The 66,482-nt window shown below is 41.4% G+C and overlaps 1 protein-coding gene across 2 annotated transcripts; it reads right to left on the reverse strand.

Annotated features, from left to right (window-relative positions):
- Nucleotides 1-8,240: 8,240 nt before the first annotated feature.
- On the reverse strand, nucleotides 8,241-56,719 carry SUCLA2 (succinate-CoA ligase ADP-forming subunit beta). 2 transcript variants are annotated; one of them, XM_040991409.1, is made up of 11 exons: nucleotides 56,583-56,719; nucleotides 48,569-48,749; nucleotides 41,947-42,046; nucleotides 41,137-41,299; nucleotides 32,283-32,411; nucleotides 28,759-28,897; nucleotides 20,446-20,607; nucleotides 20,213-20,355; nucleotides 14,102-14,222; nucleotides 13,586-13,674; nucleotides 8,241-8,998 (listed from the first exon to the last, which is right to left on the reverse strand). In XM_040991409.1, the coding sequence occupies exons 1-11, from the start codon at nucleotides 56,670-56,672 to the stop codon at nucleotides 8,924-8,926; spliced, it is 1,392 nt and encodes a 463-aa protein (XP_040847343.1). In that variant the 5' UTR covers nucleotides 56,673-56,719; the 3' UTR covers nucleotides 8,241-8,923. The 2 variants fall into 2 exon arrangements, with proteins under 2 accessions (XP_040847343.1, XP_040847344.1); XM_040991410.1 differs by lacking the exon at nucleotides 56,583-56,719 and adding an exon at nucleotides 56,288-56,313.
- Between the last annotated feature and the right edge of the window lie 9,763 nt (nucleotides 56,720-66,482).

Consider the following 66,482-nt stretch of genomic DNA (forward strand, 5'->3'; position numbering starts at 1 on the left):
TTTTTTAAATCCCCATACTACTCTGCCTTCATGGCAATGACATCTCTATGAAATGGACACTAGGCTAAATCCCATAACACAAAAATAATCCTTGCCTGCTGTGTTATTACTGTTCAGTGAAACAAATGGTCCTTGTGCACAAGCATTCAAGGGCAGAGCACAGACAGCAGGGGAGACCACTACGGAAAGGAACCACAACAGGCACTGAACATCATCAGCAATCCTGGAAGAGTCAGACACTGCTCCCTGTCTGTTGAGCTGTCTCCACAGAGGTCAGTCAAGGGCTGATGTTTCACACTGACTCAGGATACCAAGCACATCAGCACCCCCAACCAGAGTAAATCAAGTCCATGGTTCTAAATGTTGGCCCATGATGATGACAGAGAGGAACTCAGGCTCTGAAATGGAGGGGTGGTGGGTGAAAGGGAGATCAATTGATTAGCAGTTACTATACTTTCGCATAGAGATTACAGGGTCACACTGTACCCCAGAGGCATGTCAATATTGTGTTAACTTAAAAAATGTTCTGTTTCCTTTTTATAATAATAAATAGTAAAATGGCTCATCTCAATTGAATGGAATCACAATTTTTTTAAAAGAAAGTTGTGACCAATTTGCTTAAAACTGTTCTTTTCGCTGTTCCTCTTTAGCACCCTCCCAGGGAAAGGAACACATATTACTTAAACTCAGCTCAGCACTGGCTCCCTGCAAGTCAAGGCAACCAGGCATACAGCAGTAAACCACAGAACTAGAGTCCGACGAATGCCATCTCAAATATCCAAAAAGTCCTTAACTGACAGCAAGGAATGAAGTCAACAGAAAAAAATCAAGAACTATGTTGAAGTCACACATTCTTCCGCAGTTGCTCAGTAAACGTTAAGGTTATAGCTTTCACTCATTGGACTAAGCAATGCAGTACCGTGAACTAGTGTTTTGCACTGTGAAAGAGAAAGTAACAATTATATAGTTCTACGATTGCCATGATGCTAAGTATAGATATGCTTTTGTGAAATATAATTCATAGACTGATTTTCATTTAAAGGCAGAGCAACAGAGACAGGGAGAGATCTTCCATGTGCTGGATCACTTCCCAAAGTGACCCTGGCCTGACCCTGACCAAAACCAGAAATCAGCAACTTCATTCTGGTCTCCTACATGGATGGCAGGGCCTAAAGTGCTTGTGTTATCATGTGCCTTCTTCATGTGCATTAGCAAGATGCTGGATAGGAAGAGGAGTAACTACAATTTAGCCTGTGCCCTGACATATGATGCCAGCAATGCCAGCTGCAGCCTAATCAACTAAGTCACAAAGCCAACCCAAAATACAGCTATACTTTCACATAGCAATTCCACTTTCAGGTTTTTATCTTATGCAAAATGACTCACATGTTTTAAAAAAATGCTTTGTCTTCAACTTTTAAAATGTAGAAATGAGGGGCAAGTGTGATGGTTGATCAGGCTAATCCTCTGCCTACAAACACCAGCATCCCCAGTGAGCGCTGGTTCAGGTCCCAGCTGTCCCACTTACCATCCAGCTCCCTGCTTGTGGCCTGGGAAAGCAGTAGAAGACAGCCCAAAGCCTTGGGACCCTGCACCTGTGAAGGAGACCCGGAAGAGGCTCCTGGGTCCCAGCTTCAGAATAGCTCAACCCTGGCCATTGTGGTCATTTGGGGAGTGAACCAGCAGAGAAAAGATCTTTCTCTTTCCTTATGCAAATCTACATTTAAAATAGAATAAATAAATCTCCAGAAAAATGTAGAAATTAAATCTCAGTAAATGCAAGTCTGGGTTAAGTAAGCTGGGAAGCCAAAATTGCCCTGTGTGGGTAGCTATTAAACACCAGGGGGAGACACCAAAATCTTTAACTGAACAGACTATATTTCATGACCCTATTGACAAAGCAGTGCACTCATACAGCTGTGTAGCTAGGGTCGTGAGAAGACCAGCAGTCTGCTTACCAGACTACTGACAGCAGCCATTTCTGGGTGCTGGCATTGCAAGTGGTTTGTACTTTTTTCTGTACTGTTTTTGTATCTGCTAAATTTGAGGGTAGTTCTTCCTTGTTTTTATATGTATCATTTCTACTTAACAGCAACCTGTTTGGCTAAAATCATGCTACTTTTATCAATCACATCTATCAAAAGCTGAATTTTAAAAATTCAGCTTCAGGTACTTTTCAAAGGAATAATCATGGAGCCCATCTTTTCTTGTTTCCTTCTTGTTACATGCTCATCTGGCCACTCTGGAAGTGTCACCCTCTCAGGCCACCACTGGCCATTTCAAGGCATCCTCCAATTTGGTAAACCGACTATTGATTTCTGTTACTCTATTAGTACTGACCAGAGCACAGAGTCATGTCGCTTTTCTGACTCACAGCAGCTGGTTCACAGATCTGCAAAGTGGTGAGTACCAGAAAGGCGACTACAAGCTGCTCAGTGCTGTGCCTCTCCTCCAGATGTGTACAGCCTACTTACAATTTCTGTGTTGACATCTTCAGGAATGGGGTGAGCTCTCCTCAGTCCTACTCAAAATGTGATCTGTAGTCTGATGTTTGTCCACAAACAGCTCCAAAAGAAAAAGGAATATTTAAGAGTAAGCATTTATTAAGTTCTTAGAGCAAGCTGAAAGGGAAATTTAGTACTATTCAATCAAAAATAAATAGAATTAGGGCTTATTCTTGTGTGTGGCTTCTCAAATTTCTGTTTTTTAATAATTGTTTTTTATTGTATTTTATTAAGGAACCAGCTTTTCGGGTCAAGCCCTGCAGTGCAGTAATTCTAGCCACTACTGTGACTCCTGCATCCCAGTATCAGAGCATCTCTTTGGGATCTGACTGCTCTGCCTTCAATCGATTCCAGGTGACAGACACACCTAGGAAGACAATAGGGAATGAGCCAAGTTCTTGGGCCCCTGTTCCCATGTGGAAAACTTGAAAGATTTGGATCTTGGCTTTGATCCAGGTATTTGCAGCCATTTGGGGAGTGAATTAGAAGATGGAATATCTGTTTCCATCATTCTGACTCTCAAATGAATGAATGACTTTCAAAGAAAAGAGAATCAATTTGTGACAGATTAGAAGTTTAAAAATTTCCCATTATATTGGGCCCGGCGCGGTGGCGCAAGTGGTTAAGGTCCTCACCTTGAATGCCCGGGATCCCATATGGGCGCCGGTTCTAATCCCGGCAGCCCTGCTTCCCTTCCAGCTCCCTGCCTGTGGCCCTGGAAAGCAGTCGAGGACAGCCCAAAGCTTTGGGAACCTGCACCCGCGTGGGAGACCCGGAAGAGGCTCCTGGCTTTGGATCGGCATAGTACTGACCTTTGCGCTCACTTGGGGAGTGAATCATCGGATGGAAGATCTTCCTCTCTGTCTCTCCTCTCTGTATATCCGCCTTTCCAATAAATAATAATAATAATAATAAATCTTTAAAAATTTCCCATTATAAATTTTGAAAAGGATAACCTTCCCCCCTTGACAGGAGTTAGCTGATTCAATGTGCATACAGCAGTATAGATTTGGTAACTTACTAAGCTTCCTATTGCTGCCATAACAGCAATTCTGCAGCTTAACTTAAGTTTACTGGCTCATGGTCCTGTAGGCCAGAATTCTAAAAAGGTCTGGCTGGTTTGTGGGCTTAGTCAAAAATCAAAACCTAGATGTCAGTTTGCAATGCTTTCATCAGGAGGGTATCAGAAGAATCTGCTTCCAAACATACTTACATTGTTGGCAAAGACCTAGTGGTAAGACCCCTATTTCCTGGCTCCTGTGAGAGCTACTCTTCACACAAGGGCTTCTCTGGCCCTTCTTGAACTCTTCTCATGTTTAAAATCTCCACACCCTTTTCTACCACCTCTCTCGTAACTCCAGGCTATTGAATTTGGCCCATAGGAAAATCCAGAATGATCTCCACCTTTTAAAATCTACAACTTTAATTACATCTGCAAATACTCTTTACCACATAAAAGTAACACACAGGTTGATGGGGACAGAAAGAAATCTTTATGCAGAGGCCATTTCTCTGTCTACCACAGATCAGTCAGTAGTCAGGCCTGGTGCACTAGCCTAGAGGCTAAAGTCCTAGCCTTGTATGTGCCAGGATCCCATATGGGCGCCAGTTCTAATCCTAGCAGTTCCACTTCCCATCCAGCTCCCTGCTTGTGGCCTGGAAAGCAGCAGAGGATGGCCCAAGGCTTTGGGACCCTGCACAAAGCCTTAAGACTCTGCACCCACATGAAAGATCTGAAAGGCGCTCTAGGCTCTGGGCTCCTGGCTTTGGATTGGTGCAGCTCTGGCCATTGAGGCCACCTTTGAAGTGAATCAACAGACAGATTTTCCTCTGTCTCTCCTCCTCTCTGTATATCTGACTTTCCAATAAAAATAAATCTTTAAAAAAAAAAAAAGTCTGGAGCCAGTTAAGTATTCACTTCTTTGTTAGGAACTCTGAAAGCAAAAGCAAAAAGCATGAAAGTTACAATGGTGGGAGGACAGGCAATGAAGGTGACACAATGCCAACACCTACAGACAGCTGACCGATTACTAAATGTTGGGAAGTTCAGCTGTTCCATTTTCACATTTTCCTCTGGTCTCACTGACTGCATACTGAACAAAATTCCCTGCTGACTGCATAGCCAGTGAGAATGCTGGCAGGAAAATGTAGGCAGACTTCCATGGCACTAACCATAAAAGGACGGCAAGGACGGAAAAGAAAGAAATGAGTATCAAAAGGAAAATAAAAGGACCAAGACTGACCATGATCTTACTCCCTGGGAAGCAGTGAAAAACAAAAAGCCCATAAATGTCTTCTGAGTGGAAGAGCTGCAGAGGTGAAAAGAACAAAGAAGACCACAACTTCAATCCTGAGGACACTCAACAGGGCCAATCCCAGTGCTCCCCAATATTTGGCTTCATTATCCGGTCTCTTCTGCCTCATCAGACATTTTTTTTAAGATGCAGAAAGTGGGGGCCCGGCGGCAGCCTAGCAGCTAAAGTCCTTATCTTGAACACACCAGGATCCCACGTGGGCGCCGGTTCCAATCCCGGCAGCTCCACTTCCCATCCAGCTCCCTGCTTGTGGCCTGGGAAAGCAGTTGAGGACGGCCCAAGGCCTCAGGACCCTGCACCCGCGTGGGAGACCTGGAGGAAGTTCCTGGATCCCGGCTTTGGATTGGTGCAGCACCAGCCATTGCACTCACTTGAGGAGTGAATCATCGGACGAAAGATCCTCCTCTCTGTCTCTCCTCCTCTCTGTATACCTGACTTTGCAATAAAAATAAATCTTAAAAAAAAAAAGATGCAGAAAGTAAGAGAAGTTTATTTAAAAGAGAAGAAACACACACACACGGGCACTGTGCAGTGATAGAGTGGTCAAGAAAAGGAAAACACTGGGGCTGAGGGCAGTGCAGGGCTGATGGTCCAGCCGCCCGGCCTGTGCTTGTGTGCAGACAGGCACACTCCTTCATCTCATTCTCCTCCACCCCAGGCCTGCACTCCAGACTCGCCAGTTGTCAGCCAACACTACTACCTCACTCCTTCACTTCCACCTCCTTTCAAATCAAATTGAAACTTAATCAAAATTTTATTTGCTAACCTTCTACCTCCCCTCATTTTATACCTCATACCTGTACATTTATTTTCTAGCAGCACATATCAAACTATAGACATCTGAAAATTGCTTTACCACAGGACTCTTCTCACCCACTTTTCATTTCAACATGACCAAAAGAACATGATTCTAATTACAGCATTCCATATCCACCTCACTAGCATTCACATTCATGATTCCAAAATGTCTTTAAATAATTTATTTGCAAATCAGAAACAAATCACCACAATTTTAAAGTTCCAATGTTAATACACTTGTGGGGGTCCCAGTATACTAGCCTTGGCAACAGTAATGTTTATATAGGAGTCAGAACTGGTTATCCAGTGTGCAGAAAGTGTAGTAGTCTACAAGGATCTACACAATTAAATATAACTTAGAGAATGTCAATGTTAAACCAGACTTTTTCATATGAAGCAGGAAGGGTCCCAGGGCAGGAAATATCAGCCCTGCATTAAGAATATTCAGGGATGTTATGTGACATAGGAATGAAGTGGGATGCTGGACAAGTGGACTTCAAAAGTTCATGAAGGGGCCAGGCTGTGGCATGGTGAATTAAGCCACTACCTGCAGCATCAGTGTCCCATCTGATTGCCAGTTTGAGTTCCAGTTGCTCCACTTCCAATCCAGCTCTCTGTAAAAGTACCTGCAGAAAATGGCCCAAGTATTTGGGCCCCTGCATCCACATGGGAGACCCAGAAGCTCCTGGCCCTACCATGGCAGTTGCAACCATTTGGCAAGTGAACCTGGAGATGACAGATATGTCTTTCCTTTTCAAATCTTAAAAAAAAAAAAGGAGGGGGTGCTGCTATGGTGCCATTATACCCCAATCCTCCACCTGTGGTGCCAATATTCCATGTGGACACCAGTTCATGTCCCAGGCTGTTCCCTGCTTACGGTCTGGGAAAGCAGCATAGGTTGGCTCAAGACCTCTGGTCCCTGCACTCACATGGGCGGCCCAAAAGAAGCTCCTTGTTCCCAGCTTTGGACCAGACCAGCTCTGGCCACTGTAGCCATTTGAGAAATGAACCAGCAGATGGAAGATCTCTCTGTCTCTCCTGCTGTCTGTAACTCTTTCAAATAAAAATAAATCTTTTAAAAGTTCATGAAGCAATGGAATTAAAAAGATAATGCATACAGTCCCTGAACATTCTGAAGACCTTTGTAGTACATTCTTTGTTTTTCTGAGTACCACTTAAGTTACCAGGTTTGAAACCAAGACACACTCCTCTCAGTAACCTTGCAACAGCCAAGAACTGGCCTACTACCCCAGCCCCAGCACATGCTCATCTCCAGGTTGACTCAGGAGCCGCTCTTTTCTCTCAGCCTCCCAATATGTACTGTAATAGTTTTCATTTCATTTTGGTTTTTACTTGAAAGGCAGAGATACAGAGAAGGAGACAGAGAGAGACACAGAGATCTTAAATCCACTGGTTCACTCCCCAAATGATCTCCATGGCTGGGGCTGAGCGAGACAGGTGTCAGGAACTTTATGCCAATATCCCACCTGGGTCACAGAGGTCTGAGTATCTGAGTGGACCATCTTCCATTGCTTTCCCAAGTATAGTTGTAGGAAGCTGGATTACAAATGGAGCAGCTAGCACTGGAAAAAGCCACATAGGATGTCAGCATCACAGGTAGCAGACCAATTCACTACACCAAAATATTGGCTCTTAACTGTAATAGTTTTAAACTTGTTAACAAATTCTTCAATACTTCCCCCTTCAAGAAGTGGAGCTTGATCTCCCTGCTTCTATAAGTTCCTTTTTTAAATATTTATTTTGTCTGCAAGGCAGAGTTGGAATGAGAGGAGAGAGAAATCTTCTATCTGCTGGTTCATTCCCTCAGTGTCTACAATGGGCAGAAATGGGGCAAGCCACAGCCACAGAGTGGCGCTATTTCAGGGTCTCCCATGTCAGTGTGGGAGCCCAAGCACCTGGGCCATATTCTGTTGCTTTTTCCAAGCTATTTGCAGAGAGTTGCATAGGAAGTGGAGCAACTGGGACATCTTGCAAAGCCCTGTCCATTTGAGATGCTTATGTCACAGATGTCAGCTTTACCCACATCACTGCAACACAGGGCCCAGTACAGTGGACTTAAACACTCATTGCTAATAAAGTATGGTAGAAGTGACAATGAGATTAGAACAAAAGACCCTGTGCCTTTCTCCTTACTTCTTAGCACATACTCAAGGGAAACCAGCAGCCATGTCACAAGGACATCCTAGCAAGACATGATGGACGGGCCACTCTGAGAAACTGAATGAGCCAATGATGGCATCACCAGAACTACTCCCACCTAAACTCATCCTAAATTTCTTACCTGCAGAAACCATGAGATAATAGATATTGTTATTTGAAAATGTGTTATTTGGGATAATCTTTATGTATTATTAGTCTCTTTTAAGTATTCTTTGAAATACCAAGCCAACTTTTTGAAGTTTCTTCATATACACATATACATATAAGAACACAAAGGATGATGTATTTTCTTCACAGTATATACCAGAAACACACAAACAAAATTCTACATGTAGCTTTATCATATGTATTGCGATATCCTAGTATACAAACCTATAAATTGATTCCTTAAACTTCTTTATTGAACATTACATCTTCAGGAAAAAAAAAACATTAACCCAAATCGTATTGAGTAATTTTTATTACTTGATATTATTTTATCTATCAAGTCCTCAGTAAAGATGCCTTATTTAATACAAACCTGCAGATGTTTCTTAATATCACAGAATCATGAAGACTTGCAATTATCCATGTTTTATAATGACTAAAACAAAGTTCAACCAATTACCATGTTATTTCATTGGAATACTTAAGAGAATATTCTAAGGAGTGTTTGAAAACTCTGTTTATAAATAGTGATTGATACATACTTATTTTATGTTAAAGATAAACATGTCTTATATAAAACATTGTTGTGATACACTGTTTCACTAATGAGGTTAGACATACTCTAACACTAAAGAATAAAGCTTTATCTTAATATTTTATTTATAGGAATCTTATCAGTGAAGAACTTTGTATCCAACAATAAACAGGCATATTGCAAGTGACATTCTGCAGAAGCAAAAAAAAAAAAAAAAGACAACTCTAAGAGAAGAAACTAAATACCTGCATTATACATTCTTTGTACAAACAGTCCACTGGGAACAGGATTAAATGCAGATCAAATATTTTTAAAAGTTTGTGCGGCCAGATGGTAATTGTAATCTCCACACATTAAAAAGAAAAAGGACAATAATACAGAACACAGATTTCTGAACCATTTCAACACATTTAAGACCTTCAGCCATCCACTGGGTTCCCAGATCAAATTGGTAATTGAAATTTCACATCCACATGGGCTTGTTTGGCTAAAGTCACTATTTCAGACAGCTTTACGACCTGGAAGGAAAGAACAAAAGTATTGTTGCATCCGTTTTCACAAAAAGGTAACTATAGGCAAATGTAAAATTAATGCACAGTCTTTTTCCTACTTAAAATATTTGGACTTTTTTGACACTTTTATAAATTGCTACAAATTTTTACAAGCAACCAACACTCCAAAAGAATATTCAAGGTTGATGCATTTCATAACCTACACTTCAAATAAACACATATAATCCAATCTTTTATTACATAAATTTTACTTTGCTTAAGGACAGAAGTAGAATCATACTGATTATCTCACAACTGAAAGTATATCTAAACCAAAGTTTGTTTTGTAAAAAGAGTATAATCATAACTTAGATTAGGAGACTAGGTTTGGAAGCTAGCATTTTACTTTCCTGAGAGTTAAAAATTGCCAACATGATTTCCAAAGCCAGTTCCAAGCCAAGAATATTCATCTGTTACCATATTAAATAAAATATAGAGCAGACATCTCTAAAACCAAAAAATAAATTCAGCTTCCCTTCTCTCTTACACGGTTACTAAGAAATGCCCTGGAAGTCAGGCTTGTATTCAAATTCAAATTCTCACTCTGATATTTATGGCTTTTACCTTGAGAAAGTTAACTTATACAGCACCCTTCCTCAGCTATAAAAACAAACCACCAAACTGATATGAAATAAAACACCCTTGAGGAAAATAATTCAGGACTGCCAGAACAACTAACAATAAATGGAAACAGTTGCTAATACTAGCATCCTCATTGCCAACCTAATAAACATTATTTTTACAACTTCCACACTCTTCAAGTCAGTAACAGGCACTGCAACCACAAATTAAATCATCTATTCACTTACATCTCGGGTCTATTTGATCAAGTTTCTATCGATTCTTATTCCTTTTCGTGGCCACTGAGCTTTTCTTAATTTAGAGTTTCATTGTAAATAAACATATTTCCCAAGTATTTCTTCATTACCTTAACCGTACTTCCAACCTGATGTATGCCCTAGCTGATTTTCACACCACAGCCCCCTACCCCTCTCCAAGTTATCCCACAGGCTTTCTGAAATACTTTGTCATTCTTTTCCCAAAGTCTTTAGTTCTACCTTTGTGTTAAATATAAATTCCTATATCCCAACTATTTAAATTTTATATTCTACTAGGTAATGTCCCAAAGAAATTCTTCATTATTCTTACAAAATGACATCATACTAACTCAGCAAACCACAAGAGTCCATTATTGCTTAAAACTTGTAAGTCCCAGAGGGTTCCATGACATGTCTGCAAACAGTACGTGGAAGACAAGAGCTACTTTTAGAAGCTTCTCTCTACCTACAAAGGAATGACACATACTAGAAACAAAAAAAGCAGGTAAGGACACACACCTACATAAATGCATTTAATTTGCTTATATTTCTTTAAAAATGGAAGGGTAAAGCAAAAGCTTTGACAAAAGTGTTTTTCTGTAGGACAAAAGGAATTGGTACAAAAGGTAGTTCTCTGAATATATTTTTAATAGTTTTGATTTTGGAATCAGATAAATATTAATATAATATAAAACTAAAAGTTTTCAGGGTCAAGCGAAGGAAAACAACCTTTACAAAATCTAACAGTTTCATGCTAGGGCAAAACACTGGACGAACTACTTCATGTAATTTTTCAAATCCACTTAAGTTTTGGATAACACTCTAAAGGAACACAGAAACAATTCTGACCCTACTTTCAGTAATTGTGTTTCAGTGATTTTACTTTTTAAAAATTGGGGGACAAGGTTGTAGCATAACAAGTAAAGCCATCACCTGCAGCACTGGCACTCTGCTTGAGCACCAGTTCATGTCCTGGTTGTTCCACTTAGGATCCAACTCCCTGCGGCTGGCCTTGGAAAAGCAGTAAAAATGGCTCGAGTCCTTGGGTGCCTGCCACCCACTTAGGAAACCCAGGTGAAGTTCCCAGCTCTGGTCTGGAGCAGCCCCAGCCACTGCAACCAGACAATGATTTTCAAATAAACTAGTCTTTTAAAAGTTGTCATACTTTGTACAGCAAAGCAAATAAACAATTGTGACACTAAGGCATTGAAGAGAGATGCAAGAAACAGATGTCAGATAAAAAATCTGGGAGCCAGTACAATAGCTCAATTGGCTAATTCTCCACCTGCAGGCTCTGGCTCAATTTCTAATCCAGCTTCCTGCTTATAAGGCCTGGGAAAGCAGTGGAAGATGGCCCAACTTCTTAGGACTCTGTACCCAAGTGAGAAACCCAAAAGACGATCCTGGCTCCTGGCTTTGGATTGGTTCAGCAAAATTTCTCTCAAAAACAAAAGGCCTCTGTTAATGACCTGTACCCTTGAATTTACAGTAGAAATTTTAGTATAAAACTCAGAAATTTATCTCTCTTTTCTAAAAAAAGATTTATTTGTTGGAAAGACATAGTTCACAGAGACAAGAGATCTTTCATCCACTGGTTCAATTCCCAAATGGTCACAACAGCCAGAGCTGAATTGATCTGAAGCTCCTTTGCAGTCTCCCATGTGCGAGCAAGAGCCCAAGGCCTTGAGCCATTCTCTGCTGCCTTCCCCAGCCAATGATCATTAAGTGGAGCATCCAGAAAACAAATCAGCACCCATATGAGATGCCAGCGTTGCAGGAAGAGGATTAGATTATATGCCACGTAACATTCATTTTCTGTTTGAAGAAGCCAGGCTGAGACTGCACCCATGTGGAATGATGATGTTGCAGGCAGCAGCTTAATTTGTTACACCACAACATCACCTCACATATCTAGCTTTTATTTTTTAATAAATTTAATACATTTTTAAATAAAATGAAATTTATTTTTATTGGAAAGGCAGATCAGATTTATGGAGAAACAGAGAAGATTCTTACATCCTCTGGTTCACTCTCCAAGTAGCTGCAACAGCCAGAGCTGAGCTGATCCAAAGCTAGGAGCTAGGAGCTTCTTTCGGGTCTCCCACACTGGGAAAAGCCAAAAGCAGGGAACAGGAAGGGAAGTAGAGCAGCCGGGATACAGACTAGCACCCATATGGGATCCCGGTCCATGCAAAGCAAGGACTTTAGTCACTAGGCTACCAGACTGAGCCCAATATTTTTTTAATTTTTAATTTTTAATTCTTTTATTGTTATTGTTTTCATGATGCAATTTTGTGAGTATAGAGATTCCTCCATTCCCTCCTCTAATCCAGTAACCATAAGTACCCAAAAAGCACAAATTAGGCTCTCTAAACATAAAACTGACTCACTCCTGATGTTTGCCAAAAATATAAAGATAATCTTGAAAAACCACATCACACTAGAAAATAAGCCAGAAGGCATGTCAGAAATACTGAGAGTCATCCTGAAAAGGTCCCCACTGACCAAAGTTGGGGGAATTTGAATCTTTAGCAATATCCAAATGAACTGAACCACTCAAACATGTTTAAATCTATTAATTCAAAATAGCATACTAGGCATGGGTGTTTATAATCCACACTCAATATCAGAGTGCCTATATTCAAGCCCCATGTCCACTTTCACTCCAATTGCTTGCCAATGCACACCCCAGAAGGCAGCAGGTGATGCTACAGGTACTGAGTTTCTGCCACCCACGTGGGAGAACCCAGATTCCCAGCTCATGGTTTGGTGTGACCCAGCCCTAGCTGTTACAGACATTTAGAAAATGAACAAAAGGTTGGAACCCATTAATAAGTATCCCTTTCTCCCTCTCCTCCTCTTCTCCTTTCAAATATATTTTCTGTAAATTAAAATATGGCTACTTTACAAAGAAAAAGGTATACCAGTGGAAGGAGCATGCATTTCTACACAAATGAACTAGACACACAGACACGTACACCCTCAAAAAAAAAAGTATGTTACTAATATTACAAAAAGATAGAAATGAGACATTATAAACTGAGCAAGTTAGATAACACCAACTACAGATTACTCTTTTTCCCTCCTCAAAAATTAAATTTAATATGGTAAGTCTGTAGACTGAGTTAACAGTTTACAAGAACTGTATTTAGCAAATAATGTCACAGGAATGCAATTACAGAAATCTTGACTGTAGGAAATTCTAAAGGATCAATAACCTAAATTTCTCAACAAATAAACTGCTGAAAAGCACTTATATATTTTTTTAATGTATATATACAGCAAGAGTAACTATTAAAGAATATAGTGACCTAGTAAACAACCACAACAAAGACATTTAAAAAGACTAGAAAAACAGACCATCCAGACAATTACAGATTTGATTCTTTTTTTTTCCACAGTAATTTTTCACCTACTAACTTCCCGCTCTGCTCCTCTACTATAAATTCCTTCTTCTACTTTACGTTGAATTTGAGTCCAGTCTTTCTCTCCTCCTGTAAGATCTCCTATTTCAGTACTAATTCTCCATCCAAATAATCCTCTGAATAAAGTCTGATTTACTGGTCTTAACAACCTTTGCAATTTTTTTTTCATTTTCAGTTCATTTTACTCTCAAAAGTTAGACAAAGCACTAATTGTTAGCTATAATAATTAGCCCATTTACTTCAGAATCTTAATGTTTACACAAACTTTAGACATTCTGCACATTTGTTCTTAGATTAACATAGCCATTTACCATCCTAGCAGCTTCATCCAAGTCATCACAAGCAAGAATTTTAAGTCCACTGTCTGCTATCAGTGCCTTAGCATCATCAACTCGTGTACCTAGAAACAATTTATAGAAACAGAAGCAAGTTTTAAATATATACACAAACGCACTTAAAATGCTTGCCACAACATATTAAAAGCATGAAACTTCAACACAGGAACAATTAAATCACATAGCATAAATACTTGTCAACTACAGAAAATATTGTAGAGGTCTGAGTTATTTGTATTTCCCTAATATCCATGAAATTTAGGAAAATCAGGATCTCAGACAAATCACAATAAATAAATCAAAACCAAAAACATCTCTGCCCCATGTTAAGAATTATTTGAACCCAGTTTTAAAACTTTTAGTGTACGATGCTTTCATTTAAGACAGTAAGACCCAGAACAGTTAACTGCAACTGTGTTTTAAATGTACTGAATCTCTGGAATTAAATACTTTCAAGCAGGTAGGAACAATTACAACATCTTTTATACTCACCTTGTAACCGTACCACAACAGGTATTTTAATTTCCAAATCTTTTACTGCCATGACTATACCTTGTGCAATAACATCACATCTCATGATTCCTCCAAAAATGTTAACCAGAATGGCTAGTACCTGTGCAAAAAAGATGGTTTTAATAGATTAAAACTGAAAAATAAGGAACGCTTGTTCTTCCCTCTGGAGAAAATGGCAGTTTCTATGCTTCTGATACAAGTGAATCCCATGGAAACATTTTCCGACCACCACCCTGTTCTGGTTCTCATTTCGGAAGCGTGGTAACTGCCCACTACAACCTGTTCTCAGCCCTTGGAGTAATTCCAATACCTAGCTCAGATCATTGTTTCTACTGTGATCCATATGAACAAGACCTAATTCCATTTTTTCCCTATTAAAGATACACATTCACCAACATGACTTATATTACAGCTTAAATGTCCCTTATCCAAAATGCATGAGATCAAAAGCACTATAGATTTCAGATGTTTTTGAATTTTGAAATATTCATGTATACCGAATAAGGTATCACAGAAATAGGATTCGAGCATAGATGTAAAATTCATTTGTTTCATATAAGATGCATATAGACCTGAAGATACAGTATTTTTTGTTGACTTGTATTCTGACTGCAATCCATCACATGAGGCAAGGTCTAGAATTTCCACTTAGTACTTAATAAATTATACATTTTTCAATTTGGGCTTTCAAATTGTTTAGACTAGGGATACTGAACCTGTATAATACAATGTCACATGCAAGATTTCTAACTTAATGTTTATTTTTTTAAAAGATTTATTTTATTTTTATTGGAAAGGCAGATAAGATATACAGAGAGGAAGATCTTCTGTCTGATGATTCACTCCCCAAGTGAGCGCAATGGCCGATGCTATGCCGATCCGAAGCCAGGAGCCTCTTCCAGGTCTCCTGCGCGGGTGCAGGGTCCCAAAGCTTTTGGCTGTCCTCGACTGCTTTCCCGGGCCACAGGCAGGGAGTTGGATGGGAAGCGGGGCTGCCAGGATTAGAACTGGCACCCATATGGGATCCCGGGCATTCAAGGTGAGGACCTTAACCACTGCACCACCGCGCCGGGCCCTAACTTAGTGTTTATAACCCTTATTCCCTTTGTTTCCCCCATGCAACCAACTTGTCATATAAACCAGTCCCTCGAGAGCAACTTGACTTAGCATGAATGTCCATTCCTAGGTAACACTTAATCTTCCATACCTCAGGACCTATTGAAATTGGTACCATCTCACCATCACATTGATAGCTATGAATCATCTACCCTTTCCAAAAACAAAACAAAACAAAACAAAAACAGGCTTAGTTCATTCAGCTACTTAAGAACTTCTCAACAAGTAAGGTAAAAATGGGTTGCGGATAAACCAAAGTATTATTCCTCTTAGGGCAGGTAGAAAGGTTCTGACACAGTGGGATTCCCAATCCAGTGGATGCTGGACTGACCATAAGCACATTTCTTCCTCTACCTCCAAGGCCTCCCCAAACACTTCTGTCAGTTCCAAGATAGGAAAATTGCTGAGACATACTAGCCATTCTACACTTTCCTTCCTTTGACCACTATTATTTCTACACCCAAAACACTCATAGTAGACATCAGCACCTCTCCTATTTCCCTGCATCCCATCTCATTCTGGATAACTTCAACAAGGCATTATCTAACAGCCTTGAAGATTTCTACCAAGCCACTTACTCCCATCCCTTTTTTCTTTAATTTATTTATGTGCATTACAAAGGCAGATATACAGAGAAAAGGAAAGACAGAGAAAGATCTTCCATTCCACTGGTTCACTCCAAAAGTGACCACAATGACTGGAGTTGAGCTAATCCAAAGCCAGAAACTTTTTCCAGGTCTCCCATGAGGGTGCAGTCCCAAGACTTTGGGCCATCTTCTAGTGTTTTCCCAGGACACAAGCAGGGAGCTGGATGGGAAGTGAAGCAGCTGGACACTAATCAATGCCCATGGGATCCTGGTGCTTGAAGGGGGGGGGGGGATTCAGCCAACTGAACCATGGTGCCAGGGTCCCACTTTTTCCCTTTCTAAAAGATGTATTTTGCCCTGACTGCCACGTGGCTGTGGCTACAGAGCCCAGGCAGTCTAGGCTAAGGGACCGGGGATTTTGGCCTCACCAGCTGTGTGGCAGCAGCCAGTGGTACCTGAGCCAGTCTAGGCTTGTGTGACCTGGGATTTGCGCCCTGCCCTCAGTACATTTAGTGTACTCTGCAGTATAGTCTCAGGGGGCACATGGGGGATGGCACAGGTGGGGACACAAGGGATCTGAGGATTCGTCTCCAGGTGAAGAATGACTTCTGAGGGACTTCCATGGAAAAGCCACTGTTCTTGCAGGGCTAGATCACAGAACCTACCAGTGAGAGTCAGAACAGGGAACAGCTAATGTAAAGCTGGGCCATGACACTAACCAGCACGTGAATGAATCAGGTCTAGGAGCAGAATCTTTGGGGGAGTATGTGGGCTCACCCCTGTGGAACAACAGTCTCTGTTAGCATGTGCAAGAACTGTGACTAGGAATAGGTCTGGCTGCGGAGCTAAGAGGACACCCTGGCTGGGTTGGGGTTCCCACTGGTGAGCACAAGAGCCAGAATGGGGGCAACAGGCGGGGCTGAAAATGGCTGCAGTCTCCCCTGGCATGAGTGTGGACTGGGTATGCGGAGCAGCAGACTAGACTTTGGTACCAAATGGTACTCGTGAGAGCCAGTGTGGCTGTAGAATGGGCTTAGCAAGGTATTGACACCTGCTGAACCACATGAGAGCTGTGTCTGGGTGTGGACCAGGCACGGCTGGGCTGCAACCCTTAACAGTAAGAGCCAGATTGGGCGTAAGCCAGTTGCACAAGGATATGGCTCCTGCCAGAATAAGAGGTGGACAAAATCAAACTGGGCCAAGGAACCTGTGGTGTCCACAAGATCTGCCACTGGAAGGAGACCTGAGAGAGGTGCTTGGGGAACTCCTCTACCAGGATACAGTCCCTGCAGGTGAGCACAAGAACTAAGGCTGGGAGCAGCCAGACCAGACCAGGTTACAGTACTTGCCAGCATACATATGGGTCAAGTGTAGGGATAGATCAGTCTAGGCCAGTTTATAATATCCACTGGCAGACCTGAGAACCAGGACAGGATGCAGGAGCCAGATTGAGCTGCAATACCAGCGAGCTCACACTGGGGCCGGGACTGGTGGCTGGCTGGACTGAACTAGGCTTTAGTATCTACCAGCAGGAGCTGGAACTGAGGGCAGGCAGAATTGAGGGCAGGCTGGACTGAGGCAAGCTGTAGCACCCGCTGATAGATGCCAAGGTGAGGCAAATCATGTAAGCCTAGAGGTGCTAGGTGCTGTGTCTGTGAGCCCTGGAAATGGGGTATCCACTGGAGTGCGGGTCACCTAGTCCAGGTCCTTGGGCCCACTGAGTGGTGGGTGCCAGGTCCATGAGCCCAGAAGCAGAGGTGGGTTGGGGGGAAACAGGATCCAGGTCACCTGGCACAGGCCCTTGGGCCACCTGTGAGGTGGGTGTGGGATCCATGAGACTCAGGGATGGGGTCCAGGTCGCCTAGCCCAGGTCCTTGAAGCCACCTGTGACTACTGATCCTCCTCAGTGGAAAAGACAGAGTAGTGAAAGGCAGGCTCTGATGAACATTAAGATGATGGCAGCCCATTGGGGCCTGCATAGGACATCTGGTACTATAGCAGAAGAAGCAGAACAGAACAAATTGGACAACTACCCTGGCCAAACGATGACAGCAAATATCAGGGTGAATGGACATTCTAAGGTCGACTGTGTCAGCCAATGGACCCTGGAAGGGTTTCCTCATCCATGGATTGGCGAGACCAATAGCATTTCAGAACTATCGCATCCACCTGGACAGACCCTTTGAGCATCTGCCACATCAGAACCCTGGATGGATATCAGGTGGCTGTTTTCCATCCCTGAGGAACTGAGGTGGTTGTGTGCCTGGGTATGGATTCCTCCCTTATTTCCCCCTTCCTCCCAGAAACAGAAAGAAGAAACAGAAAATTTGGAAACAATGATCACACCCACTTTTCCCTAACCCTGGATCCTTCCCACCCTGATCAACTATGTAAATATCACCTAAAATAATTTTTTTTAAAAAGATGTTTTTTACTTATTTGTAAGGCAGATTAGACTTACAAAGGGGGAGAAGGAAGAAGGGATATCTCCTATCTGTTGGTTCATGCTCCAAAAAGCCACAACAGCTGAGATTAGGGTAGGCTGAAACCAGAAGCATCTTCTTGGTCCCCACATAGGTGCAGGGGCCCAATCACTTGAAACATTCCCCACTGATTTCCGAAGCACATTTTCAGGGAGCTGGATTGGAACTGGAGAAACTGGGAATCAAACTGGCACCCACATGGGATGCCAACTTTGCAGGCAGCAGTTTAACATGCCACACAACAGCAACAGCCTGCTCCACTTTCACCTCCAATTGGAATCAACTGATTTTTTCCAAAAATAAATCTTGAGCTTGATCAAAATTAATGTCTCCTGAAAATCAAATGTGTATCTGTCCAACCTCTTCTCCTTCTCCATTTAATGTCTTTCTTGTCTAACTCCATTAAACCCAATATCTCCTCTTCAAAGCCTGTAGTTCCTCAGTATCTTTCTAATCTCCCAGTCTATCAGTTCTCAACCAATCTGATTTTCTTCACTATACAGCCTGCAATCTGTGGCTGAGCAATTCAACTGCAGTAACTTCACAGCTCAATTCCATTACATCCACTCCTGGATTACATCCTGTCAAAGCCTAATGCAAGCTGAATAATGTTAGAGTGATTCCAGTTGCAGTTTACACAGTTCAACTTCAAAAAAAATAAAACCAAAAAAATGCAATTATTTAGAAGTTAAAAACCTCTAACACAGAATAACCTGAAGAGGAATACAAAAATGATTTACCAGTAACCTCCTTACCAGCCTGCTTAAGCCTTAAACTCTGTTCCTAAGCCTCATGTTCCATTCCAACTTATAATCTTCCTTTTTCCAAACACAATGCAGAAAAGGAGGTAAGTCCTTCTCAAAGCTAACAGTTATTTCTCTACCTAATCATAGGATAGAGTGTCTCCTCCAAATCTTTGATTATACTATTCTTTATCTTCAAATCTATTCTCTTATTCCAATGAGAAACAGCTCATCTCCTTACCTTCTAAACAAATGAGTAAGGAAAAATCACAAAGCTCTCCCAATCCTTATTTCCCTCCCAATAACACTACCTTCTTGCATATAAGCATCTTACATTTCAATCAACATACTGGTCTTCTCAGAACTCCTTGATTTTATGCATTTTCTTTCCCTTGCCTATTTTCAAGACAGTTCAAGGTATCATCCATTCAATGAAAGCCATTTTGATTGACAGTTACTATACTTCTTTTATAGGATCACATTCCATTTACCTCCCTGGTTATACTATAAATATCCTAAGGGGAGGATTTACATAATCTCAAGTCCAAGCACAAGGTCCAACTCAACCAGCATAATAGGTAAATGACTCCTTGAGCGTGATCCACATTGCCCCTTGAGTTACTATTGTGCTTCCAACTGCAACATCCATCAAATCAGTCCCCAACACTGAAACTTATATCCTTTCCACCATTCTCACATGTGGGCCTTAAAAATGATGGTTAGAAAAATGAATAATGAGTTCTAATTAACCTCAGTAAATATTCAATTGATAGTCATTCTTTAATACTAAGATTTTATTGTTAATACCAAAAAAAGTATACAGTTCAATGAAATCTATTTTTGAATAGTGATTAAAAAAAGGAAACAGTACATTTGAGTCTGTAAAATTAATAAATATGTCAAAGCCGTCTATAAGCTTAAAGGAAAGGGCACATAATGTTCTTCATGTTGTTTTCCAAAATAGATTTCACATTCGTAAGCCAAATTTTCCTTGACTTATAAGTCAACTTCCTTTTTATCCCTAGTTAACTTCTTACACACTCTCTTCCCAAAGTCCTGAGGCCTTTCAAATTATAATGCCCAACTAGCCTAACCACCATATGCAGTGATTAATACAATTAATTCTCACCTCTCAAATTCTAAGTACAAGCATTACCTTACCTTTTTATCTGAAGTGATAAGCTTAAATGCCTCTGTTACTTGATGAACTGTGGCACCACCACCAACATCAAGAAAGTTGGCTGGAGTTCCTCCATGCAGCTTTATTATATCCATTGTGGCCATAGCTAAACCAGCACCATTTACTATGAAGAGAGGAATATGATTTGTGTAAGCATCAAATTAAAAGAAAATGTAGTTAAGTTGAGCAAATCCAACGTGAAAACAAATGGTACCTAAGCAGCCTATATTTCCATCAAGGCCAATGTAGTTGAGATCTGCCTTAGCTGCATCTTTGTCCCTTTCATCTTCCTGGGTCCAGTCCTGCAGATCAAAGATTTTCTTTTGGCGGTAGGCTGAATTAGAATCAAAATTAATCTTTGCATCCATACACAGCACTTTGAAGAGAGAAAAAAGAAACTGGAATTAATTTCAAGACAAGCACAATAAATTAGCCAATAATCTAATATTCTTTAGATAAGGAAGAAAACTTTATTACTTATTCAAAATATTTCAATTCATGTTCATAATTAATTCCAATTATTTCTTTTAAAAATACGTGGGAATTAAAACTGCCTCACCAAAATTACTGATTCTATATCCATCTTAGTCAATGAAGAAGCAGAGAAAAGGACCCTTAAATATAATTTAAATTTTTATGGGTCCAGCATTGTAGCACAACAAATGAACTCAACCCTTGCAATGCCAGCATCAGAATTCAGAGCGTATGTGAGAATTCTAATTGCCCCACCTATGATCTAGCTTCACCTGGAAATGCAGCCAAAGATGTTTCAAGAACTTGGGGCCCATCCATCCACAAAGGAAACCAGGATGCAGTTCCTGACATACTACTTTCAGACTGGCTCAAACCTGGTTATTGTGGTTACTGGAGAATGAATCAGTAGATGAAAACCTCAAATCTTTCTCTTCTTCTCTCCCTACTCTCAGCCCTGTTGCTCTTTCAAATAAATCTTTTAGCACATTTTAAGAACCTGGCACAGTAACCTAGTAACTACAGTCCTTGCCCTGCATGGCCCAGGATCCCATATGGACACTGGTTCATATCCCCATCCAGATCCCTGCTTCTGGCCTGAGAAAGCAGTCAAGGACAGCCCAAAAGCTTGGGATCCTGAGCCAGCATAGGAGATCTGGAAGAAGCTCCTGGATGCAGATCGGCTCAGCTCCAGCTGTTGCAGCCACCTGCGGAGTAAACCAGCGGATGGAAGATCTTTCTCTGTCTCACCTCTCTGTAAATCTGACTTTACAATAATAAAAATAATCTTAAAGCATTTTAAAATTCTATGGAATTAGTTGTTCATGCTTCTAGTTAATCCTTTCAATCCAATCCCAGATCCCATTGCCATTCATCTACTGAGACATTGTTTAAGTAATTTCTTTCCTACGGTATAACCCCCATTAGCTAATAGCCAACTGATTTACAAAACCACTGTCATCGTCCCCTTAAAAAAAAGAAAAAAAAATCTTTTACCTCATGCCTCCCCCTTACTCTTTGCTTCCCATATAGTAAAACTACTTGAAAGATATGTCTGTCAAAAAAAAAAAGGATACTCAAACTATGATTCATGGGTGATATTTGGCTTTTAATTTTTTTATTTATATTTATTTTTATTGGACAGTCATATTCACAGAGAGAAGGAGAGACAGAAAGAAAAAATTTCTGTCAGATGATTTCACTCCCCAAGCGATCACAATGGCCAGAGCTTAGCTTATCCGAAGTCGGGAGCCAGAAGCTTTCTCTGGGTCTCCCAGGCAGGTGCAGGATCCCAAGGCTTTGGGCAAGCCTCGACTGCTCTCCCAGGCCACAAGCAGAGAGCTGGATGGGAAGCAGGGCCATCAGGACACGAACCAGCATGCATATGGAATCCCAAAAGTCTAGAGAATATATTAATTATCAAACCCTGTACTCAAAGTCCTAATACCAAACTATACTGCCGTTTTCTCTGTAAGCCACTCCATTCAGGCTATAACTTCCAGCACTCTACCAAAACATCTCTTAAAAAGAAAAAGCCTGGTCTCTTCAACTAATGCTGATGGGACACCTGGATAGCAGCCTGCAGAATTAAGAAGCAAGACCCATACCTGTCACATTATACAAAAATCAGCTCAGAAAATGGATCAAGGACCTAAATCTACACTCAGAAACCATCAAACTATTAAAAGAAAATATAGGAAATACTCTCCAAGATACAGAAAAGCAAAAAGACTTCTTGGAAAAGACGCCAAAAGTATAAGCAGTCAAAGACAAAATAATGGGACTACATCAAACTAAAAAGCTTCTGTACAGTAAAGGAAACAATTAACAAAGTGAAGAAGCAACCAACAGAGTGGGAAAAGGATCTGCACACTACACGGGTGATAGGGGACTGATACACAGGGTTTACAAAGAGCTTCAGAAACCCAGGGACAGTTTAAAAAAAAACTGTGAAGAAATGGGCAAAGGAAATGAAGGGACATTTTTCAAAAGAACAGATTCAAATGTCTAATAGACATATGAAAAGATGTTCAGGCTCCCTAGCCATCAGGCAAACACAAACAAAAACCACACTGAGGTACCACCTAACTCCAATGAGACTAGCCTACGTTCAGAACTCTAGTAACAATACCTGCTGGTGTGGATGTGGGGAGAAAGGCACCCTCCTTCACTGCTAGTGGGAGTGTAACCTAGTACAACCACTGTGGAAATCAGTGTGGAGAGTGCTTAGAGAATTGCAAATAAACCTGCCATGTGACCCAGCTATTCTATTCCTAGGAATATATCCAAGGGAAATGAAAATTACATATGAGAAAGGGATCTCTTATCCTATATTTAGAGCAGCACAATCTACAATAGCAAAGATATGGAAACAATCCAGATGTCTGTCCAAAGGGGAGTAGTTAAAGAAACTGTAATACATCTACTCTGTGGAATATTACTCAGTCAGAAAAAAGAACGAAATTATATCAGTTGCAACCAAATGGTCCCAACTAAAAGCCATTATGCTCAGTGAAATAAGTCAATCCACAAGGACAAATACCATATGTTCTCTCTGATACAATGTAGCCTTCATGCAAATTGTAAGAACAATAATCCTTTCCATACTGTTTTTGCTAAATCTAAGTGTTTTGATGTTTTTTTGTTTTCATTTCATTTCTCCCAAATAGCTTCTTTTCTCTTGCCAAATTCAACGTTAGCTCATGGATCACATGGCGACATCATTTTATCCAAAACATTTCTATGTTTTCTTTTCTTCACCCATGCATGTTGGTGACTCTATTTCACGGCTTCTCATTTAAGGGAATGTATAGTGATGGAGTAATAGAGACTACCCTATTCAGATGTAAATATACAATGCAACATGCATCCCTGCTTCCAGATGAAAGATGGACTCCCAATGAAACTGTTGGAAATATCTAGACAATGCGACGCCGGACTATCTGACATTGTCTGTACCAGCAATGTCAAGGCACACTTAAATAACAGACTGATGGAATTATAACTCCTTATGAAATACTATACTATTGCAATAATATGGGGAAAATCAGTCGGGAAGGTGATCTCAGACCCTATGTGATTGTACCATAAAACTAAAAAAAAAAAAGGCCAGGTCTTAGACTTCACCTTTTAGTGCTTCATCCCTTCTTCATTCCAACCTAACTGCCACATTCTTTGTGCAGTTCCTGAACAGACAAAAGGCACCAAGTATTAAGCACAGACTGGTACTGTGGCATAGCAGATTAACACAACACCAGCTTCCCACTAATGTTAATGTGCTTGGGAGGACAGCAAAAAGATAGCCTAAATATCTGGGCCCCTGTCACCCTTTGGTGTCCTGCTAATTACTAGTAATAGCAAAAATCATTATTCTTTCAGAGGAATGTAAAAGAATTCAGAGTATCCCACTATCTTCCCACAAAATACAGAATACAATGTAAAAGTTATTAAATCTACAAACAACTACAGCTGACTGCTAGAAAGAGAAAAAGCAATCAAGCGAAACCAATTCCAGGATGACAGATTCAGAGAATCAAGACAGAAAAACGATGATTTTAAGTATGTTTAAAGACTTAAAGGAAAGTAGCGTTATACTAAATGAACAGATAGGACATATTAGCTGAGAATAAAACTAAGAGAAGGTCTAAATAAAAAAATCTAGTACAATCTAGGACAACATCTGAAATGAAAAAAAAAAAAAATTCCCAATGGCCTTATAAAGCAGATTGGTATTGGGTCAGTGAATCTGAAGCTAGATAAAAATATATCAAGTCAGAATCTAGCAAACAGCATGTTTCAAAAAGAAGACAAAATAAAGAAAATTTCAGGCAAATGGAAAGCAAAATTGTCACTGGAAGACCTACACTAAGAGAAATGCTCTATGTAGTTGAACCTCTTTAGACTCAAGGATTTAACATGCAAAAACCTTGATCCATAGCAGTGATTGTCAAGGAAGGGCAATTTTATCCACCAAGGGACTCCTGTCAATGCTTTAATGCATCTTGTGCTGTCACAACTCTATGCTGGACTGGCATCTGATTGTTAATGGGTAAAATTTCACTAAATATATTATACTATAATGCACAGGCTAGCCTACCCATAACAAAAATTCATCCATTACAGAATGTCAACAGTGCCAACATTGAGAAACTTTTATCTATATATGTAAAAGAATGCCAGAAAAACATGGGTAAATGCATAAGAACACTAAATATGATAAAAAAAAAAACAGGTTTCTAATTATTGGACAAGAGAATTATAAACACAAAAAATAGAAAATAATAAAACAGTTTAAAATAAGACTTGCAAAGCTATATGAAGTACATACAAGAGTTTGTGGTGCTACTTCTGTGTCAAAATTAAAAAGCAGAGTGGAGGCAGATGCACCTGATTAGAACACCACTTGACACACCCACTTTGCCATGCTGGTGTGTCTAGGATAAAGTCCAGGCTCCACATAAGGTTCCAGCTTCATGCTAATGCACACCCTCAAAGATAGCGAGTCATGGCTCAAGTACGTAGGTCTCTGTTACCAGTATGGGTGACATAAATGGAATTGTAGGTTCCTGGCATTCATGCAGGCCAACCATGGCTGTTGCAAGCATTTGAGAACTAAGCCAGTGGGTGGAAGATCCCTTCCTCTCACTGCCTTTCAAATAATAAATTGCTTAAATAAGTGAATAATGGGGAGAAGCCAATATTGTATTCATAGTATACAGTGATCAAGCAAAGTTCTACTCACCAAATTAAACAAATAAAACTTATCGCATTACAGTGTTAATAACTACAACATCTATATTGGTTTGAGGTCTCTGCTGAATATATATAAAGGAAAGTACAGTGGAAAACGTAGATTTGTTAACAAAGCCAAAATTTGGACTTACTGGCACAAGCCCTTGGACTACAGTTACAGCTTTACTAGTGTTTACCCTACTTCAATTTCTTCCTACTCCAACATGGTCAACATACCACGCCCTGCTTAAAGTTAACTGAAGTTGGTTCATAGCCCATCTAGACCAATAGCTCCATGTCCAATGCAAGTTATTCAACCAATTGAAAACCAAAATTTTTACTCTATAACATAAAGATAACAGTGATACCTATCTTACAGGACTCCTACATATGCTAAATCTTTGTGAAAGTGTTTACAACAGTACCTGGAGTACAATAATTGCTGAATTTTTGTTAAACAGAGGAAACTATGTGGATTAAATTTGATCTGGGGAAACCAATGTTCAGAATGCTTCTTTGTGAGATTAAAATTCAAAACTGAAAAACAACTGAGAAATCAAATCTTGGGATTAAACTGAAATATGTTAGAAATGTCCTTACAAAGCTAAGACAAATATAGGGTAGAATTAAAATATGCAAATGAAGAATAAAATCAGTGGTCTCCATAAGCTAACCACAAACAATTAACAGAATATAATGGCAGAGCTGGGCATAGTAGCCTAGTGGCTAAAGTCCTCACTTTGAATGTGCCAAGATCCCATATGGGCGCTGGTTCGTGCCCCAGCAGCCCCGCTTCCCATCCAGCTCCCTGCTCTGGCTTGGGAAAGCAGTCGAGGACGGCCAAAGCCAAAGCCTTGGGACCCTGCACCACATGGAAGATTCAGAAGATGCTGCAGGCTCCTGGCTTCAGATTAGCTCAGTTCCAGCCTTTGCAGCCACTTGGGGAGTAAATCAGCAATAGAAGATCTTTCTGTCTCTCCTCCTCTTTGTAAATTTGACTTTTCAATAAAAATATATAAATCTAAAAAAAAAAAACTTTTTCAGTGGAAGAGAGCACCCTGGCTTAGGTGGCTGGGTCCTAAATGATACCACATGTGTCCTAAAAAGACAGAAGCAAGGGGGAAATGGATATAAAGGGAGGAGAAGACAATGCAGCCACGGAGGCAGAAGCTTCAGGCCAAGACAGTCATTGGAAGGTAGAGAAATAATGTAAGGAAGAAGTTCTTCCCTACAGTCTCTGATCCTGCTGACGTCTTGAATTCATGAAATTTTGAGCTTCCCTAAAACTGACGGAAAAAGTTCCTACTGTTTTAGATCATCTGGATGTATTGTAGTGGCCATAAGAAACTATCACAGGTTGTGAAGGACATCAATAGCAAATTCTAACACAAGGGAAACATGCACAAAAAGGCATGAAAAATCCCCCCAATTAGCTAGTCAAAAGAACTGAAAACCATCCATATCTTTTGTTTGTCTGAACGAGATTAATCATAATGTGACAGTAAACATTTTATAAACTACAATTTTATAAACTACCTGTTATCCTAGACAATATATTATTTCTTTGTATTAACAAATAAATTACCAATGAAATTTTTATTTCTTTGATAATTTAACTGAAAGTATAAAAATAAAAAGCAGACTACAAATGATTAATATTAGAACTATCCAAGGAGACTTAAAACAAAATCAAATAAATTATACCACTTGAAGCAGTTAGTAAAAAATACTAAGAAAAATTTAGAATAGAACTAAACATCTTAAGATTTAAAAACAGCAAACATAGACAGCAAAATGATTTAAATCTGATCTACTTTTTAATCAAACGTAAAAAATAGGGTGTCAAAGTAACAAGCTAATCTCACTTCTCTAGTAGTTAAAAATATTTTTTTCAAGACTTTTATTTTAAAGAGGAGAGAGAGAAATCTTCCATCTACTGTGGCCTTATCCGGCCACAAGTGTTGGAAATGAGCTGAGCAGAAGCCTGAAACCAGTTTTCTCCACGTCTCCCACATGGGTGCAACGGTTCAAGAATTTGAGCCACACTCCAACACTTTCCCAGACCCTAAATAGGGAGCTGGGTCAGAAGTTAGAGCAGAACACTAGGGCCCAGCATGATAGCGTAGTGGTTAAGGTCCTCGCCTTGAACGCGCCAGGATCCCATATGGGTACCAGTTCTAATCCCAGCGGCCCCACTTCCTATCCAGCTCCCTGCCTGTGGCCTGGGAAAGCAGTCAAGGACGACCCAAAGCTTTGGGACCCTCCATCTGCACCCAGATGGGAGACCCAGAATAGCTCCTGGCTTCGGATTGGCTCAATTCCAGCCGTTGCAGCTGCTTGGGGAATGAGCCATCAGACAGCAGATTTTCCTCTCTGACTCTCCTCCTCTCTGTATATCTGCCTTTCCAATAAAAAAAAATAAATAAATCTTTAAAAACAAAAAAAAAGTTAGAGCAGAACACTAACTGGTGTTCAAATGGGATGCCAGTGCTACAGCTAAAGGATTAGCCTGCAACCACTGCACCAGACCCATGGCAGTTAATAATATTTTAATGATTTATGTGTAAGTATGTTGCTTTGCACCATTAAGATCCAGCCTAAAACTATGAAGAAGCATATTTGTAATTCCCCAATGCTATGGTTACTTTGTTACCATCATTCTAGCTACTCCCACACAGTTCAACAGAACCCTCTGCAATGGTGGACTCATCCTGCATGTCTTCTATCCTGAACGGTAACCAGATTTGCCTATTGAGCCCATGAAACATGAATAGAGTAACTGGATTGTAAGTTGTATAGTTATATTTCCTCCTTTGACATTTTATAGATACATAACTTAAATTTAGTTAGTTTTATTTCAAAGGCAAAGAAAGATAAAGTCCTTCCATCCTCCAACAGTTGGGGCTGGACCAGGCTGCAGCCAAGAGAATCATCACTTAACCCACATCTCCCACATGGCAATGATTCAAGTATTTGAGGCATTACCTGCTGCCTCCCAGGTTAACACTTTAGCAAGAACCTGGAGTTGGAAACAGAACCAGAACTATAAAGCAGGCATTCCCAAATGGTGGATCAACTACTGTGTCACATAATTTTAATTAATAGCCACACATGGTTTATTGGACAACGCAGCTCTAACTCCTTGTGTGCCTACATAAATACACACACATTTTGCAGTAAGGTGATCATTTTAATGGGTCTCTAAATTTTGGTCACATTCGTTCTATTACAAGGTAAGTTTTAAAATAAGAACTAGTTCATTTCCTAGTAACATCTGAGATATAAATCAACATGACTCAACAACTGACAGAGAAAGATACTTTACCAGCTCCATCTGAATCTTCCACCATTGGATTTATTTCTACCATGGTTGCATCATATTTCAGAAAAAGGTTGTAAAGCTTGACCATGTTTTCTGCCGCAGAATCCACAATGTTAGGTGGAAATCCCATTTTCTGTGCAAGCTAGAAACAATTAATCTTTTTATTATAGGAAGTCTGAATATATCTAATCAACATTAAGTTATTGCAAAGAAAAAAGTATAGTTTATCTCTTAAATGATAAGCACATGCTATTTCCAATCAAATACTAATCACTGAAATTATTCACACATATTTTAATACATACGATTGGGAAAAGTCAAACATCTTGTTCAGCATGGGGATTTCAGTTCCAATATTTATCCTACTGTCTCAATATCTAAACCAGAAAGACACTTAAGTTTTATTAAAGTATCCATGAGAGTTGGGTTCACCTCAATGATCCCAAAATTTAAGTATCCACTGAGCAATAAGAACACATTCAGACCAAAAGGATTATTGCATTCGTTCAAAAATCAACTGAGCACCTAACATATGCCATGCACCGTGCTGGGCCCAAAAGATAAGAGTTATTACATTGTTTCTCTGATGGAAGAACTTATCATCTTGAACAAAGGATCCTAATTGGAGTACTTTAAAGCTTTTTAAGCAGCACAATATCAAATTCCCAAACTAGAAGCTCTGGTTCACAAGGCTCTACAGTTGGAACTGACATCAATCAATTTCAAAGTTTTACCAGCAATTCTGAACCACTGGTACAAAGGCTACACAAGTCTACATGTTTATTCAAACAGTACTGTCTCTGCACAGGAACACTACGGAGAATTTTTCTTCCTCTCCTCTCAACTGCTAAAGCTATAACACATTCTCTTTGTTTTTGAAAATAAAAATTTTTAATTTTTTTATGGGTTGAAAAGGATTTTTTTTTTACCCAGAACTCACACAGTAGCTTAAACTCTGTTGTGTTATCAACAGTTGATAGACCTAAGATGGAGACTTTTAGTCTAATGGTGGAATCTGAAAGATAGGGTCAATGAGAGGTCCTTGGGTTACTGGAGGAATGCCCTCTGTGAGTGGTTCTTGCCAGGAGGTTGTGTATTTTGAGTTCAAGTTCAATCTAAATTTTCCCTTTCTGCATCCTGGCTCAACCTGTGAGTTTGCCTCCATATTCACCATGACTGTTCCCATAGATGCCAGACTAGAGCCACCCAATCCTGAACTGTGATCTTTAAACTGTAAGCTAAAAATCACCATTCCTTTCTATAAGAAGCTCCTTTCAGGTATTTTACTCAAAGGAACAAAATGTGCACTAACACAGTTGAAAATGATTTTTCAAAGAACCAAAGTCCAATAAAGAAATTGAATGATCAAGCTAAGGATTATACGTAATTTTGGTTAGCAGCTATTTTAAATAAAAAAGTACAATTTCATTACAAAAGGTTTCCCCTATATCCTATTTTTCAGCCTAAACATTTGAGAATTGCGGTATAATTTAAATATATCTTGCATTACATTAACTAAGCACTATTTCTGAGCATTGTGGAAGGTGCTAGGATCTTAGGTTACTCTTCCAAGCATTGTTCCAAATTCTGTAAATTTTACTCATCTAAACTTTACTCTCCAGTCATTCACTTCCAAATAACTACCTAATAAATCAAATCTCTCTGCAAGTTTCATAACATTCATTTTCTTGAATTATTTGTTTCAATATTAGGAAAAATTCTCTATTTCCTGTCAAAATTCTTGCTTTTGCTGTACCAACACAGCTTATTCTAACATAGTTTTCTCACTAACAGATATTTCATTTCATTCAGTTTACTATTGAAGCTTTTTTTAGGATGAGTCATTTTATATCCAAACTAAACAATTTAATGCAGAAACAAAATCACAAACATAACATTATAAGCAACTTTACAAGACACAATATTAATCTGTTTTTCTTTACTGGTTGTGGAGGGGGAGGGGACAGTAAACCAAAGAGTGAAATTATAGGCAAAATGTATTATGTCTATAATAAATACAATAAAAAATTCAAGGCATTCGTTAGATTCCAAAAAGTGTCATCCATAAACCTTTAAAACATAAAACCAAGGACCTATCACAGGACAGTATCCTTGCCACCCTACACCATTAAAAAAAAAATAAACGGAAAACAGAACTTTTAAAATTATATCAAGCGATGGGCCCGGCGGCGGCCTAGCAGCTAAAGTCCTTACCTTGAACTCCCCGGGATCCCTTATGGGCGCTGATTCTAATCCCAGCAGCTCCATTTCCCATCCAGCTCCCTGCCTGTGGCCTGGGAAAGCAGTTGAGGACAGCCCAAAGCTTTGGGAACCTGCACCCACGTGGGAGACCCGGAAGAGGCTCCTGGCTTCGGATCGGCATAGCATCGGCTGTTGCGCTCACTTGGGGAGTGAATCATCATCGGACAGAAAATCTTCCTCTCTGTCTCTCCTCCTCTCTGTATATCTGATTTTTTCCACTAAATAAATAAATCTTTAAAAAAATATATATCAAATAAAAACCTAGACTATGAGAAATGATTTAAAAAATCACCCCAGTTTCCTCAAAAAATAAAAGGAAAAGAATAGAGGCAGCAATAAAAAGAAAATGTATAAATTACAGAAACATCTAGGAGACACATTAACACAACAGCAGTAACCTTTTGTAGATCCTAGTTTACACAAATTATCAAAGGGAACAATCTGAGAGGCCGGTATCATGGCACAGCAGGATAAGCCTCCACCTATGGTTCCGCCACTCCATATAAGCAGTGGTCCAAGTTCCGGCTGTGGCCATCCGGGGAGGGAATCAATACATGGAAGATATCTCTCTCGCTCTGTAAATCTGTCTTTCAAATAAAAACGAATAAATCTTTAAAAAAAATTTTTGAGACCAGGAAATCTGAACAATAGAACAAACAATGATTTTAAGGAATTGCTGTAAATCACACTAGATTTTATTTTATTTTATTTTATTTTATTTTATTTTATTGGAAGGGCAGATATAAAGAGAGGAGGAGAGACAAAGAGGAAGATCTTCCTTGCATTGGTTCACTTCCCAAGCAGCTGAAACAGCTGGAATAGAGCTGATCCAAAGCCAGGAGTCAGGAGCCTCTTCCGGGTCTCCCATGTGGGTGCAGGGTCCCCAGACTTTGGGCCGTCCTCGACTGCTTTCCCAGGCCACAAGCAGGGAGCTGGATGGGAAGTGGGGCTGCCAGGGCTGCCATATGGGATCCCTGCACATACAAGGCAAGGACTTGGGCCGCTAGGCTACCACACCAGACCCCATACTAGATACAGTAATAGTATAATGACATATTTTAAAGAATCATTTTAAAATATTTAACAACATTGAAATATTTAGGATATAAAAACATTGTACATATTTACAACAAGAATAATTTTAATTAACTTACTGTGACACAATTTTTTTACATTTTTACAACCACTTCACTTGCGCAAAGTTAATTATCTTTCTTTAGCATTATAATGCTCTAAGTATGAAACTTTTTAAGAATATAACATACCCGAACAGCCTGTTCCTTCTTAATTCCTTCTACAATATCAATAGGTTCTTTAACTATCGCATCAGGAGTCTCGGCAGCAACATCTTCTATGTTGACACCACCTTGTGAACTTCCTATTAGCACAGGACCCTAGAAAAAAAGCAGCCAAAATACCCAGACTTTACTTTAAAGCCACCAACAATTGTTAAAACCTATCTGTGCACACTATGAGACTGAAGCATTCATTATTCCCATCTCTATTTTAAAATTTAGTTGAGAATTTATCCTCATATCTCCTCACAATTACATGTTTAAAAGCCTCGGTTGAAACAATGACACAGATGATGAAGATTACTGTTTACCTGAGAGGAAGAAAGATTAAAAAAAATACCACATAAATCATACCAGATAAATAAACTTGAATATAGACAAGAAATATAACCTATATATTTTTCATAACAAAGTATTGTTGGTTTAGCATCAGTGGGGAAATCTTTTATCTGCCAAGAACAGTTTGCTTACTTATAACACCATTCTCAAGCCATATAAAATTATCAGCTGAGAAATGAACCTGCTACAGATTTACTCAATTTTCAGTTGTGGCTGAGGTTGGCTCGCAGAGCCAGACAAAATGGTTTCATGGGTCCTAAGTGGCCTGCAGGTCAGATATTTCCCACTGCTGGCTTACAGTATAAATACTGACAATCATGTAAACAGACTTGATATTTGAAAGGGGAAAAACCAAAGGAAAAAGTTTCAGATTGTCCAAGCTCCAGGCTATTATAAGTCAATAAAGGTCAACAGCCTCAACAGAATAGTTGTGGCTATTCCCATCAACTAGAGAGAGCAAATGTAAGTACTGATGATGAAGTCATTAACTTTTTAATACTTTAAACACAATCAAGAAAAAAAAACTTAAAGCAAACTATTTAATAGGTCTGCTAATTTATACAAAAGCTGGAAATAATATTAACGTGCAAAAATAGGTAAGCAGTAAAACCATGTTACTAAAGATAAGTAACACCAGAAAACAATGATCTGTAATACATTACATAATGAGTGGTATATAATGTAATGTTATATGAGAAAAAATTACCCAAAAGCCTAGATTCTATTATCTGTAGGATTTTAAAACATGAGGTGAGTCTACAATATTGAGAAAAACAAAACCAGAAAATAAAATAGCAAAAGATTTTTGTTATTTTAAATGACTACCTTCCAAAATATTTTAAAGAAAATTCTTCTAAAGTTTTTTATTAATAAAGAGAACAAATTTCATGTACTTCATACACACAATTCTAAGATAATCATTCTTCCTTATATTCAGAAAAAGAGCATAATTTTCACTCTAGAAATACATAAAGATTAATTTCACTTTTCTTTCATGACAAGTAGAGTTTTAGTAACAAACTCACTTAAGAGCATAATTTAAAGAAATATAGGAGTTCTTGAAGCAGGGGGGTGAATATTGTGGTACAGCAGTTAAGACACCCCTGAGATGCCCCATAGCCCCTATCACAGTTATGGCTTTCAGTCCCAGCTTCTCTTACAATCCTACCGTTCTACCAACGTGCACCCTCGGAGGAACTGGTATCGGCTCAGGCACTTGGATTAGAAACAGCCACGTGGGAGACTCAGAGAAAGTTCTGGGCTCCTGGCTTAGGTCTGGCCCAGATTTTGCCATAGTAAGTATTCAGGGAATGAGCCAGGAAATATAAGATTTCTTCATGTCTCCTTTTCAAATAGATAAAATTTTTAATTACCAGATTTGACCTCTTTACTTAAAAAAAAGCCCAGAAAATGCATATCATCAAAAAACCATTTTGAAATCCATACAAATGAATTTTATACCAAAAGAAATTTAGCTTTTAACTATTTTTACACAATATCTCTACAGTCACCACATTCACTACTGTCTGAAGAACAAACAGTTCTTCGTATACTTTAAGCAATCACCAAAAGAAGAAACAATACCTATAACTTTAAAAAGAACTACTATTTACAGGGAGGAAGGATTGTGTGGTATGTCATTAGATTTCAATATAGAGGTGCAACAAACAATTTAGCTAACCTTTATCTTCAACGTATGTAAAATCACTTCCAACTAACCCTTCAGGTTATTCTAACAAGAGACTCTCGGAGAGCACCTACACGGTTTACACTAGGGATATGACTCAAGCAACCAGACACCGTGCCAAAAAAACCAACCAGTTAAGAAGAGTGTCAGTAACCCAAGAAAGCTTAAAGCCAAGAACACCTGTGCTGAAACTGGTAAGGAAAGTTCTCCACTTCATCCATAGCTCTCCCAAACTGACATAGTCTGGGATTGAAAAAAAAAAAAAATGCAAAGCTTCCTTGGAAGTCAAACAAAAAAAGCAGAATATATGTCCAATGTTTCAGTTTTTCAGGTGGCTATCCTAAGGACTTGTAGGGGGTTGCAGTGAGAACAAGAAAACAGAGGCTTGTGGACTCATAGCAGCACCAGGAAACTCGCAATCACCTAGACAGAAGTGAACACAGCTCATCATCGAGAAAAAGCACCCAGCTCACTACTATTTATTTACACCATAAGGAACTAAAGAGGAACTAAACCCAAAGCTACCAAAAGAAAGGAAATCAGAGATAAGAACAGAAATAAAAGAAGTGGAAAAAAAGAAAAATTATATACAAGGACAAAATTAAGAGTTCACAGAAAACGGCAGCAAACCTGTTAAACTCAATTGCACTAAAATCAAATGACAGACACCAAAAATTAAAAAGACATTAGAACTGATACCACAGAAAGAATCCCATTAGATTGCTGTCAACAATTAAACACCAAAAAACTAGATAACTTAGAAGAAATCCTAGGGACACAATCTACAAAGATTTTCTTTTAAAGATGAATTGGGGCCTTGCACAGCAGCCTAGCAGCTAAAGTCCTCACCTTGCTTGCCCCAGGTTCCCATACGAGCACAGGTTCTAATCCCAGTCACCCTACTTCCCTTCCAGCTCCCTGCTTGTGGCCTGGGAAAGCAGTCGAGGACGGCCCAAAGTCTGGGGACCCTGCACCCACATGGGAGACCCGGAAGAGGCTCCTGACTCCTGGCTTTGGATCAGCTCAGCTCTGGCTGTTGCAGCCACTTTGGGGAATGAATCATTGAACAGAAGATCTTCCACCTCTCTTTAGATCTGACTTTCCAATAAACAATAATAATAATAATAATAAAAGATTTATTGATTTTTTTTTGATGGTTATAAAAAGGGATCTTCCATCTTCCAATTCACCCTACAGATGGCCACAACAGCCAAGGCTGGGCCAAACAGGAGCTTTATCCAGATCTCCCATGTGGCTAGTAGGGCACTAACACCTGCATCATCACCCAGCTTTTCCTAGTCTATCAGCAAGGAACCGGATCAAAATTGGGGCAGCCAGGACATGAATGGCACCATATGGTATGTCAGCATCAAAGGCTATGGCTTTCTAGGTTATACTACAATGCCGGCCCCCAAAATTTAAAAAGAGTCAATCATGAAAAGATGAAAAAACCCAAACAGACCTGTAACTACAACTGAGACTGAATCAGCAAACAAAAATCTCCAAGGACAGGAAAGTTCAGGACCAGACAGCTTCACTAATGAACTCTACCAAATTTGAAAAGAATTAACACCAACCCTTTTTAAACTTTAAAAAAAAAAAAAAAGGAAACCTTCAGAACTCATCCTACAAAGCCAGCATTACCTTGATGCCAAAATCAGACAAAACTACAAGAAAACTACAAGCTGACACCTGCCAATTTGCATAAAAGCTGGTGCTGGTGAATAAATGAGCCAGGCTGGACCACAAACTCTCCTGACACTCACAGAAGCCAGAGCTGGGAAGAGGCTGGCCTGGGCCCAGCTGCAGCACCCGCTGGCATATGCAGGGGCCAGGACTGAGGGAAGGTCCTTGCCTCCACTCGCATGCTTGAGATCCAGACCTGGGAGAAGGACCAGTAAAATAACTTGGGGAACTACCCTATTAGGCCCCAGCTCCACCGGGGAGCACAAGAGCCAGGGCTGGGGGTGGGCCAAGCCAGACAAGGCTACAGCACTTGCAGCATTTGTGCAGGCCAGGTTTGGGGACAGGCCAGCTGGGCCAGGCCTTAGCACCCATATGTGCCAAGACAGAGTATGGGTTGCATCCGACTGGGCTAGATTGCCACACCCACCAATGAGAGCTGAGACTGTGAGTGGGCCATGCCAGGCTGGGTGAATACACGCAAGACCCCAAGACCCGGGGCTGGGAGTGGCCCTTCCAGGGAAACTCTGGCGACTCCCCTGCTAGGCTGAAGTTGCCACTGGTGAATCCAAGAGCCGGGGCTGGGAAGATTTTCTCAGCCCTGGAGCAACAAAACCAACAACTTCTCAAAACCATTCAAGCAATACCCTTGGAACAGTCCCCACATCAGGGTCTCTAAGGCATCATCAAATGACTGATCCCCATCCCCAGGTGCTGATGTAGTATTACGACAAAGAACAGTATTCTCCTGCTCCTCCATTGCGGACAAAGGAGGGGGAAAAAAATTCTGCCATGTCACGCATCAAGAAGCCAGGAGGGTGACGCATTTCTGAGAACAACGGAAGCTTCCTGTTGTCTTCTTGACCTTCTAGTTCCTGCTCTAAGTATTTCTCCATTTAGTTCCCTCAGATTATGTCCTTCAACTGTAATAAAGTAGCAATCATAAGTGCAACATTTTCCTTGGATGTATGAGCAGTTCTAAGAAATTATCAAAACTAAAGGGATAGAATAGAGGAAAAATTCAAATTTGTAGACAAGTAAGTAAGGGTGGCTTGGGGACCACAAACTTGAGACTAGTTATCTGAAACAAGGAGAGTCACATACAGGACCATGTCCATAACCTCTGAGGACCGGCCTCCCTCCAGGTCCTCTGACAGAACTCATTTCAACACACACACAAAAAACACTGAACAAGAAAAGCACGGAGCCTTGTGAGATGAAAGGAGAAAACACTAGCAAATCTAAGCTAGCAGAAACATTTGAAATTATATTCTAACTTTAAATGCCCCTATACATTTCAAATGAAAAGATCTAAAAAGCTGGAGAAAACCAAGATTTAAGAAAAGCCTGTTCAATTACTGTCATGCTATTAAAGTAGAATATAGATAAATTCTACAAATAGCCACAAAAGTATAATAAAAGAAGTAAACTCAATTAGCCTTTAAAGTACTTGCACATTTTATTCAATTTTTATTTTCCTTTCCTTTTTATGTAAACTAATAAAAGCCAGAGAAAGCTGCACATGGTGGAGAATGGGGAGGTGGGACATGGAATTAAGCCTGATTTATATCAATTAAGTCTCCAATAGCAGTCTATAAACTGGGACAAAAGCTGGGAAAAATATGAACTAATACTACATAAAAGAAGAAACTTTGAACTAATTCCAAGAACTAACTTTGAACTAATTCTAAGAGTGAGTATCAAAGAAATCAATTTTATATTAGGAGTAGAGGGAAGGTCTTTCTAAAATAAAATACATTTTCACTTAAAAAGGAAAAAATCAGAAGTCATTCAAGAAGGGAGTGGGAGAGACATGATGTAGGCAGAGAATGGCGCATGTGAAGATAGAGTAAAAAGGAATGGTCTGTCTGGGCCCGGCTGCATGGCCTAGTGGCTAAAGTCCTCGCCTTGAACGCGCCGGAATCACATATGGGTGCCGGTTCTAATCCCAGCAGCTCCATTTCCCATCCAGCTCCCTGCTTGTGGCCTGGGAAAGCAGTTGAGGATGGCCGAAAGCTTTGGGACCCTGCACCCGTGTGGGAGACCCGGAAGAAGTTCCTGGATCCTGGCTTTGGATTGGCATAGCACCGGCTGTTGCACTCACTTGGAGAGTGAATCATCGGACGGAAGATTTTCCTGTCTCTCCTCCTCTATGTATATCTGACTTTCCAATAAATAAATAAATCTTTAAAAAAAAAAAAAAAACTCTAACAGTTCCCTGAAAATACAAGTCCTGAAAATATTTCAAACTCAAATTTAATCCTTTTAAGAAAAGCTCTAACTTATTAAGTATGGCAGTAGATCACCAAAAAATGAGTTATGTGCACAGGACTCTTTCAATTTGGGCAGTTAGCTACCGCTTTTGACTGCAACAGAAAGTACCAAACAGGGCCTGGCATTGTGGCATGCCCAGTTAGGCAGCCAACTGTAACCTAGGCATCCCATATGGGAACACCAGTTCAACTGCTGGCTGCTCCACTTGTGATCCAGCTTCTTGCTAATGTGTCTGGGAAAGCTATGAAGGATACAGTCCAAGCACTCGGCCCCCTCCCCCACACATGGAAGCCCAGATAGAGCTCCAGGCTCTTGGTGTGGTCCAGCCCTGCTCTGGCTTTGTGAACATGTAGGGAGATGGAAAGAAACTCTTTGTCTTTTGTCACCCTACCTTTCAAATAATTAAAATCAATCAAAAAGAGGAAAATAGGTACTTCTTTAGCACACAGATAGAAAACAGTAAAATAAGTGTACAAAAGCAGTTTCTGAAAATTTGTATACTATATAAAGTTGTCATCTTTAGATTTCTAAAAACTTACAAAATGAAATTCTATCATACAGAAAAAAAAATAATTTTCATCACAAATTCTGTATGGGTTTTTACTACCATCTAGTGTCACATCTTAAGAAAGACTTCCTTGTAAAAACAAAAGCAGGAAAACACATTTTATAACCTTTAAACACTGCCTAAAGGGACCAGTGTGATGGTTCAACCGGCTAACCCTCTACCTGCAGGTATCAGTTCATTTCCTGGCTACTCCACTTTCCATCCAGCTCCCTGCTAACAGTCTGGGGAATCAGTGGAGGACTGCCCAAAGCCTTGCATCCCGGCAGCAGCAGGGCAGAACCAAAAGAAACTCCTGGCTCCTGGCTTCAGATCAGCTTAGCTCTGAACATTGTGGCAATTTGGAAAGTAAACCAGTGGATGAAAGATCTTTACCTCAGTGTCTCACCTCTCTGTAAATCTGACTTTCCAATAAAAATAAATAAATCTCTTTTTTTGTTTTAATCACTTTGACAACCTTTACATAGTTGATTAGGGCACAAAGGGTCAAGGGCTACCAAAAAGTGGGTAAGACCATTGTTTCCACATTATTGCTTTTTTTTTTTTTTTTTTTTTTTTAGTGTCTGGGGTAAAGAGGGAGATAAAGGGAGAAGCCCCACCCAGCCTAGGTCCCTGATGCGGGGAATGCTCTGAGGGTCCTGCTCAAGTGGTTAATAAATCTCTTCCTTAAAATGTTGGGGAGGGCCCGGCGGCGTGGCCTAGCGGCTAAAGGCCTCACCTTGAACACACCTGGATCCAATATGGGCGCCAGTTCTAGTCCTGGCAGCTCCACTTCCCTTCCAGCTCCCTGCTTGAGGCCTGGGAAAGCAATCTTCCTCTCTGTCTCTCCTCCTCTCTGTATATATGACTTTCCAATAAATAAGTAAATCTTTAAAAAAAAGTTCGGGAAAAATGACAAGGCAGAATATTGCTATTTTTTAAAATGTAAAAAAATTTTTCATGACTCTCTTAATTTGTTTTTATAAAATCTACACAATTACCCAGCCTGCTTCAAAATTACTTGAGACCAGGGCTGTGATAGCAGGTAAAGATGCCACCTGCAGAGCCAGCATTCCACATCAGCGCTTCTTTAAGTCCTTACTTCTCTACTTCTGTTCCAGCTCCTGATAATGCACCTGAGCAAAGCAGTATGAGATGGGAAACCCGGAAGAAGCGCCTCGCTCGTTGCTTTGGATCAGTCAGGCTCTAGGCTTTGCAACCACTTGGGAACTGAACCAGTGAATGCAAGACTTCTCTTTAAGTCTGCCTTTCAAATAAATAAATCTTTCATATATACATATGTATAGGCTCACAGATTCAACTCACAAAACACAGAACACTGAAATACCAGGTAATTACTGTATAAAATGAATATCAATGCTCTTTCCAAGCATCAGAACAATGAAACAATGCCTCTTCTCTGACATCTTATGTTTAATGTCTGAATTTCAGAGTCTTCAAGAACTAGTGTTAATACTCTTCAAAATTATATTGCTTGCTTTTTTTTAATACTGTTTGCTTTTTTTTTTTAAAGATTTATTTATTTTTATTGGAAAGGCAGATATACAGAGAGAAGAGACAGAGAGAAAGATCTTCTGTCCGATGATTCACTTTTCAAGTGACCACAAAGGCTGGTGCTGCACCCATCTGAAGCCAGGATCCAGGAACTTCTTCCGGGCATCCCACACGGGTGCAGGGTCCCAAGGTTTTGGGCTGTCCTCAACTGCTTTCCCAGGCCTCAAGCAGGGAGTTGGATGGGAAGTGGAGCTGCCGGGATTAGAACCGGTGCCCATATGGGATCCTGGTGCATACAAGGTAAGGGCTTTAGCTGCTAGGCTACTGCGCTGGGCCCAATATTGTTTGCGTCTTAACATTATCTTTCAACTTAGCTAGTATCAAATCATGTAGGGAAACAAATCCTAAACTATATAAAATACTAAAAGACTAAAAAAGATGAAGCAATGGATGTACATTCTCTCAATGGTTCACAGATTTTTACTTTGGTTACAGTGTCGTACCAAGGCAGAATCTAAAGGTCATCCTGGAATAATTTTTGAATTAGGAAATCTTATAAGATTTATTATAGCAGAGCTCCTTCTTTAGCTTCTGCATTATGTTATATATCAAACTTTATAACATTATATATGTCTTTTAAAAAATGACATAATTGCTCATGACCAAATACACTATACACTGTACTTTTATTCTTCTTTCCCATATAAACAGAAATAATCAATTCTGAAACTGACTGTAGTAAATTCATCCTTAATACAGCATGTCTACAATTAACTACTCACTTGAAATGACCTTTCCATTGTTATTGCAAAGTAGTATTCTCTCCTGGGATATTTTCGTTCACAGATCAAAACTTGATTGCATATTCTGCCCTTTTCTCCCGTTTGCTTGGTAAACAGCTTTTTCCCAATCATTTGTGAGGAAACAGCTTTTGCTTCTTCTGGACTAAAATGTTAAAAAAAACAGAATCCAAATTATTTTCTCCTCCAACTGAGTAAAACAAATCTACATAATTTTTTAAATCTTAACATTTAATCAGTACTTTCAACACTTCAATAATCAATCTTTACAATTACAATACGATTTCACTCCAATGTGCAATCTAAAAAAGCTAAATAGAACTCGAGCCCAGCACGGAGGGCAGCAGGGGCTGAGGACAGGAGGGACAGGAAGAGGTTAACAGGTACACAGCAGAACAACAAGTTCTGGTGTTCTAGTACAAAGAAAAGAGCTGAGCAGTTAATAATATTGTATTATATAATTCAAAGTAACTATGACAGCAGACTTTTAATGTTCTAATCACAAAGAAATGATTGTGCTTGAAATGATAATCTCAATATCCTAAGACAATCATTACACAATGAATAACTGCCCTAAACATCACACTATACTTAATAAACGAGCAGAGTTAATATCTATCAATTTTAAAAATTAAAAATAAATCTAAAGAAAATTTAACGTTTGATATTGGTGCTTGTACAGCAGTGAAGACACTCTGCTTTCCAAATAAATGTTTTAAAAACAATACTTAAAAACTAAATCTTCAATCAGTGGTTAATAATGAATTTTTCTTTAAAAAAAATAAGACTTACGAGAAAACTATCTTTACTCCTCCTTTAAGGCCACTTTCAAATGTTCCTTTTCCTCTGCCACCAGCTAAAACCTGTGCCTTTATCACAACATCCTTTGAACCTGGAAGAAAAGCACTTGTATTAGATATGAGGCATGCAGCAGGATACATCAAGAATACATCGAGTAGAGACGGAGTAAATGTGCCACATTTTCTTCACTCCTCTTTGGCGGGCATCCGGATTGTTCCCATGTCTTTGCTATTGTAGATTGAGCTGCTGTAAATACAAGATTACAGATCCGCTTCCTACATGCAGTTTTCATCTACTCCATGAAATATTGCTCAGCCATTAAAAAGAAATTATACCATTTGCAACTAGATGGTCCTAACTAGAGACTATTATGCTTAGTGAAATAAGTCAACCCGAAAAAGACAAATACCATATGTTCTCTCTATTAAAGAAAACCATCACACAAACTGGAATGTATAGTGATGGAGTAATAGAGACTACCATATCCAAATGTGAAGATACAATGCAACATGCATCCCTAATTCCAAAGCAAAGTGGACTCCCAATGAAACTGTTGGACATATCTAGACAATGGGATGCTGGACTATCTGACATTTTACCAGCAATGCCGGGGTACACTTAAATAACAGACTGATTAAATTATAACTCCTTATGAAGGACTATAATATTGTGTAACAATATGGGGAAACTCAGTTGGGGGGTGGGAATTTGAGGAGGTAATCCCAGACTCAATGGAACTGTACCATAAAATTCAAAATTCAAAATAAAAATTAAAAAAAGAATACATCAAATTATTTAGCCTATTAAGAATTTTTACTAATGTATTCACTGTGTCAAAAAATGAGACATTCATTGTACATAAATTTTTTTAAGATTTATTTATTTTTATTGGAAAGTCAGTTGTATTTAGAGAGGAGGAGAGAAAGAGATAAAGATCTTCTGTCCAATGATTCACTCCCCAAGAGGCTGCAATGGTCAGAGCTAAGCTGATCCAAGGCTAGGAGCCAGGAGCCTCTTGCGGGTCTCCCATGTGGGTGCAGGGTCCCAATGCTTTAGGATGGGAAGTGAGGCCGCCGGGATTAGAACCAACGCCCATATGGGATCCCAGCACATGTAAGGTAAGGGCTTTACCAATTAGGCTACCACGCTGGGCCCAATGTATATAGATTTCCTAAATTAGAACAGAGGAACATTCACTGTCAAAAACACCCACCCACGAGTCTGAAAATTAGCCACCCATGTTAAACCATTTCTTGCTGTCTACTGAAAATAATTTAACCATTTTTGATACTTTAAATATTTATTATTCATGAAGATATTAACAGTACAAAACAGGACTCAAATATATAACTCCATCCCCCTAAACACCAGTCACATGTAAATTTGCTGTCTAGTGAAAATTCGAGTTACAAACAGTGCTCTGAACAGACTATGGCATCACTTGGAGAGTATTAGCAGTACTGATGCTGTACTACGCCTCTAACACAACTAAAAGTCCACTTCATTAAGCACTGCTGTTACGAGAACTATCAGGGCTGTAATATGCATGTCAAAAGATGACAGAATGCCATGCTTGCATGTTGTTTCAAGTCTAAGCATTTCTTCTTTGACAGACTGATGATCGCCCCCTGCCTTCCTCTTTCTAATATGATACAGAGAGCCAGCAAACAAGAAGTTTAACCTAGAAACCACTTACCACTCATGATCAAGAATGTCTCTTAAAAAGGAACTATCTCCTAGACAAGCAAAATTTCTGAGCTGCTTCGTTTTGCTTCTGATAGCACCCAACCTTCATCAGCAGTGCAGCATCACTAATGGCAAAAAAAAAATGCAACCTCTGAGGTCAGGATGAAATGCCTTGTCTCAGTCATAACACCCAAGCACAAGGCAATGAGAACTACTCCATAAGCATGCAACTGAACAAGCTGAAATGAATACTCGGTCACTGGAGAACTCACCCTATGAGGCTCCTACCAAAGCAGAATGAGGGGGCTCCACCTCCCCATCAGACTGAACCAATCGAACTAAGACATGGCCTAAACAGTTACCACAAAAAGAAGTGAAAAAAAAAAAAAACCTAGAAAATGATGTAAATTAGGGAGGGAGCTAAGCCACTGCAGCATAGCAGGTGAAGCACTGAAGCCAGCAGTCCATGTGGGAACCAGTTTGTGTCCCAGCTGCTTCACTTCTGATCAGCTCCCTGAAAAGGCCTGGACAAACCAGCAGAGGTCTAGAGTACTTAAAGTACTCCCTAAGTACTTAGAGTACTTAGGGAGACGCGGATGAAGCCCTTGCCTTCTGACTTCATCTGGCCTGGTGCTGATCCCTGCAGCCATCTAGGGAGGGAAACAGAAGACCTAAGATCTCTGTGTCTGTCTCTCACTCTGTTTCACTCTTTTCAAAATAAAGAAACCTAAAAAAAAGTTTAAAAAAAAAAAAAGAGAGAGAGAGAATGATGTAGACTAGCCTACACTGGAAACACTTTCACTACTTCTTTTTAAGATTTATTTATTTTTACCGGAAAGGCAGATCAGATTTACAAAGAGAAGGAGAGACAGAGACCTGGAGCTGAGCCTATCTGGCACTCATAAGCTATGGATTTAGCCACTGAGCCATTGCACCAGGCCAAACACTTTCCCTACTTAAATCAAAAATGCCCCTATGAGACCTTCAACTTATTGGTTTAAAAAAAAAAAAGAAGAAGAAGAACAAGAACAAGAAGAAGAAAACAAACAAGAAGAAACCATCCTTTCTCACAAGCCAAATCTACTCAGGAACATAGTGAGTTTTTTCAAAATTTATCCAAAACCTTAGCCACTCCTTACAGCCTCCAGCTTGGACCCATGATCATACTCTCTCACTTAAAATTTAACTTGGAAAAGCCCAGAGCAGTAGCCTAGTGGCTAAAGTCCTCACCTGGCATGCACAGGATCTTACATGAGCACCAGTTCACATCCCGGCAGCTCCACTTCCCATCCAACACCCTGCTTGTGGCCTGAAAAAGTAGTCGAGGATAGCCCAAAGCCTTGGGACCCTGTACTCCCGTGGAAGGCCCAGAAGAAGCTTCTAGCTCCTGGCTTCAGGTCAGCTCATCTCTGATCATTGTGGTCACTTGGGGAGTGAGCCAACAAAGGATTTTTCTGTCTCTCCTCTGTGTAAATATTACTTTAAAAAAAATCAACCTGGTCCCCCACAGAACATTCTCCAGCAGCAAAGTGTGAACACATCACTTCTGCTCAAGATGCTACACTGGAGACAGGTGTTGGGCACAGCAGCTAAGTACCACTAGAGTGACCCACATTCCCTGTCGGAGTCCTGGCCACTTCACCTCTGATCTAGCCTCGTGTTGATGCACGCCCTGGGAAGCAGGAGAGGATGGCCAGTACTTATGCACCCCCACCCTTGCGGAAACCTGGGCTCAGGTCTGAGCTGGTTTCGGCCTCGCCCAGGCCTGGAGGTTGCGGGAGGTCAGAGTGGATGCAAGATCTCTTGCCATCTGTCTGTCTCTCTGTCTTTCAAAACAAAACAAAACAAAAATTAAAAATGGAACCTTACACTAAATACCATTTCAGTCACAGTAAAACCAGTGTTTATAATAGCCAATAAAGCCCTACATTAACACCCAACACCTTGACTCCTCTCTCCCAAGTCCTCCTCATTGCCAGCCCCGCTCCAGATCCACACGTCTCACTGCCCTTGAGCACATGCTGCTTCCAGAACTTGGTACTAACGGACTCTGCCTGAAATCGTCTTCATCCAGTTCTGCATTTTGGAAAATTCCTCCACCACCTCTCTCCAGTTCTTTCCTTTTTTTTAAGATTTATTATTTTTATTAGAAAGGCAGATTTACAGAGAGAAGAGACAGAGAGAAAACATCTGAGCTGAGCTGATCCAAAGCCAGGAGCCTCTTCTGAGTCTCCCACATGGGTGCAGAGTCCCAAGGCCTTGGGCCATCCTCTACTGCTTTCCCAAGCCACAAGCAATGAGCTGGAGAGGAAGTGGAACAGCCATAACACAAGCCAGCACCTATACAGAATCCTGTTTCTTGGAGGTGGAGGAATAGCCAATTGAGCTATTGCACCGGGTCTCAATTTTTCTTTATTTCTCACATTGTCAGTGAGGCTTATTTTGATCACCCTATGAACACTACATACCCCTAACCACCTGTGCCCAAGCCCTCTCCCTACTCATTTTTCCCATAGAATTCATATGTTCTAACATCATAATTTTCTCATGTTTCATGCCACTTATTACTTAGCCCACTAAAAAGCAGGCTCTAGGAAGACAGAATCTTCACTACATCCACTGATGTTGACAAGTTTATAAAAGGTTTCCTGGTACACAGCATTCTGGTCAACACCAAAAAAAAAGAAACCTTTTAAAATGGACAGAATTCTTATAAATCAAGCTTTTCTACTGCTCTTAAAAACAAAAACAACTAGAACCAGAAATACTGGGCCCATAGTTCTGCAACTATAGTTCATTAGAGAAGTGTTTTGCTTAAAATGAAAGACACTTTTCAATTTGCCACAGTCTCCACCAATTACAAATGTAACACAACTAGTACCAAGTATAGTAGAGACTAGTTAGGAATACCCTTCAAACCACACCAATTTTCTTACTGGCAAGACAAGTAGCCTTAGAGACTATGGAAAATCAGGAAGTTTGAGCCCAAACAAACGAAAAGAAGCAATCACCTTTTTCTGCTTGTTTCTGGTTACTGCCAAGTCTTGGTTGCCAATACTTTAGTATTCATTTATGACAAAAGAAGTTAACTATAATGCAAACAATATAAAAATTATGTCAAAAAGCTCACTAAAGTATGCCGTGGGATGTAGAGTCGTTATATTTTCTGTAGTTACTTCTTGCTATATAATCAGTATCTTCTAACATTAAGAACTAACTGGGCCCGGCAGCATGGACTAGCAGCTAAAGTCCTCGCCTTGAAGGCACCGGAATCACATATGGGCGCCGGTTCTAATCCCAGCAGCTCCATTTCCCATCCAGCTCCCTGTTCCTGGCCTGGGAAAGCAGTCGAGGACGGTCCAAAGCTTTGGGACCCTGCACCCGTATGGCAGACCCGGAAGAAGTTTCTGGATCCTGGCTTTGGATTGGCATAGCACCGGCCGTTGCACTCACTTGGGGAGTGAATCATCGGACAGAAGATGTTCCTCTCTGTCTCTCCTCCTCTCTGTATATCTGACTTTCCAATAAATAAATAAATCTTTAAAAAAAAAACATTAACAACTAATCAAAAGCATAAAAATATCTTCAGTTTCTTCCTAAGTTAGTAAATGTCAATTTTTAAAGTGACATTTTCATTACTCTAAGACTTAAAGACTCTTACTAGTCATCAATCCCATTCCTGTACTATGATCTTTATTTTCAGTAATCTTTGACAGTTACACACTTTATCAATAAACAAGATACCATCTGCTCCAAGGACATCAAAATCAGAGCTGCCTATACTCCTTGCTGCCTGTAAGTCCTGGCCTCAGGGAACTTATCAGAAATATCTATGATTATAGCCTGCCCTGCACATATAAACTGCTCCTTCATCTGTACTTAATAATCATGAAGGCAGGGCAGGGGGTTAAGCTGCCACCTGCGATGTTGAGGCTGGCATCTCATGTGGGCACCAGTAAGAGCCCCACCTGCTCCAATTCCTATCCGTCTACCTGCTAGTGTGCTTAGCAAGGCAGCAGAAGAGAGCCCAAGTCCTTAAGCCCCTGCGATTGCATGAGAAACTTGGAGGAAGCTCCTGGCTCCTGGTTTCAGCTCCGCCCAGCCTTACCCATTGTGCAGCCATCTGGGTGTGAACTAGCAGACAAGATTTTCTCTTTCTCTCCCCACCTCTTCCTGTTCCTTTTCCTTCTCTCTTTTCCTCCCTCTCTATAACTAAAATTTCAAATATTTAAATATTCTTTAAAAAAAAAATAAACCCACATTGAGAAATCCCAGCCTGGTGGCTCAACAGGATAAACCTCCACTTTGCCATGCCAGCATCCCACATGGGTGCCAGTTCTACCCTGACTGCTCCACTTCCTATCCAGTTCCCGCCTTATAGCCTCAGAAAGCAGCGGAGGATGGCACAAGTCCTTGGGAAGCAACAAATAAAATTACTTTCCCCATAATTACAATCCTACTAACACCAGAACTCCAGCTTCCCTAAGAACAATCAATATAAGCTGACTCCTAAGCGCTCTAGCTCACAATCATCCTCGAATAATTTCAGATTTTCAACATCATAAAGTTCTGCCATCTCTTCTAAACGAATAATATTTTTTTAACAAAAGTTAAAGACAGTATTTAGCCAGAAGTTAAAACTCCTGCTTCCCATCTGGGTATCTGGGTTCCACAGAATGCTCTGACTCCTGACTTCAGTTTCTTGCTAATGCACACCCGTCACTCACAGGGGAGACCTGGAATGTATTCCTGGCTCCTGGCTGTACAGCACTATGAGCAAACCAAAAAAGGAGAGCTCTGTCTCTTTGTGTCTGTCTTTGTATATATCCCCCTCCCAAAAAAACAAGGTAAACGTTACTAATAAGTAAAAAGTTCATATCTTATCAAAATTCTCATGTCAAGGTGATGTAAGTTTTTAATTTGGTACCTAATTTTTTGGCAATTGCATAAGCTTCATCTGGTGACTTTGCCACAAATCCTTTGGGAACGGAGACACCAGCTTCTTGCAACAATTCCATACTCATGTATTCATGCAGTGAAAGATTCCTTTGCGGCTGCTGCTGTACCGGGAGTCCATGGTTATTAAATAATCCTGAATTTCCAAGAACCTAGAGAAATCAGAAACATATTTACATTTTATAGTGATACAACCATTACTCAAAAATATCTTTCAAAATACTTTGCTTACAGAGTAACTGCATCTTTATAACAAAAGTGTGTCATTAAATCATCAAAATGTAACATTCAAAGTACATAAATTACAGCATAAAACTAGGAGCTAATCCACCAACAATCAACTGTTACCACTGTAGTTCTGAGTACTCTTGTCATCTTTAATTGTTATCTTACATTTGTACGTTATTGTGACATCTCCAGTGATCCACAGGGCAATTCTGCTTCCAGGTCAAATTCGACAGATCTAAAATCAATTCCATCGTTTCCACTAAACCAAAAATCCTTTCCAGCTTTTTCTACCATTCTACCTGCAGCTAGCAAATCGCCTGGCAGTAGAAGGTGATAATTTAAGTCTCAAAATGCTAGCTTCATCTACAGCAGATACTGCAGCACAGTGCCTAGACCCCCTGTTTCGGACTGAGGTATTCCCAGTCTCAGTTGCTGCAAATGCTGATTGCTGGCCATGAACACAGCCCTCTCAGGAGCGCCTTCTTGCTCCAATCACACCTCCTCCTCACAGGCAGCCTACACTTCATTACGACAATGAGAACAAACGGGTTATAAAATCACCCTTCATCCCAATTCGGGAGAATTCAGAAGGGCTATTCTAGTTCCAGATGTCCCACAGGAATGGCAGCTGTCTGTCACAACGGCAACTCAGTTCTCCCTCTCATCAACTCTGCAGTCTTCATTCTTCTCCAGGTGAGGCTCCAAGGACCACATTCACACAACTTTCCACCGCATAATCAGAAAATCTTAGTCCAGAGAACTGACCTGACATGGCATCCTCAATGCATTCCTGCTTAACATTTCCATTAGCTGGCACCTGCTGTATAAACACAAGTGCTCGCCCTTCACAACTGGACTCCAATCAAAAGCTTCCAGGTTCCCATTTTCAATCTATGCAGAACATCCAATCAACCAAATACACATATTGAACACTGGGAATAAGAGCAGTGAACTGAACAAAACATCCTCTCCATCTGAAGCACACATCCTAAAGTCTGTATGTACTAGAGAGGCAGGAAGTAGTGAGAGAATGGATGATAAATACACACGTCAGATGGTGGTAAGGAGGAGTATAAAGAGAATGAGACTGAATGCTACTTTACAGTGGAAGAAGGATGGCAGGGCTGGGGAGCAGGGGAGACTCGATGCCTCTGAGATGAGTCAAAATTACTCTTAGAAGAACAATCAGAGGGGCCCAATGTGGTAGCTTAGGGGCTAAATGTCCTTGCCTTGCATGTGCCAGTATCCCATATGAGCACCAGTTCTAATCCCAGCTGCTCCACTTCCCATCCAGCTCCCTGTTTGCAGCCTGGGAAAGCAGCAGAGGACAGCTCAAGGCCTTGGGACTTCCTGCACCCACATGGGATACCTGGAAGTAGCTCCTGGCTCCTGGCTTCGGATCAGTTCATCTCTGACCACTGCGGCCACTTGGGGAGTAAACGAGCAGACAGAAGATCTTTTTCTCTGTATCTCCTCTGTCTATAAATCTGACTTTCCAATTAAAATAATCTTTTTTTAAAATAAAGAAAGAAAAAAACAATTAGGAAACATAAAAATAAGATGTCCCTCTACCAGCTTGTATCTCACTGCTGACAGGAGTGTGGGGGCTGGGCTTTCAGCTTCTATGGCAGGGCCACAACAATGAGAAAATCCACATCAGTAGAAAGGAATCCTTAGGGAAACCAAAAGGCATGTGTAACCCAGCCAGAGCAGGCCTGACTGCTCAACAACAGCACGGGTAAGCTGTGGTACACTGAAACAGCAGGGTACCTCAGGGCAACAACAAAACTACCATTCATGAAACAGCTAGCAACCTAACAGAAAAAAGCTAAACACATGAAAACCATACAATTTCTTTTTTTCCTATTCATAATCAGTCAAAATTATCCTATGGTATTAGAAGTCAGAATTAGTGGCTGTATAACCTTACATGTTATATCTCAAAGTTTAATAATAGGAGTACCTAGAATAAGGCAGAAAGACAATCATACACAATCTATTTTTTTAAGATTACTATTTGTGAGGCAGAGTTAGAGAGGAGGAGACAGAAAGATTTTCAAATGGCTGATTCACCCCCCAACTGGCTACAACAGCCAGGGCTTGGACTAGACCAGGCCTAAGCTGGGCACCTGGCACTCATCCGGCTTCTCACAAGGGTGGCAGGAGCCCAAGTCCCTGGCCATCTCCCACTGCTTCCCAAGGTGCATTCATTAGCACAAAGCTGGATTGGAAGTATAAGCCGGAACATAAACCATCCATATGGGATGCTGTACCACAAGTGATAGCTTAACCATCTACATATGCCAACCAAATAACTTTTCATCTTTCTCCAAGATTTTTATTTACTTATTTGAAAAGCAAAGTTACAGAGAAAAGAATGAGGGAGAGCCAGATCTTCCATCCCCTGACCCAACGCCCTCCTGAACATGGTCATTGGCTGGGCCAGAGGCCTGGGGGCAGCTTCTAGATTTCCCACGTGGTTTAGGGGCCCAAAGACCCAAGTCACCTTCTGTTGCTTTCCCAGGAGCAGGGAGGAGAGCAGGGGGACTTGACGGGGTGCAGGCGTCACAGCACAGACCCCTTAAGTAACTTTTAAATGCCTATGTGCTAGACTGTGCTGGTAAAACTTAAAGATTTAAACCAACTTAGTGCTAGCTACAGTTCAGACATGTAAATAGGCAACTGAATTACATTTATGAGTACAAGGTCAACAACAAGTCTCAAGGAAGCACTTAATAAACTGAATAGAAAAATTCCCAGGTGTTTGATCCCAGCTTCAAAAAAACCCGAGGAGGAGGAGAGTGCGGGACATTGTGGTTAGTGATTTTAGCTACCACTTAGGACTCCCGCATCCTGTCTCGGAACAGATGTTTCAAGCCCCACCTCTACCTCCCATCCAACTCCCTGAGAACAGGCAACAATGGCAGGCAGCAGATACTGGTTTCACACAGGCGGGACCCTGCTTCCTGCATAGGAGACCCACAACGGAGCTCCTGACTATGACCTGGCCCAGACCCAGCTGCTTTGGACACGGGAAGCAGATGAGCAGATAGAAGACCAGTCCTTCTCTTGCTCTCTATTGCATCTCTCAATGAAATGAGCAGATGGGAGCTCTGTCGTTCTCTCTCCTTTTCAAAAAAAGAAAAAAAAATAACCTTTAAAAAAAAACATAGAGGGACCCGGTGCAATAGCCTAGTGGATAAAGTCTGTCTTGTATTCCCCAGGATCCCATATGGGCACCCGTTCTAATCCTGATTGCTCCACTTCCCTTCCAACTCCCTGCTTGTGGCCTGGGAAAGCAGTCGAGGACAGCCCAAAGCCTTGGGACCCTGAACCTGCAAAGGAGATCCAGAAGAAGCTCCTGGCTCCTGGCTTTGGATTGACTCGGCTCCAGTCATGGTGATCACTTCAGGAGTAAACCAGTGAAAGAGAGATCTTTCTCTCTGCATCTCCTTCTCTCTATAAACCTGAATTTCCAATAAAATACATAAACAAATAAATCTTTTAAAAGGAATCCAGCTGGGCCCAGCACGATAGCCTATCAGCTAAAGTCCTCGCTTTGAACGCACTGGGATCCCATATGGGTACCAGTTCTAATCTCGACAGCCCTGCTTCCCATCCAGCTCCCTGCTTGAGCCCTGGGAAAGCAGCTGAGGATGGCCCAAAGCTTTAGGACCCTGCACCTGCATGTGGGAAACCTAGAAGAAGCTCCTGGCTCCTGACTTCGGATTGGCTCAGCTCCGGTCACTGCGGCTGCTTGGGGAGTGAATCATTGGATGAAAGATCTTTCTCTCTGTCTCTTCTCCTCTCTGTATATCTACCTTTCCAATAAAAAGGAAAATAAATCAATCTTTTTTAAAAATGGAATCCAGCTAAGATGCGCATGTCAGAGAGCCTGGAGCACGCCCCCGGCTCTAGCGCATTCCACTTCCTGCTGCTGCAGACCTGGAATCAGTGCAGTGACCCAGGTGGCTGCGCTGCCACCCACACGCAAGACCAGGACTGCCGTGACATCCGAGGAGTGAACCTGCACATCGCAGGAAGTTCTCTCTGGCACACAAGCTCATCATTCCCAGTCTTTAAAATAATTAAAACATAATTAACAGCTACAAAGGATACTTTAGGACAAACAGAAGCATTCCAATCTCAGTATATATTAGATACCTGTGTCATACCAATGTTAAATTTCCTAAATATGAGTAATAGAGACTACCATATCCAGATGTGAAGATACAATGCAACATGCATCACTACTTGCAAAGCAAAGATGGACTCCCAATGAAACTAAACTGTTGGACATATCTAGACAATGGGATGATGGACTGTCTGACACTGTATCAGCACAGCAATGGAGTTACAATGGAATTGTAACTCATTATGAAGGACTACACATATTGTAACAATATTGGGAAAATCAGTGGAGGGGGAGGAATTTGGTAGGGGGAAATCCCAGACTCTACAGAATTATCATAAAACTCAAAAATAAAAATAAAACTTTTTTTTAAAAGTAACATAAGCTGAAATATCTAGGACTGAAGCGATAGGATGCCCACAACGTAAATGCAAAAGTAAGTGAATACACGTGATTTCACACATACACCCATAAATAAATATATGCATAAGCTTATAAGCTATTAAGAGTATAAGACAGGGCCCAGCACCATAGCATAGTGGATAAAGCCCTCGCCTTGCAAGCACTGGGATCCCATATGGATGCTGGTTCTAATCCCATATGGCAGCCCCGCCTCCCATTCAGCTCCCTGCTTGTGGTCTGGGAAAGCAGTCGAGGACGGCCCAAAGCCTTGGGACCCTTGGGAGACCCGTGTGGGAGACCTGGAAGAAGCTCTTGGTTCATGGCTTCAGATTGGCTCAGCTCCGGGCGTTGTGGCCACTTGGAGAGTGAATCAGCAGATGGAAGATCTTCCTGTTTGTCTCTCTGTATCTTTTACTTTGCAATAAAAATAAATAAAAAAATAAATACTGTAAGATGATGTAGCACAATGTTAAATTTAGGAGAAGGCAGTACCGATGTTGGATATACTACTGTTGGACCCTTTCTGTCAGTTTAAAATATTTCCCCAAAACAATGACATTTAGCCTGGCTATTCAGTCATTTCCCACATCCAAGTGCCTGAGTTTAACTCTCAGCTCCAACTCCTAACCAGCTCCTCGCTGATGCAGATCCCGGAAGGCGGCAGGTAGACTCAAGCCCCTGAGCACCTGCCGTCTACAGACCTGCATTTAGTTCTCAGCTCCCGGTTTCAGCACAGTCAGGAACCACTGGGGCACATGGCAACTGAGCCAACAGACAGGAGCTCGCCCGTTCTCTGCTCTCAAATATTTTTTTTTAACCTGAGAGTAAATGTGACACAAATTTCTTAAGTAGATTTTTATAGTTCTTTCAAAAACTCTACTTAGAAACAATTAGAATTCATAAGGCATTGCTGTTTTTATAACTGAATTTTTTTTGACGATTTATTTTTATTGCCAAGTCAGATATACAAGAGGAAGAGAAGCAGAGAGGAAGATCTTCCATCCAATGATTCAATCCCCAAGCAGCCGCAATGGCCAGTGCTGAGCTAATCCGAGGCCAGGAGCCAGAAGCTTCCTCCAGGTCTCCCACACGTGGGTGCAGGGTTCCAAGGCTTTGGGCTGTCCTTGACTGCTTTCCCAGGTCACAAGCAGGGAGCTGGAAGAGAAGTGGAGCTACCAGGATTAGAACCAGCACTCATATGGAATGCTGGCACATGCAAAGCGAGGACTTTAGCCACTAGGCTATGGCGCTGGGCCCATAACTGAATTTTTTTATTCTCTCAGTATTTCACTAATTCTATCCTTGGATCATCATGAGTTGTCACTTAGGACATCAGCTTTAGATTTTGTTGGCATGACCATGAGGACTCTGAGTTAATCACAGTATTTATCTTTCTTCATTTTACTACTTTAAACACTCCTATTATCAAAGGGAGAAACTGTCAGCAAACACAAAGTTAGAGCCATCCGAGAGAATCTAAGTTCTCAATAAGGTGACGACATTTACTAATAATATACCATGAATTATAAAATAGCTAGAAAAGAGGATTTTAAATGTCTTACTACAAAGAACTGATAAGTAATAGATACCATAATCACCCCGATTTAACCACTGAATTATATATATACACAATTTTATATACATATAGGCACAGCATACTGCCTAAATGTGTAACTATTACTTTAAAAAATAAAATGAAGGGCCTGGCGCAGTAGCCTAGCAGTTAAAGTCCTCACCTTGCAAGCACCGGGATCCCATAGGGGCGGCCCTGTTTCCCATCCAGCTCCCTGCTTGTGGCCTAGGAAAGCATTCGAGGACAGCCAAAGCCTTGGGACCCTGCACCCGCGTGGCAGAATTCAAACTGGAAGAATGCAGTCACTGAGTGTGACTGACGGCAGTTCAGAAATCTCTGAACCATTAATCCACTTATAACCTGAACCGTCTGAACAGCAGATACAGAAAAACCAGAAGAGGGGCAAGGGATCCAATGAAATGCGCACAGAATTGCTAAACTCGACATGGGACCCTCAACCCATTTCCCCAAGTACCCGTGCGTCCCCGACTACAAAATTAAAAGAAAGGAGCTGTCATTATAAAGACAATATATCAGGCATCCAAGACAGAAGCGAAGACACAAAAGCTAGGAATTTCCAAAGATGTATTTATTCATCAAATAGTCATTTTCCAAGAACCAGACAGCACCTTTTTAAGATCCCCTCGGCAAGTTCAAGACACGGAGATAAATATCACTTCTACTAGGAAACAAAATCATGGAATTCCGTGTCCTTAGTTGCAAAGTATGAGTAGCTTTAAAAAATAAAAAGCGGATAAAATTAAAATGTAATGGGATCTGTGAGGAGTTACTTTAGAAGGTAAAGTAGACCGGAAGGGATGTGGTCAACCGCTCGTGCTTGTCCACAGTCCCTGGAGATCAACACTGGGAAGCACGAGGCTGCTGTCCCCGCGGGGCGGACTCAAGCACACGGGCTCTGAACCACAAAGTTCTGAGCTAAAGCTCACCCACTGGATGACCTATCCTAAACCACCTATTCCCTTAGCCTCCCCATCTTCATGCCACACCTCACAGTGCAGCCCAACAGCCTGCTCAGCGACTACCTGTGCAGCTCTTAAGACTGCTGACAAGCAATATTCGAAACCAAAACAAGCTGGTGGCCACCACGCTATCAGCATCTCAAAGATCATTTTCATCCTTGCCCACAGTGGTTAAGTCCAGAAGCGTGATCCTCTTACCACGATTAACAGGCAGAACAATACACTGCCACTCCGGACAGGGGGAACTTGGCTGCCTCGCCCCATTACAGGCAGGTGGACAGGCCACTCCCGCCTATGACAGCTCCGCAGACAACAGAGCACGAAGGAAGGGCATTCCCCCCTGCCCCACAGGACGCAGCCTCGACCCGTCGCCACCTCCACCGGGAGCCCATCCGCTCCCCGCCATCCGCAGGGGAATCGAGCGCGCTGCCGCAGCCCGGGCCCTCGGAGCAGAGCGGCGTGAACCCGGTCGGGCTCGCGGTGCCGGCGGGCAGCACTCCCGGGCAAGCCGCCCGCGAGCCCAGCCCGGCACCCAGGAAATGTCACCGCCGCCGAAGTGACCCCGAGCCGGGCCCCGCTTCCCCTCCCACCTCGCCCACAGGAGCCACATGTCCCACCTCGCCCTTTCTCCTGCCGACCCTCGAGACGAGAACGGGCTGGGCAGCAATACCTGGGCGGCGGCCCGCAGCGCCGGCCGGGGCCGGTGGCTCCTAAGAGAGGCGGCGGCCAACAGCCGGCTGTAGAACACGGAGGCCGCCATTTCTGACTCCGACCCCGTCCCCTCAGCGCCCCGCGCAAGCGCAGAAGCGCCAGTAGGTCCGCGGCCGCGCGGCCAGCGACGCGCTCTCCGCCCCCGCCCCACCTGTCGGGGGCGGGACCGGGAGTTAACTCCGTCGCTGCCGGACTGAACTAGCCGGTGGGACGAGAAGTGACCTGCTGACGCCAGGCTGACACAACCAACTTTGATCTTGGGGACTTCCAGCGCAGCCTCGATATCCGCCCTGCGGCCAGAAGACAACGTGAACTGGCTAATTCCCATAGACAGGTGTCACTCTGTCACTTATGTGATCTCTGCGGTCGGTAACTTTATCTGTAAAATGGGCTTTCTTCAAGAAATGTTTTGTGGAGCAGATGCACTAGCATAGGGGGTAAAACCCTGGCAGGCAATGCTGCTGTCCCGTATGCGTGTGTGTTGGTGTTCCAGCTGTTCCACTTCCCATCCAGCTTCCTGCTAGTGCTCCTGGGAAGACAGCAGAAGATGCCCACAGTTTTTGGCCCCCGACACCGACCATGGGAGACCCAGAAAGAAGCTCATGGCTCTGTACCAACCCAGCTCCTGCCTGCAGCCATTTGGGGAGGGAACCTGCAGCTACTTTGTGTGTGTGTGTGTGTAATTCTGCCTTTCTTTTTTACAGAGAAAAGAGACAGACAAAAAAAAATCTTCTATCCACTGGTTCACTCCAAGTGGAGCTGAGCTGATCCAAAACCAGGAGCCAAGAGCCAAGAGCCCCCTCAGGGTCACCCACATGGGTGCAGAGTCCCAAGGTCTCAAGGCTTTGGGCTGTCCTTGACTGCTTTCCCAGGTCAAACACAGGGAGCTGGATGCGGAATGGAGTAACCAGGAAACAAACCAACATCCACATGAGATCCAGGCGCATGCAAGAAGACTTTAGCCACTAGGCTACCGCACCGGGCCATAATTCAACCTTCCAAACAAATAAAATGTAAATAATAATAATTTGTGCCAATTACTGTATTGAGCAATTGGGATATAACAGTGAATAAACCAGGGCTTCCAAGGCTCCAAGAGAGACGAGCAGCCTGTTACCCCCGCCATGAACAGCATGTCACCTAAACACATTTTTGAATAAGCCGTCCCCAGGCTCCATATTAAGTGTGGAGTGCTCAGAGCATTGAAAAAGGACTGGGCGGGGCCCGGCGCGGTGGCGCAAGTGGTTAAAGGTCCTCGCCTTGCACGCCCGGGATCCCATATGGGCGCCGGTTCTAATCCCGGCAGCCCCGCTTCCCTTCCAGCTCCCTGCCTGTGGCCTGGGAAAGCAGTCGAGGACGGCCCAAAGCTTTGGGAACCTGCACCCGCGTGGGAGACCCGGAAGAGGCTCCTGGCTTCGGATCGGCATAGTATCGGCCTGTTGCGCTCACTTGGGGAGTGAATCATCGGACGGAAGATCTTCCTCTCTGTCTCTCCTCTCTGTATATCCGCCTTTCCAATGAAAAAAAAATAATAAAAATAAAAAAAAAGAAAAAAAAGAAAAAGGACTGGGCATCTACTTCGCTCTGGGGCAGGGAGCTTTAAGCTGTGTGCTGGAAGCAATTTCAGCGGGCAGGATCTTAACCTAGGGATGGGCAGGTGTGGCTGAGCAGTATCAGCCAGGCTTACCACCCAGGTAAGGTGGAGGACAGCAGTACCTCACAGGCGGGAACAGCACCCGGGAAAGGAAAAGCGGACCTGACACAAGAGCCTGTTGGTTTAGGAAACCAAGAGGAGCTCTCCGCAGGACCTTCCTGTGGGGTTCTTGGCCCCACCGGGACCAGCGAAGAGAGACCTCAAACCTCCACTCATCATTACGGACACTCTGCTAAGCTGGATACAGGGAAGCAGGCAGGACACAGGCTTTGGCTGTACAGGGTCCCCTGCTCTGCCCTCCTTCTGGCCATCACAGGCAATCAGGTCACAAAGCCAGCATACCATCTATCCTTTTCTGTTGAGAGCGCCTGTCCCATCAAATATGAATAAAGCGTCCTTACTATCAAGTGGCTCTATTTTATAGTTGATAATAATGACAGGGATTGAGGAATCACAGCCTTGTGAGGCAAAGAGCAGGTATTTAAGGGATGCATGAGTGAACCCAGACCAGGACTCTGAACCTTTCGATGGCTCACTTACAGGATACAGTAAGGCAGACCAGGCCTCGCACTTGCTAACTCTATTACGGCATTAGGCATCCAGCCTTCAAAACCGAAACTCACTTTACCTAGAGCTACTTTTCTTCCCAACAAAAAGTTTTTTTGCATTCTTCATAAACGAGGCTCTAAGAAACTTGTGGTGAGCAGATGAGGCTGGCAGAATTACTGAGGCCCAGGACTGCTGCCGAGGTAGTAGCAGGGCCATGGGAAGGGGGGGGTATGCAAGGAGGAGGGTAAGGGGAAAACAATGGGATTGGAAGAGTAAGGCTGGTGGGGGGAGAGAGCAGGAATGAGGCATTTCCCGAGCGAGAGAAGGGCTTTTACCCTGCTCCTTCAAAATGACTGAGCTTATGTTCCACATTCTCATGCCTGCAGACAAAGTCTTGGCAAAAATGTCCTATTGTTAACTGTGGTATCAATCAAGTACAAAATGTTAAAGAAACAACATTTACTATATCTGCTTACCAATCTCTATCACAAGCTGAGATAAATGCCACTTAGCATAGTAACCAGACTCTTACATTTTCTTAGCAACCCTCTAAGATCCTCTTGTACCCTGGAGACAAGCCTACATTTAACAGGAAAAAAAAACAACAATGAACTGAAACTTAGATAGGCAAGCAACTTGCCCAGTGCCATAGCTTTTATTTGATTGCTCCAGTACAATTTTTTTTTTAATTCATTCTGGGTGATGGAATGAAGAACTGATATATAACTGAGATTTCTGCCCCTTTATAATTTTCTGGGGCTGCTTCTTTCTCTTATTTTAACAGGATTCATCACCTCAAGAAAAGGATGACAGGGACCAGCACTGTGCCTCAACAGGCTAATCCTCTTCCTGCAGTGCCAGCACTCAATGTAGGCATTCATTCTAGTCCCAACTGTTCCACTTCCGATCCAGCTCTCTGCTTAGCAACTGGGAAAGCAGCAGAGAATGGATCTGGTCCATGGCCTTGCACACACGTGGGAGACCCAGGAGAAGCTCCAGCTATTGGGCCATTTAGGGAGTGAACCAGCAAATGAAGTACCTCTCTCTGTATGTCTCCTTCCCTCTATGAATCTCAAATACAAAAAAAAAATAAATGAATCTTTTCTAAAAAGAGAAGAAAAATAAAACAGGCTGACAGAAGATATGTTGTGAGTTATAATTCAAGGGTTTTGAATCACAAGAGACTGAAGCTTGCGTTCAAAACTCAAAGCCTGGAAGGGGTCAAGGGACCTTCATTAGAATAAACGCTCACGGGCCTCAAGTGGTGGCCTATTGACTTGAACACGCCAGGATCCCATATGGGCGCCGGTTCTAATTCCAGCAGCTTCGTTTCCCATCCAGCTCCCTGCTTGTGGCCTGGGTCCTGCACTCCCAAAGCCTTGGGGCCCTGCACCTGCATGGGAGACCTGGAGGAAGTTCTTGGCTCCTGGCTCCGGATCAGCTCAGCACCAGCCGTTGCAGTCACTTGAGGAGTGAATAATCAGAAGAAAGATCTTCCTCTGTCTCTCCTCCTCTCTGTATATATAACTTCCCAATAAAAATAAATAAATCTTTTTTAAAAATTAATAATTAACCCTCCTTGTAGAGGATGGGGAGGAAAGAATGAAAAGGAAGTAAGACTATTGAGCCACAATCCCTGAGAGACTTGAATGCAAGGCTCCCTCATGCCTCACACTCCCCAGGGTCTTTTGTGTCTAGGACAAAGGGTAAGTCCACCCCTGCAGAGATTTGAGAATCTAGAACAAAGAGTAATACAGAGAGGAACTCAAGGTCTCAGAAATCTTTGGACACAGGAGCAGCATAGAAAAGCAGAAGCCCCTAAAAGCCCAGGCAGCCCTGCAGCTGGATCTGCATCACATTCCCAGATTGGTTCCCTGAGAACAAAGCAGAGCTGGGAGTACCTGCAAGGGCATCCAGGCCCCTTGAGAGCCTAGCAGACAAGCAGAGAGCAGCTGATGGGAGGCTGAAGGCCAGACCCTCCAGGTCAGCAACCCTGAGCTAATGGGAAGAGTGTGGTCAACAGATGGCAGCTTCATGAGACAACATGAGCAAGGATGAATGTTTCCCATTGGTTTGTGACAATGTATATATCCTGGAGCTAAGGAGGAGGAAGAGGACAGCATACATCCTCATTCAGCAGAAATTCTAGTACTTGATCTAAGAAAAATTAATACTAGAGTTCAAATTCAAATGTAGAAAAAGGAGTTGTGTTTCTCATACATGTGAACACATGAAACGAACTTTGTTCTGTTGCATCACTGCTTCTCAATCCTGGCTGCACCCTTCATCCCCTGAAAAGCTCTTCTTCTTCTTTTTTAAAGATTTATTTCTTTTTATTGGAAAGTCAGATCAGCTGAGCCAATCCGGTGTGCCCACATGGGATCACAGCACGTGCAAGGCAAAGACTTTAGCCAATAGGCTACCACGCTGGGCCCTGAAAAGTTCTTTAAAAATATATTTGCTGGGCCCAGCGCCGGTTCTAATCCCAGCAGCTCCACTTCCCATCCAGCCATAAGCAGATAACTGGTTCAGAAGTGGAGTAACCAGGATTCAATCCTGCACCTATATGAAATGTTGGTGCTAGCAGGTGGAACATTAGCTTACAATGCTACCACAATGGTCCCTGTCTCTTTAGTTCTTTATAACTGAAGCAAAAACTCTAATATGGATAGACATAGCTACAAGTATATGGAGAAAAATTTAAATGAACATATAATAAAAAGGGAGAGGGTTAAATGGCATCAAAGGATTTAAAAATTCTTTTTACTTTTTGTTTAAAAGCTTTCTTAAAGATTTATTTATTTTTATTGCAAAGTCAGATATACTGACAGGAGGAGAGACAGAGAGGAAGATCTTCTGTCCAATGATTCACTCCCCAAATGACTGCAAACAACTGGTGCTGCACCAATCCGAAGCCAGGAGCCAAGAACTTCCTCCAGGTCTCCCACACGGGTGCAGGGTCTCAGGCATTTGGCCTTCCTTGACTGCTTTCCCAGGCCACAAGCAGGGAGCTGGAAGAGAAGCAGAATTGCCGGGATTAGAACCGGCACCCACATGGGATCCCAGTGCATTCAAGGCGAGGACATTAACCGCTAGGCCACAGCACAGGGCCCAGGATTTGAAATTTCTATACTTAACACAATCTGAGAAAAAAAAAAACATAATTAGTCCAATAAGTGATGTACGTATTGTACATACATTATAATACTTTCTATAATACTTATATAAGTACATAGCGTGACTTGTATTATATAATAATAGTTATTATAATAATTAGAGAAATCATTTTAAAATGCTGTAACATGGGACCAGCACCATGGCTAATCCTTCACCTGCAGTGTCAGCATCCCTTATTGGTGCCAGTTGGTATCCCATTTGCTCCACTTCCCATCCAGCTCCCTGCTTGTGGCCTGGGAAAGCAGAGGAGGATCACCAAGTCCTTGGGCCCCTGCACCCAGGTGGGAGACCCAAAGGAGCTGCTCCATTTCCCTTCCAGCTGCCTGCTGTAATCTGGGAAAGCAGAGGAGAATGGCCCAAAGCCTTGGGACTCTGCATTCTCATGGGAGACTCAGAAGATGCTCCTGGCTCCTGGCTTCAGAGCAGCTCAACTCTAACCACTGCACCACTTGGGGAGTGAACCAGCAGATGGAAGATCTCTCTCTCTCTTTCATTTGTCTTTCAAATAAAAATAAATCTTTCAAAATGTTATAACAAAAGATATACTCAAAATTCTATAAATAAATTAAAATGTAATTATAAAAACATGTTCAGGTAAATTACATGAAAAAAGGAAAAAACAAAGGGAAACAGAAATAAAGACCATAGAAAACAAAAAGAAAATGATAAATTCAAGTTTTTAAAAGTCAATAATTACATTAAATGTAAATAGTCTAAATATAGCAATTAAAATACAAATTGGCCAGGTAAAATTTTTTTTAAAGATTTATTTATTTTTATTGCAAATTAAGGTATACAGAGAGGAGGAGAGACAGAGAGAAAGATCCTCTATCCGATGATTCACTTCCCAGGTGACCGCAAAAACCGGTGCTGTGCTGATCCAAAGCCAGGCACTAGGAACTTTCTTTGGATCTCCCACGTGGGTCAGGTTCCCAAGGCTTTGGGCTGTCCTTGACTGCTTTCCCAGACCACAAGCAGGGAGCTGGATGGGAAGAGGAGCTGCCAGGATTAGAACCGGCACCCATATGGGATCCTGGCGCTTTCAAGGCGAGGACTTTTGCAGCAAGGCCAAGGCACGGGGCCTGACAGGGTAAATTCATATATACAACTCAATTATATGTTGTCTAGCAAAAAAAAAAAAAAAACCTTCAAATAAAGTGATAAGTGATATAGGCAAATTAAAGGTCAAAAGATCTGTCATAAAAATATTAATTAAAATAAAGTAAGACTAGCTATATCAATATCAGGAAAAGCAATTCAGAGTAAAGAAAACAGAGAATTTAAACTAATAACTGAGTTTACAAAAATTTAGGGTACAAGAAAAGCACAAAAACCAATTATTCTTTTCTATTGGCATTGAATGTAGGTCACAAAAATACAATACCACTTATAATTGCTCAAAAATGAAACACACAAATACACAAATTTAGTATAATTCCCATTAAAAAGCAAATTATCAAAAAAAGCAAGTTATCAAGAAAGCAAGTTACCGGGCCCGGCGCGGTGGCGCAGTGGTTAAGGTCCTCTCCTTGCACGATCGGGGATCCCATGTGGGTGCCGGTTCTAATCCCAGCAGCTCCGCTTCCCTTCCAGCTCCCTGCCTGTGGCCCGGGAAAGCAGTCGAGGACAGCCCAAAGCTTTGGGACCCTGCACCATTACGCTCACTTGGGGAGTGAATCATCGGACGGAAGATCTTCCTCTCTGTCTCTCCTCTCTGTATATCCGCCTTTCCGATAAAAAAAAATAAAATAAATCTTTAAAAAAAAAAAAAGAAAGCAAGTTACCTTTATATACATAATAATATCCTAGCATTTTTATGGACAGGAAAATAAAGTAAGATAGCTAAAATAATTTTGAAAAATAATAAAGTAGGATGAAGTAGTCCATCCTGATTTTAATGCTTACTGTATTAAGTGTAGCTACAGTAACCAAGACTAATAGTATTGAACAGACAAGCACATACACTGATGGAACAAACAAAGTAAGATTTTTGACAAGGTGCAAAACCAGTTCAGCAAGGGAATCATAATCTATTAAACAACTATTGGTAGAATACCTGGATATCCAAAGGCAAACAAACAAGTCCAACCCTGATCAAAGTCTCACACATCATACAAAAATTAATTCAAAATGGATCATATACTTAGCTATGGAATATAAAAATTGTACAGAAATTCTAATTCTAAATGAGGCTTTAATTTATTCCTTTGTTTAGGAATGGTAAGTCTTCCTCACATAGTTTCAACTAGTTTCATGATTTGAAATCCTTCTTATCAAAGTAGATAATGCTTCCCTCACTACAATCCATGCTGACTGCACTTGATCTTAGCCCAAAGGCTGAGAAGTGATGCATGCTGATTGAATATTTCACTCCTTGGCCCATTAGTACCTTAAGCCAAAGGCACTGAAGTGAATACTCAGATGTCCACTCCATCTTCTATGAATAGTAACAGTGCCCACTGGTGTGAGCCACAACTCTTTGGCTCAGGTCCTGCCAAGCATTAAGAATTCCAAATGGGGAAAGGTTAAGTAGGAAGGCAAACAGCCTCACTCAGCTGTTCTCAAATCTTCTGGTCTCAGAACTTTTAAAATTCTTATTCAAGTCACTGCAGATCTCACAGAGCTTGTTATCAAGAGATATTAATAGTAGACATCTACATTCTTTTTCCAGCTTCTGAATTCAGCATGTTGTAGTACCTGTTTTGGCTTGCTTGTATAAAGAAAAAGGGTACATATATGTAATTGGGAAAGAAGGGAATATTTTATAAGTATCTTAAACAATTAGATACTTATTTCTGATACCAAAACTTGACAAGTAAGCAGCTTCTTTAAAGATCTGTTGCATTGTAGATTCTGAAATTTTATCGATGAAGTTTGTATCCTATGTGACTTCTACCTTAAGATAGAATTGCTTCCACATTAAGATAACCATCATCTTTCCACTGCAGAAGAAAAAGATCTTTATGAATACTTCCCATTGTTTTGTACAGAATATTAAAAACATGTGTATTCACAGGTATGTCAGTGCCATTATTTTTACTGTTTCATTAGAGATTATCTTAAGAAAACTAATGTGCTTGTTCGTTAACTGCATGTACACTTTGTGAAAGCTACAATTGTGTCATGACGGCTTAGTATTATGACATCAATATCTGCTAAGGATTGGCAGTTTTATCTATCATTGACATTGATTTTCAAAATTTATTTTATCTGAAAGGGAGAGAGAAAGAAATCTTTTATCTGCTGGTTCATTTCACCAAATGCCTGCAATAACCAGGGTTGGGCAATGCCAAAGTCAGGAGCATGAAACTGAGTTAGGGTCTTCCATACGGGTGGCAGTGACCCCAACACTTGAGAAAACATTTGCTGTCTCCCAAGTTTTGAACCAACAGGAAGCTGGATTGGAAGAAGAGTAGCCAGGACTCAAGCCAGGCTCTGTGACACGGGGTACAGGTGTCCTAGGCAGCATCTTCACCTCTATGCCAAACACGATCTCCCACCATCACTTTTGATTGTTAATGCAAATATCAACACAAGGTAAAAGCAGAACAATATATCCTGTATTATTATGAAGTAGCTTTGGTCTTACAGATCCTCTGGAAGGTCTCAGGGGCCCCAAAGGGCCACGGACCGCACTTAAACAGCCATGAGATTAAACATGGCATAAAGAAATAATAGTCAAGCTGTAAATGCCAGTTAAGCTATAACAATGCCTTCACCAAGCAACCCACACATCAATTCAACTGGACTTATATCATAGGCATTCTGTGGGATCTGTGGCACCTATCACCCTTAAATCAGTGCCTCTCAAATACTTCAAAACCTGATTGCTTTCTATACAATAACACCATGGTGAAGCTTAGCAGCATTAACCTTTTAATTTAAAGAGTAAGACTCCATAAACTCTCCATAAAGAAATGCCCTAATCAAATACATCAACATGATTTATTACCATCATTTCAGTCATATTAGCATTAGTCTTTTTTCAAATTAAGTTCTCAAAAAATAGCTACCCATTAATCTTAGTACCAAAAGACAAAATTAACCAAACATGACATTCCATAAAAAAGAATGAATATGCTGGCTCAGTGGCATAGCACACTAATACTCCATCAGTAGTACTGGCATCCCATATGGGACACTGCTCCCTGTACTGACCCAAGACGGCAGTAGGATGGAGGGAAAGGGAGTAGGACAAAGGCTTTAGGACATTGCACCCATGTGGGAGACCTGGAAGAAGCTCCTGGTTTTAGATCAGCTTAACTTTGCCTTTTGTGACCATTTGGAGAGTGAACCAGTGGATGGGTGAATGGAAGGTCTCACCATTTGTCTTTCTCTCTGTAAATCTACCTTTATTTCAGATTTACACAAGGCTGGCTGTTAGCTATCTAGCAGCGATGGACTTGGTGCACGCAGCCAATAAGGACATGTGTGGATTACTGACTGATGGTCAATAGCCCAAGTTTATTAAGAGCATCA

This window comes from Ochotona curzoniae, unplaced genomic scaffold (assembly GCF_017591425.1).
Source record: "Ochotona curzoniae isolate NIBS_2020 unplaced genomic scaffold, NIBS_Ocur_1.0 contig_64, whole genome shotgun sequence".
Classification (NCBI taxonomy): Eukaryota; Metazoa; Chordata; class Mammalia; order Lagomorpha; family Ochotonidae; genus Ochotona; species Ochotona curzoniae.

Bases quoted from the DNA above. Each gene is read 5' to 3' on its own strand.
- SUCLA2 (XM_040991409.1), bottom strand. From the start codon at position 56,672: ATGGCGGCCTCCGTGTTCTACAGCCGGCTGTTGGCCGCCGCCTCTCTT. The intron at 48,750-56,582 runs GTATTGCTGCCC...TGATTTCTCTAG, and splicing joins CGCTGCGGGCCGCCGCCCAG to GTTCTTGGAAATTCAGGATT. The intron at 13,675-14,101 runs GTGAGTATAAAA...AATTGTTTCTAG, and splicing joins TGTTGTGGTACGGTTACAAG to GTACACGAGTTGATGATGCT.